This window comes from Panicum virgatum, chromosome 4K (assembly GCF_016808335.1).
Source record: "Panicum virgatum strain AP13 chromosome 4K, P.virgatum_v5, whole genome shotgun sequence".
Classification (NCBI taxonomy): domain Eukaryota; kingdom Viridiplantae; phylum Streptophyta; class Magnoliopsida; order Poales; family Poaceae; genus Panicum; species Panicum virgatum.
This window is the reverse complement of record NC_053139.1, coordinates 9,099,510-9,168,760: the sequence shown is the minus strand read 5'-3', so window position 1 is coordinate 9,168,760 and position 69,251 is coordinate 9,099,510. Positions and strand designations below refer to the sequence as shown.

The following is a 69,251-nucleotide window of genomic DNA, read 5'->3' as shown; positions in this document are numbered from 1 at the left end:
TATGCCAGAGATAGTCACCGAAGAGCCAGAGTTTGAGCTAGATGATATAGACACCAAGATTCTACCACCAAGGCCACGATACCGCAAAGGTAAACATGAAGATGAGCAGTTCAATAAATTTGTTGACATGGTACGCAGGTTGAGCATCAATATGCCGCTCTTGGATGCTCTACAAGTTCCGACGTATTCTCGCTACTTCAAAGACATCATGGGAAACAAGCGCGAGATACCGCCAAGCACTGTCAAGCTAACCGAGGAATGTAGCGCGGCAATCGCTAATGAAGCTCCTGAAAAGAAGAGGGACCCCGGATGTCCTACCATCCCGTGTTCCATTGGATCCCTTATGTTCGAAAGAGCACTTTGTGATCTCGGTGCAAGTGTGAGCGTCATGCCAAAGAATGTGTTTGAGAAGCTACGCTTACCGGAGTCGGAGCCCACCGCCATGTGCCCAGAGTTAGAGGACAATTCTGTTCGTTATCCTTTGGGAATCGCAGAAGACGTGCCCGTGAAGATTGGAGAACACTTAGTCCCCGTTGACTTTGTGATTCTCGATATGGGAGAAGGGAGCAAGGCGCCTCTCATACTCGGGAGGCCTTTCCTCAAGACCGCAAGGGCAAACATCGACGTTGGCAAGGGGGAGATAAAGTTCGACATCAATGGCACCACAAGTGAATTCAAGTTTCGTCCACGCCTCGAGGTATGCAACATGATCAATGTCAAATATGTTCCGCCTCACCGCCGTGTCACAAAGGAGAAGCCAAAGAAAGAAGAGGAGCCGAACAAGAAGGAAGCGAAGAAGGAGATAGAAGTCGTCACGTCCATCGCGACAAAGAAGATCGCGGCACCCATCAAGAAGAAAGCTAAAAGCCCGCCTGTGAAGACCAAAAAGAAGACTAACGTAGAAGACAAACCCGCACCACGGATTGTGCGGAAGTGGGTACCCAAGACTGCAGCGCCATCACCGAGCATTGGTCCGAAGTGAAGAAGAAGAAAGTCTAGCTATAGACTATAAACGAAGCGCTTTGTGGGAGGCAACCCGTTCGTCGAGTCAAGAATAAAGCTGCCGGGAGTTCAACCCGTTCGTCGAGTCAAGAATAAGCTGCCGGGAGGACAACCCGCGAAAGGTTTAGATAAGTGAGTCGAGAATTTTGCTACACAAGAACATGATATACTTTTGAACAATTGGTAGTTCGGTCAAACAATTCGATTTGGATTTTATTCGCTCAGTCATTCCGATGTTATTTCTTATTTTAAACCAATGACATGAGCCATCCTATGATTTATTTGCCTCTTCTTGAGAAAGCCACATCCAAAATTCCATACCTATTTTTGGCGACCGTCCTGTCCATGACGGCCGGACCAAGTTGAGATAAAACACACGAGTAGAGCCGCACAATGTTTATATCATTTGAATTCTTGATGCGTAGGTTCGTGCAAACATAGAGAGAATTTTCAGTTTCATCACCATAGGATTAGAATTTTCCTAACTTTATTATTCTCTTTTTCAAAAATCTCTCTCTCATTTTGGCAAAAATTAGAACCTAAACCCAAGACCCACGGTTGAATTCGAGATTGTTCGCTATCAATTCATGAAAGTGAACGGTTCCGGTAGAACCAAAATTAATGTAGTCGGGAAATATTTTTTTCGACTTACAAATGTAAAGATGTTTCAATTCCCCCCTAATTATTCATTTAAACTCATTGCATGCTTTGAGTCAATTCTGAAATTTCGAAGTTAGAGGAGGATTAAACATCTAAGCATGATTTGGAAAGGGTTTATGTGCTTGATTAACACCCATTGATCAAAGTGAGTTCACGGGAAAGAGTAGTGCTCTCTACCTACCACCACATGCAAATAATTCAAAGGAGGGAGCAGCCATGCATGGAAGGACATGTGATTTTCAGCAAAGATGGCACCATGTGATGCATGATGAAGCATGGGACAAGGTGAATGACACAAAGTGGAGAAATAATATTGCAAGTGGACATCAAAGGCAAAGAAGGAGTGGTTCACATGATTTGGGCGGTGCAAAGCATACAAGATGTACTGGACAGAAACAAATAATTGCACCAGGAAGCCACCAGAGAAAATTGAAGTGGAGAGGAGCCAGAAATGCCCTAGGCCGGCCGGCCCCAAGGCCCTAGGCCGGCCGGCCTGGCCCCTATTTAAGCCCTCTGGTGCTCCCCTTTGGCAGGTATACTCCTCACTCATTTACTTGTTTATGTTCTTCAAGTTCTTTGCCCAGAAACATCAGTTAGAGCCCTGAAAAATTCGTCCACCAAAATCTACTCCAAAAATCTCAGAAAATTCACCACAATTCCTAGTTTGTTCCACTCTTCGATATATTGTTCTCCCGCCGGCAAGAAACCCCCGGTGTGTTTGTTTTTTAGTGTGTGCAGCAAGGAATCACCATGAGTGGCCTCATGAAGTTCATCGCCGGGAGGAGAAGGACGCGTTCATCAACATCCGACGCATCGGCAAGTTCTTCGCGGAGGCACTCGGTCTCCGAGTCTCCGTGGAGCATGGAGGAAGACAACCCCGCACCGAGGAGCGACATGCTGCTCCTTGGTGGGATGAGAGACCCGAGAAGCTCCTCCATGAGATTCACCGAAGGGATGCCACCTCCTCCACGGCGTTCGACAAGGTCATCCGCACCACCACCATACAAGCCCAAGAATTCAGAATATGGGTTTATTATCTTATCGAAGGAAGAAGAAGAAAGGCTCAAGTTCATGAAGGGAAGACTACGAGCAAATTATGATTTTGATGATGAAGCATTGGTGAAGCTGAGATTTCATCATGACATCTATGAGCTATTGGAGAACATCGGTTGGAAGTTATTTTCCGACGGTGTCACGGTTGATATGCAAGAAGAAGTGGCTCTTGAGATGTTCATGACATTAGAAAAATCAATGGAAGTGGTGGATGATGAAGAAGTTACATGTCTGAAATTTAGGCTCAAGAATGAAGAGAAAGTAATCACCTATGGTGAAATAGGAAGCTTGCTCGGATTTAAAAGTAATGCATATGAAATGGTGCAAGTTGAAGATGGAGAGCTTTATGAATTTTGGAGAAAGATAGCAAAAGATGTCAACCGCCAAAGGAAAAATATAAGTAATGTGACCCTCCAAATATTCCACTCTTGGTTGAGCAAGAGAATTCTCGGGAGGATGAGAGAATCGAAGGTCACCGACCAAGAATTAAATTGGATGTATGCTACATTGGTGAAGAAGCAAGTAATTGATCCCACCAACATCATGGTTGAAAGGTGGCTTTGTGAAGCATCATCTGGCACGGGAGAAGTTGGTTCAGGATGTTATCTCACAATGATAGCCCGAGCCATGAATCCGAGGTTACGAGTGATAAAAAAATTTTATGTCCCGGGAAGAGATATTGGGATTGATCATTTGAAGCAAGGCCATTATATCGGAGGGGATGAAAAGAAGGGATTTACTATTTCTGAGATGGATATTTCCCTCCCCGATCGAAGGCTGAAATTATTTGCAAGAGGGAGGACCGATTGGCGAATTGAGAATATTGGAAAAAAAAGGTGAAGAAATCAAAAAGAGGAAGGTTAATTGAAGGGACATCGGCATCGGCACAACAAGAAGACTTGGAAGCAAACCTTCCACCGCCAAGTTCCGCTTATTGGAGGAATGAATTTCAAGGTGCATCAAGTGGACAGAGATACCCGCAAGGATGGACGAGTCAATGGGAAGGAGGCCAAGAACAAGCATGGGGGCACGCTGCGGCGGCACCCCCACCATTTAGCAACTACGGCTACCCACCCTCGTCATATCAAGGAGAGATGCCCGACCCATCATTTGGAGCACAATATTTTGACCTCCCTCAACCAGAACAAGGAATGAGAATTATGGGTGCTTGTGCGAGAAGAAACATGGAAGATATAGATGCCATCCGGAGGCATACAACCCAACTAAAAGATGGAACTGCAGGAATTGCATATCAAATGGGACTTCTAGGCCTGGCGCCACTGGAACAATTTAATGGAGGAGCATTTCAGCAGTATTATGATCAAGGATACAACGCAAGAGCAAATCAAGGAGATTGATCGACGGCATGACCATGAATAAAATGCTCGCACGTGTGGTTTGGATTTTCTATTTTTTTCATTTATTTTTAGCATGTGTGCAAGCTTGTGTGTGCGTAGCAATTTTCTGTTTTATTTATTTCAGCATGTGTGCAATTTGTTTTTTTTGTCTTCATCGCCATGATAAATAAATGCATCACCTACGCTTTAATGTTATGGTTAGTAATGATGATAGAAAGTTTGTGCCATGTTAAAATATGATGATCGTTGGCGCTTTGTCTACTTTCTTGTGCTTGGTTTATGCATGATTAAACTAATGCTCTCTCTAACATGATTTGAAAATTAATTAAATGCCGGCTAATTCAATTGTGGAGGTTATGATAAATTAAGACACATATCTTTTATTCTTGCTCTCTTACTTAAGCTTGTCAAGGAAAATTTAATTTGGATTTAATTTTGAGCTAACCTTGTCAATGATACCTTTTGCAATTGCTCTACCCTTCTATAAGCCTAAATGATATATCATAACAAACTATAGAGCAAGAATTATTTTCAAGTGAATTAATTCAGGATTTATCTTCTTTGGTACGAGACTAAGAAGTTGACCATTCCGTATTTTTGCGTACCTCTCTTTTGCTAGCCATTCTATCCATGCATTGTGAGTTTCTATACCGGGAACAACGCAAACCTAGCTGAATATCCACCCCTAACCAAAAACATCTTTTTGTGAAACACCTCCTTGACCACAACCTATATATTGAGTATATATATTTATTTCGACGGCAAAATAGTGGAATCAAGAGCAAAATTCAGTAAAACATAAGCTTGGGAAGCATCAAAGAGTTCGCAGAAGAAAAATCCGAAGGAGTGGAGGCCTACAGGTAGTAGGCCGGCCGGCTCAACACCCCTAGGCCGGCTGGCCTGCCCCTTTTCCTCCTCTGTTGGCTTCAATCTTTCACGAGGAGATGCTCCATTCTCTCCCTCTCCACAAAGAAATTATTTTCCAATGGTCTTTTTGACGAGTCTCGGTAAATCCATAAGAAGTATTTCTTGTTTTGATAATATCTTGATTATAATATCTTTTGTTAGGACTAACCTTTCCAGAGCTCCAGATAAAGCCTCACACATACATATGAGAGAAAGAAAGGAGAGAGTTCTAGCAAGATTGAGAGACAAGATGAGCTGAGAGTTTCCATGAGCAAATTGCATTGAGGTTTGAATTATTGATCTTGGTTTAGCATTACTTATGGAACTTACTTTCTTAATTCTATGACTTGTTTAATTTTGAGAGCATGTGCTTAATAATTGTGGGGAAGCATTTAACTTGTATCTACCTTCCACATTGAAAAAGCTGGTTACAACTTGAATTATTAATTGCAAAATATTTTTTGCGAGCATTGTGTTTTCTCGTGTATGATCAAGTGCAGGGATTGGACACTGAAAGGCAGCGCTGATTTTTATCAAAGACTTACTCGAGGACGAGCAAGGTTTAAGCATGGGGGGAATGTTGGTGCTCCTTAAGTATCCATTTTATCCCCTGTTTAACTTTGATAATGGTATGAATTTAATATCAAAATCACTAACCATCCTAACCTCGGCCCAATTATTGGTCGTTTTCACGTTTGCACATATATTTTGGAGGTACTTCGTTTTTGCAGGTTTTTGACCAATTTTAAAGCATGAAATGGCGAGGCCCATGATCACGTGATGACACGAAGAAAGACGAAGGCCAAAGCTCGAACAAAGGATCGAAGGCCATGATGATTAGAGGCCCATTCATGCACATCCACCCTCCAATGAAGCCCAAAAGACAAAGCCCACAAGATAAGATCAAGATACTTCGGGGCTAAGCAAAGCAAAGAGATATTTAAGGAAGGATTTTCCATCCTATCCTTCTCGTCGAAGAAATCTCGAAGATAACGACGTCTAAAGGGGTGCAATCGTGAAAGACATAAACTCTAGAAGATTCCAGGAGACTTGGGGAGAAAGATGAGCACAAGCCGGCGAAGGAAAGTGCCAGGCCGGCCGGCCTAGGCTCATTGGGTCGGCCGGCCCAGCCCTTTTTTAGGTCGGTTCGACCTCCCCTTTGACCGAGGGTTCCCTGAGGCTATTTAAAGACCCCTCCCCAAGGTTCACGCAGAGATCAATTCGGGAGACAATGCCAAGGAGCAGAGAAGATAGAGGGACACCTCTCGGAGAGCCGAGGGTCGTGCTAGTTGTCTAGGGTTCGTCCTAGCCAACGTGGGAACCTTGCAAGGAAGACCACGTCGGAGTTCTGGAGCTAGGATCATCAAGATCAAGGTAGGGCCCCGGTTGTGATCTTGTGATGTACTATCATTCATGGTGATGTTATTTGTGTTTCCGAATGTTTAGCGACCATGTTCTCCTCTTTCTATTTCGTTCTTTTCTTTGGGTTCGCTTCATCCTAGATCTATTATCGAGATAGATCACTTAGCATGATCTTGTAGTCATGGTGGCTAGAGGTTCATGGCAGAACTACCAAAGGGGGTTCGACTTGCTTCAGGGTATCTCGTTGAAAGGGGTGCCGTCGTGACAGGCCGTTGTCACTTAGTAGGTTAGGTATCGAGGGATCGGATTGGAGATTTTGGGTTTAAAGAGGCTTTTCATTGAGATTCACATCTATCTTACTTCACTTTATCTAGCTGGAACTACAACATATGCATGATCTAGGTGATCTAAATTGGTTATCTCTAACTTTCTCTTGCTACCTTCGGTGTTTGTCGTGTTTTTAGTAGATTAGATTCGTTTTCACCATCTCAACACAAAGGAATCTCTATGCTAGTAGATTGTTTCTTGTCTCTTTGGTTCCGTGGATTGATAAACCTTGGGGGAATACTCTAAGGGAAAAACTACACGAAACCGTGCGCTTGCGGTATATAAATCAGGGGCGCTAAGGAGCGTCAACACCTGCTGACGCCGAAGGCGCAAATCGCCAGTGCGCCAATGCCTCCAGCCGCTGACGATCTGGTCCCACCTGTCGGCGCCCCTTCTCCCAGCCTTCCTTCTTCCCCGTTGCAGAGGACGCCGCCGCGGGGGTCCTGGAGCATGAATCACATGTCTCCCCCTTGTATCCCGCCCGTGTGGACCCCACCCGCCCTTGCCGCACCTCCCCTGCTCCCGCAAACGAAGAGCTATCCCGCCCACGTGGACCCGACATGTGTGGTCCAAATGAAGAACACAAAAGAGCTGGCTTTCTCTTTTTTAATCTTAAATTAAAACTTGTAACTTGTATTTCTTCGTCATTGAGACTCCAAATTTGATGATTTTTTCCTAAATTTTTCTAAAAACAATATCTTTCATTCCATGGCATTTGTTTTGATATTAATCATCATTTCTTGGATCGCTTTTAAATAGCTTATTTCCTTGCACTTTAGTAGATAATAGAAACTCATGTTTTTGATGAACAAATTGTAATATAACTTTATATTTTCTAATGTTATACTAAACATAAGGTTGTGTCCAAATTTTAAGTTCACAAGAGTTCAAAAATATTGGGAGGTATTCAAATCTCAAAGTTTGACTTGAGTTGTATGAAACAATATGAGAGATCCATCCATTTTATGAACAATGTATACACCAACTTTTTTAAAAGTTTATGAAACTTTGATGTCAAGATTATACACCAATAAAATGACCATATGGCAATTTGCAAAATATTTGGAGAAGTTTTCGTTATAATTATGATTATTTCATAATAAAGTTGCAAGTAGAAGTTTGAATTATCACTAGCAAACATTTGAATTTCTCGTCTATTTTCAGGATATGAGCCAGAATGAAACATATATTCTTATAACATATTTTTGTTTAATTTTTAAAATACTATTTGAGACACATGTAATTCAAATTATAATTACTTTGAATATTCTACAGAAATTCATTTAAACTGATAAAATAATAAATGACTTAGATTTTTTTTGAAACTTCTACAATAGAACTTATTTGTTGAAAATCATATATAAAAATGTATTTGGGTATATATGGTAATTATATTTGTGTGTTACTTCACAATGATGCAGTAAAATGAAAAAGAAAAGAAAAAATGTTAAGGACAAAAGAAATAAAACAAGGCCCATTTTGGCCCAACGGCCCAGCTATTTTCAACCGTCCATCATGATCCGATGGCTCCGATCGCATTGCAATTGTATATAATCTGCGTCTCCACCCCTATCCTAAACCTAACCCTAACTTTTGCTCCTCCCCCTCCCGCACACTACTCACCCCGGCTGCCTCCACGACTCCACCTGCACCTGCTTGCTCGCTCCCTCTCCGTGGGGAGGCAGAGCGCATCGGCGGGGGTCCAGCGGCGATGGTGAGGCGCTCATGTCCCCTGGCCCGATGGCAAGGACGTGCTGCGGTGGCCTCCCTATCGGAGCCGGGACTGGGGTGAGGCGAGGCGTTGTCGCTCCCCATCGGAGCCGGGACGAGGTGAGGTGGGGCGCCGTGAGGAGGGAGCAGGAGCGGCTGGGTGCGAGACTGGGGCCAGGATGCCCCTTTCCCCTTAGATTCAGATTCGTGCGCCGCTCATCTCTCCCCTTCCCGACGCCTCCCTCCACCTCCTCCATAGTCGCCGCGATGCCTCCCTCCCCACAGACACCTCCTGGCGGGCAGCCAGATCCCCTAACGGCAGCCACATCCCCAGCCATCTGCCCCTTGTGGGCCGACAGCGGGCGGAGGTGAGGCTGCACGCGTCCTCCAGTGGAGTCTCCACGCTGTGGACCTGCGACTCCTGCTGGTGGTGGCCGTCAGCTATCTAGATCTGCGGTGGCTTCGTTCACCCTGCTGACAGTTGCTGCTTTTCTTCGATTTGGGTTACTCGGTGCGGTTCAGTTGAATCCCATTCCTTCCTGCGATCTCTCCATAGATACCTGTGATTTGATTTGGGTTCTAGTTGATGCATCGCGTTGAGAGCTTCCATTCAATGTGGATTTGAGTTGATGCGTTCTGTTATTGAATTGGGTGCAGGACGAAAACCAAAATGAATGTCCAATTATCTTATTTATGTGTAGAACTGCAGTTCCATTGTCCAATTATCTTATTTATGTGTAGAACTGTAGAACTACTAAGGTGAAGCCTTGCAATTTATTTACTACTTGAAATTTAGCTGCTCATGTTCTTAGCTGCTAACTTGACATATAAACTTAAGATGAGCATGCTATACTTGTGCTAAGTTAGGTGCTGCTCTTGTGTTTAAATAATTTTTCTGCCAAGTTATGTGCATGTTACCTTGTATTTCAAATATGACCAATATTTGAGTGGTAGGCTGGTAGCAGTAGTAATTAGCAAGTATTTGTAAGTTTTATTTCCTATCGAGCAACCAAATCATGCTCATTTAGTATGAGTTGAGATTTGATTTGGAAATAGAAAGCCATCATGCATGAGTTGAGATTTGATTTGGAACTAGGCGATCTCATCCATACCCCAATTAATCACCACATGGTAAGATGCTTGCTTCTCATCTCAGATGTTGCATCTCTACAGTTCACATCTTCGGTTCAGAGATTCACCAACCCATGTACAGATCGCACGACAGTCCATACGCTATGGTAGATGGCACGACAATGGGTATATATGTATTTGACTCACGCGCACTCAATGATGAAGCATGCTTTTCTATTGTCTGAGTATGCACTAACCTGCCAAATTTCTGATCAGGTACTAAGACATCAAGGTAGCAAATGGGGCTAAAGCTTTTAAAGGATCTCGAGTTGCAGTAAGTAACTGTGTGGATGTGATGAGGTAAAATTTGAAATCTGAGCATGTGTTTTCATATTGTTGCGAGGCCAATGCTGCTCGTCTCCAAACCAAGGTGCCATGTGCTGACGAAGAGAGGTACTAGTTCTGCACTTCGACTGATTCACTTCGAATTTTCTGGCAATTAGTAGTCCAAGTACTTGAATACTTGATTTCCTAGTATGTATTGTAGGCCGAGAAGTGAGGATTGAGTACTTGATTGTTATTTTACTAGTGCATCTCCAATCTAGTATAAGAAGTACTTGCTTGTTCTTTTAGGAGTGCATCTCCGATCTCGTAATAAGTAGCAGTGTAGTACTATGCAACATTATTTGACTTGATGTCTTATGCTGCTGTTTTTTTCTGTGGTGAGCAGCAGCATGTAGTGAGGATCAGTGTTGTAGTAGCTTTATAATTCCCCTGCTACAGCTTGTTGGTTCACAAGAACTTCAATGTACTAGCTATCTGTTTATCTCATCACATTAGTAAAAATAATCTTGACCTGTATGCATGCTAGATTTATCTTATTCCATACTAGTCTTGTTTGCATGGTGACATATTAGTGCTTTTTAATTACCTTGAGATGGCTTTGCTGCATGCTTTAGTTATTATCTAATCTCTGTAAGTTATTATCTAGTCAAATAGTTAGAGTTTAGGATTCGAGATGGTGTCATCTTTTTTTCATGTAAAGTTGAACTTGAATTCCATTAGTAATTTTGAGCTATTATTTGCTGTTATAATTTGATAGTAGTCCATTGATTCACAGTTTTATTTATTGCAAATATTTCTAAGTATTTGACATTTTGACAATGTGCTCTTTTCAGGCTGAGGATGATCATATTGCAAGGAATAGAGATGATCTTTTTTATCTTTTTTTATGCTTCTAGGTTTTAAGATGTAATGCTAGATGTGTCGCTGGATGTGAACTTGTACATGATCTATTGGATTTGATTGTCTTCTGTTTACAGAACTTGTACAAAATTATGAAGATGTCATTATGGTTTTTTTTGCTAATCTGTCCTGGAATTATAATACTAAAATGGGCTTTATGGGTGGGAACTGTAATCTGAAATGTGATGTGGTGGGCCAGAATTTTTATGGACTGCAGATTTAGTGTGGCCACGTCATCGTCCACGTAGGCAGCCACGTCATCGTCCATGTAGGCAGCCACGTCGTCGTCCACGTCATCGTCAATGTTAGCAGCCACATCATGTGGCAATAGAATCTGTGACAATTTTTATAACATTTATTTTCGTCACAAACATTGGGCCTGGGCTGGGCTACGCGGGCTTGCAACCAATTTATGGTGGTTAAGAAACGTCACAGATTGCTTCAATCTGTGATGATTTTGCTAAAAACGTCGATCGATTTAATCTGTGACGCTCATTCTATGACGTTATCCAAAATCGTCACAAAACCGTCGTAGATATTATTTCGCGATGTTTTTTCAGCAATCTGTGACATTTATTTCGTCATAAATTAAATGATTTCTTGTAGTGTCCAAATCAACCCTCCACCATACAAAAATATTTATGGATAGATCCTTGCCATTTCCTAGAGTAACCCTCATATTTCCAGAAATACTAAACAAGCCCCTGCCATCCCAAAACTATTTACAAAGAGACCCTTGAACCCCCGTTTAACCCCTAAATACCTCGTTAACTTATCATTTCATGCGCCAAAAATCCTCTGATTGCCTCCAAATTCGACCACGCCATTTCTAATATAGTTTTGGCCATGCCATTAGAAAATCTCCCAAAAATATTATTTCTATCCCCATATCTTAACCTTCTCCGATTCGAGCTCAACGATAAAATATTTATTTCTTTTTATTTATTGAGTGTTTGTTTGTGTGCGCCTTAGGTACCGGTGTGAACGAGGGAGAACCCGTCGAGGAGTTCGCCCAGCCGTACCGTGAGCCGGAGCCTATTGGCCTATTTTATAAAATTGCATATGCTTTAACTGCTGAAAACACGGTTGGATAGCCACCCCTTGTTTTGTTATAACCATTCCTTGATCACCTAGATTAATATCTAAATATGATTTATTCTATTTGGATGTTAATCGCTGCTAGAATGCTTAGGACCTTGCGTTTAAATTACGACAAAATGAACGTGGTACAACTTGTTTTATAAAAGGAAAATGAGTGAGTGTGTGGGAAAGAAAAATGTGGAATTTTTTAGAAACTAAAGAAAAGGATGTTAAGATGGGATGGATGAATGGCATTTCCTGGGTGGATTGTCATACGTTGGAGGCTCGTACCGTTGTGGTAGAGCAAGAAGGTTGGGAGATATCCATCCTGTCACAACTAAGGACCGAGTTGATGTGTCATCTTGCCTAACTCAACTATCGTGCAAACCACTCGACCGTTGTGTGTGGCAACGACTTAGCATAAACCCCACTAGTTAGTCTGATAGCCATCAGGAGAGTTGAGAGCAACGGGTGATCAAGGAGAAGGGATAAGGTCGTGGTGACTTATGCCCCGGTTAAACCTCAGTAGGTCAATGGCCCCTTGGTGGAGTCCGTGTTGGCTAGTCAGGTCTAGCTAAGGTGGGTAATGGCTTTGTTGGGATCTGCACCGACACTAAGGTGATCGTGCTGTGGTACCCCACTTGTCGGTAAAGTTGCACATCTCTGCAGAGTTTAAAACATATTCGAATAGTCGTGCCCGTGGTATTGGGCGAGTTACGATTTGGTCACACAACTAGCACTTCTTCTGGATTTGGGTTGGGTTGGCGTGAGTGTTTTGGGAAAAGTGTTCGGCAGTTGTGCCGTGCGCTACTGCGGAAGAGGAGTCCGGTAGCATTAAAACTTGGATCCTTTGTGTAGGATCAACCCCGTTTATTACTCGGTTAATAAAGAATCGCTTTGAGAAAACCCTTTTCAAAAATAAACCCTGGCATGTGTAAAATCTAGCTTTACTGCAAATGAACCTCAGCCTTATCCTTGAATTATCCTGTGCATATCTGTGTTATCCCCCTCCGTGGATGGAGTTGGACTTGTTGAGTACTTTTGTACTCATCCAATATATATTTGTGGTTTTTCTTCAGAAGAACATCCGGACTTCGTTGTTGAAGACGTTGAGTAGAGGTTACGTCCGCACCCAACCTTGTCTGTGGTGTTGGCCCTCTGCAAGATGTTTCTGCTAGCGCCTTACTCCGAGCCTGAGCTGGAAACCATCTGGGTCGTGCTTTGGTGTATCACCGTAGCTGTTTTACTACTTATTATCGTTTGTATCGAGTGTCCGCCTCCTCGGAGGTTTGTACGGTGACTGAACTATCTGTTGGATAAATATGTTATCAGCCTCCTAGGACTGATATTTGTATCACATTTAGTCTCAACTTATGTGGGGACGCTTCATCCGAGGTTAAGCGTGGTTGACCCGGAGCAATTTGGGGATGGGTGACCGAACGGGAAGTTCTTCCCGGGTGCACACGAGTGAGGATAAAGTGTGCAGAAAAGATTTGTGTTGGTCTGTGAGGGCAGTCTATGTCCTAGAAAGCAGCCAGATGTAAGCGGGCCTGGCCTCTAGGAGGCAGGACGTTATAGAATGGTATCAGAGCCGACTCTCGCGGTTTCACAGGCACGTACGGGCGTAAGTGCGCGGGCATGAGCACGGGCTCGTGGGGGCGCAGATGCCACTGGCATATGAACGGGCGCGTGGCGGGTCAGTGCGCGGGTATCTGGGATGCACCATTGGCACTGGACGCACGAACGTGGCACAGGGACTGTTGGCACTGGATGCACAGACGTGGCACATGGGCCGTTGGTACTGGACATACGGGACGTGGTCAAGAGAGGATGTTCCTGGCTTGGGATTGACCGACGGGGACGTCGGTCTCTTAAGGGGGTGAGTATGTGACACCCCGACCCAGGGCTTAATAGGATTATTATGATACTTATACCAACAAGTTGCAACTTTTTTTCCGGAAGCCAATCTCCAAAGAACTCTGAGGTTAAGCGTGCTTGGCCCGGAGCAATTTGGGGATGGGTGACAGACTGAAAAGTTCTTCCAGGGTGCACACTTGTGAGAACAAAGTGTGCAGAAAAGACTTGTATTGGTCTGTGAGGGCAGTCTATGTCCTAGAAAGCAGCCAGATGTAAGCAGGCCCGGCCTCTGGGAGGCAGGATGTTACAGAAAGTAAACCTCCGCCTGTGTCAGTTAAAGACCGAACTGTTATTGGTAGTGTTGATTGAGGATTGAATAGTAATACAGTACTAACCACATGCTGAGAGTAGGAGGTAGTCGAAACTGGTAAGCTAATTACCTGACTTGCAATGATAATTTGAATCGTGACCTACTACTCTAGGAGTGGGATGATGGCAGGTGTTGAAGTCGCCTTCAGGTTCACTGAGTGTTCGCCATATGGGACTCCTCATCTAGGTTTTGGCAGGTTTGGTTCATATGTCGGGGTGATGATGGGAACAGTTGCCACATGTGGCCCGGTGTAGCGTGCACGTGTCGTGTGTGTTAGATCCACCTTGCAAGGTTAAATCGGATCGATTCTATTGATACCCAAAATTGGCAAATATCGAGGTTCGCTATGCAGTCTGGGCAAACCGGTCAGCCTGGTTGTATAAACTGGTCAGACCGATCTAGGTAAGTTTGTCAAAATGCCAATTAGACTGCACCATTGCATAGATCTCGTCGAGAGGATCAAAATGCATATGTGGAACGTCCAATTTGGAGTCCGGATGAGGAAGTTATGCCTCGGTCAGACCGGTTCGGAGACCGGTCAGACCGGTCCGAAACGCCCAATCCGAGTTAGGAGTTGTATTTTGACACGGGATTTGTTAGGGTTTCGACTCCTAAAGGGTACATACCACTCCACCCTATAAATATGAGGGGTTACGGCCGATTGAGGGCATCCCAATCGAATCAACACATTTATCCTTTACTCTTTTATCAAACCCTATCTTTTCTAATCCCCTTTGCTGTTCTTCTTGCGTCTCTACAGCGTTCGAGGGCGTCTTGAGTGGCCTGCCAATCTCAAGACAACCCTAGATCTGCAAGCTCCGACGGGGTCCCTCCCGAGCTCGTAATTCTAGGTTTTTGCGGTGTCTCTGCTCCAACCGGTCTGACCGGTGGGTGCAGCCGGTCTGACCGGCCTATGTGAGGCTTTGCTGGTGAAGATCGATTGCGATCTGCGCGTACTAGCGCATTCGTGTGTTGATCAGATTTGCGTCAACATATTTTGGTGACTCCGCTGGGGAAGAAGCAATCTACATCGGTTGCAATGGCCGGTGAGAAGCCAGATCGTTCCAAGGTAGGTCCATCCAACACCATCAGCATCAGTTATGAAGATCTATCTGAGGAGCAACGCCAGAAGTTCGAAGCTGACCTAAATCAGCAGAACGAGGAGATCAAGGCGAAGATGCTAGCATGTTACGGGAAGACTTGGCAAGGTGTGATCGAGAAGGAGAAATTCGTCATGCCGTCAATCCCGTCTACTACCCCGCCTGCTTCCTATACTACAACATCAGCTTCTCCTACTCTTGATGTAAGTCCTCCTAAAGATCCTCTTGTTCAATTCTTAAGGGAATTTGGGGACAAAATTGAGAAGTCACAAATGGTCACGCAAAATCTTATATTTAACATAAGCAAAAAGATGGAAAAGGGCAAATCTGTAGATACATCATATTCAACTAAGGATCTTGCTCCAAATTTGGCAACACCTACGTCTACTTTTGATGTGGAATATGGTATGCCACCGAATTATTTCGCTGGGCAGTCACCACCGCCAGGCGGCGTTCAGCCAACTAGGGCCGAACCGGTCAGACCGGTTGCATCGACCGGTCAGACCGCTGCCTCGGCGGCTAGTGCGGTCAGACCGGTCACTCAGACCAGTCAGATCGGTGCCATGGTGCTGGCCTCGGCGTCCACTCCTGCACTCGCACCAATTCCAAGTTCGGCTACCCCTAGCCGAACTGATGAATTGGAAGGCTTTGTGCCGCCATACACCGCTAAATCGTATGGCGAGCCGCCTTTTCCACCCGCCATGCCTTAAGATGTTTGGGATGATTTAACTAAAAATAATCCCCATAATGTAATACAGACGATGAGCAATAATGATCCAACAGTAAATCGTCTAGCTTCTAGTGCTCAAACATCGACCACTGAAAATTATAAGGCTGATTTTATTAAGATGAGAGAAGATCTGAGCCAGCTTTTTAGAAAAGAACTAAGTCAACTGGGTTTAGCTCCTAGTAAAATCTGTTTGTACCAACGACTGTATCCCGATGCTTTCGATTTGGTTCCTTACCCTACGGGGTGGAGGGTTCCTGATTTTATTAAGTTTAGCGGGGATGACAATCGGTCAACTTGGGAGCACATTAGTCATTATGTTGCTCAACTTGGTGATGATAGTTCCAGTGATTCTTTGCGCATTCGATTGTTTTCTTTGTCATTGACTGGAATTGCTTTTTCTTGGTTTTCTTTATTACCCCCTAATTCGGTCCGCTCCTGGAACAAATTAGAATAAAAATTCCACGATCACTTTTATAGTGGGGGGAATGAAGCTAAATTGATAGACTTGACATCGGTTAGACAAGGCAGGGACGAATCTATTTCTCATTATTTTAAAAGATTTAAAGCAATTAAAAACCGATGTTTTAGTTTGTCAATTTCTGATAAAGACTCGATAGATGTTGCTCTTGGTGGTTTGCATTCATATCTTAAGAAAAAGCTTGAAGGTTTCGATTACTACAATCTTAATGAGTTACAACTTCGAGCTATGAGTCAAGAGTATAAATTTAGAAAGGCCAAAGAAAATTGTGAATCTCATCAGTCCAACACACATGTCGAGCATGAAGTCAATGATTCGGACGATGAGAGAAAAGAAGTTTATGTGGCTGAGTTTGTATGGCCATCTGAAGCTATGCCATGTTCTCGTCCATCGCTTAAGCCGATTACAAAGAATCGGCGAGAAGAGGCTCGTTTCACATTTGATGTTTCTAAGTGTGATCGCATATTTGATTAATTGCTTAGAAGTGGGAACATCAAGTTATCTCATGTCATACCACCGCTTGAAGAATTGAAGCGGTGTGCATATTGCAAATGGCATAATTCATTTTCTCATGCAACTAATGATTGCAATGTGTTTCGTCGACATTTACAATCGGCCGTTAATGAAGGACGATTGACTTTGCCTGAATTGCAGATTAATGAAGCTCCTTTCTCTGTCCACAACATTGATTTGAATAACGCTAAGGTACTCATTCGGCCTGAACAAGCCGAAGGAGCAAAAGGAAAAAATGTGATCATTGGTGAGTCAAGGCCGAAGAATGTCAATGACACACGTTGGAAAAGTCTCCTGATGGAAAGGAGTCACTGAGAATCACTGTCAAAGCTTCAAGACCCGGGGGGACAAGAAAGTTCCTTGCAAGACACGAGTCGGCCTGTTGCCCAGGCACGACCGGTCAGACCGGCTTCTTCAACCGGTCAGACCGATCAGGCACAGAGCCGACCCAGAATTATCAAGCCTAAGGCCCCAGAAGTGTGTCCTTGTGAGGTGAATGAATCAAGGGTGTGAGCAAGAGTTTTAAGACAGAAATCCACCTTTGATCAGTTGCTGAGCAAGTACAAAAAAGGCCGTTCTGAAAGATCGGCTAGTAAAAATGATATTGAGGTCACCTTTGCGTCAAGGCAAACCTTCTTCTCCTAGGGGAGGATCCAGCAAGCGTAGAGGTGATGTCACTACAAAGTTTCCTCCTCAAAGCGTGTACGTCGACATGCCGTGGGTGTCATCGGCATCGGATTCTTTTTGCCCAACATAGGGGCATGAAGGAGTTTGGATGCAATGCTATCCGATGCCGCATCCACATTCTCACCAGAGTGGAGGATACTTCAAGAGACCTGTGTTTGATAGGTTTTCACGATCGGTGCACGACCGATTGGGCCAACGCCAATCTGGTCAGCAGCAGCATGCTGCACCAGGCAGACCGGTCCAGCCTGACCGGTCTCAACAGAGAGCGGCTCAGTCTCATCCTCTGAAGCAAGAGTATCGCTTCAAGAAGAAGGAGGATGAAGCTCAGCCCATGCAGGTTGATTCTGGGAAGACTACAACCAGTGATGTCGTGCAGATTAGCGATGTCGACATGGTTGTCAAAGACGTTGAGAAAAGACCGATGGTTTTCGATAAATCGGTCGATCCTCGCAATCAGAAGCTTGTCATGGCTGATAACCATAAAGCCAGCAGCAGCTCCATGGATTAATATTCTCAACCCAGGTGGTGTCCACCAGGGTTAACTCATACACAAAAGAGGAGGTTGCAACGTCTGCGACGTCAAGAACAGAAGGAGCAGGAGGCTGAAAGGTTGAGGGATGAGCAATTAAATAAGTACAAGCCCATCTTCCCTCAGAGTAAAGTGTGCGGGTTAAGTCAGCTAGCTAGCCAGCAGGACCGGTCAAATTGCCTTTACCGACCGGTCTGACCGGTATAGCTAACCGGTCTGACCGCCTCGAGCAACCGGTCAGACCGGTTGAGCCTTCAGTTCAGCAGAAAGCTGAATCGGCAATGCCTGTTTCGGTTCCTTGCGATGAAGAAACACCACTGGCGCCTTTAGTGCAAGATGATGAGGAGCTAGTGGATTATGAGGCTACGCCAAGAACGTGACAACATGGAGCTCAACGAGGCTTTAGTGCTCGGGGGCAGAAAATCGGCGAATGGTAACTTACCTCATGAAATTTCTGTTCAGTAAATCGGTTTGCAAAGGGATCTCAAAGCTTTGCTTATTTTTTGAGGTTTTGAGCCGATTGAAAATTTTTGACACTAGCACATAAAGCCGAATTGTATATACTTTTTCAATTTGAGCTAGAAAATTTGATACTCTGATGGTTAGATGCTAAAGATATTTAGACATGAAGGTGCAGGATTGATACTCTAAATTAGTGGGCATCAGGTCACCATGTGCAAAAGATATTCTTTTCAAAGACTGATGTTTTGCACTAGGGGGCATATCCTGGACAAACCGGTCTAACTATCATTGACATTGATATGACTGGTAGAACTGCTGCTTCGGCTACTGGAGTTTATGACTTGTTGAGGCCGAAGTTAGTAGTTAGAAAGCTTGTTGGATTTTTGCATGATCCAAGATGCGCTGAAAGATCTAGTGAATGCAAACAAGAGGGGTTCAAGAGTAATCTGGTAATCGTTAAATCTGGAATGGAAGTCAGAATATTGAGCAGAATCGAATGACATGACCGATATACAATATCACCCTTGAAGGCAAGGAAGGATTGGTGTGCAAGTGGCTCATTGTTTCAGTGTAGTTTTGGGCTATGAGAGATGTTTCTTGGTATGCAACATTTACCAAGAAACAGGGGGGCATATGTTGACACCAAAAATTGGCAAATAGAGAGGTTCGCTATGCAGTCTGGGCGAACCGGTCAGACCGGTTGTATAAACCGGTCAGACTGGTATGGGTAAGGTTGTCAAAATGCCAATTGGATTGCACCATTGCATAGATCTCGTCGAGACGATCAAAATGCATATGTGGAACATCCAATTTGGAGTTCGGATGAGGAAGTTATGGCTCCCAGAAGATCTGCACCCGGTCTGACCGGTTAGACCGGTCTAGGGCGGTCAGACCGGTTCGGAGACCGGTCAGACCGGTCCGAAAGGCCCAATCCGAGTTAGAAGTTGTATTTTGACATGGGATTTGTTAAGGTTTCGACTCCTAAAGGGTACAGACCACCCCACCCTATAAATATGAAGGGTTACGGCCGATTGAGGGCATCCCAATCGAATCAACACATTTATTCTTTACTCTTTTATCAAACCCTATCTTTTCAAATCCCCTTTGCTGTTCTTCTTGCGTCTCTACGGCGTTCGAGGGCGTCTTGAGTGGCCTGCCGACTTCAAGACAACCCTAGATCTGCAAGCTCCGACGGGGTCCCTCCCGAGCTCGCAGTTCTAGGTTTTCGCGGCGTCTCTGCTCCAACCGGTCTGACCGGTGGGTGCAGCCAGTCTGACCGGCCTACGTGAGGCTTCGCTGGTGAGGATCGATTGCGATCTGCGCGTACTAGCGCATTCGTGTGTTGACCAGATTTGTGTCAACATAAGTTCTAGGGTTTCGCGGCGTCTCTGCTCCAATCGGTCTGACCGGTGGGTGCAGCCGGTCTGGCTGGCCTACGTGAGGCTTCGCTGGTGAAGATCGATTACGATCTGCTCGTGCTAGCGCATTCGTGTGTTGACCGGATTTGCGTAAATAGATTCGTCATGACTCGCGGATATGAGAGCCTTGATTTCTTTGTGACATCATAGTAAAGAAGTGGAATGAGAATGACAATATGATGCAATATGTTTATGATACTCTTGGAAAATTAATGTGCTTGCTATGTTCATGCAAACTTAGTTGGTATTGATTACATTAAACTGGAGCTAAAATATTAAAAGTAAGGACCCACTACTAGTAGCTTTCCAGCAAAAATAAACTCAAGAGCCAAAAGTCTTGCATAATAAGAGTTGGCTAAGTATATACCACTAGTCGGGTAAATTTTGCTAAGTATTAGTACACTCAGAATTTTTTGTTGACCCTATTTTCAGGTATGGCTATTGCTGGTTGGAGCTAACCAGAATTCACTGGAGTTGGCTCGATGTGTCATCCTCACTTCTTTATAGTTATTGTTATTTTTTAAAACTGAACTTTCATTTAAGTTCCGCTGCATGTTGAAGTCTGTTAATTTGTTTTAAACACAATTTGTAAAACTCTATATTGTAAATTAAATTTAAAAATTTTTGTATGCTTCTATCATTTGTGCTCGTCTTCGTGCGAGACTTTCAGTATATGTTTCAATCCATGATCACCGTGATTTATCAGGATTTACCCGATAGGCTGTCAGATTATACCGTTTTAAATGTGTGGTAATTTTATTAACTATTAAGATATGTTTACGGTGGGAATCGTAACAATGGAACAAGTGGACTGAGTATGGCAGCGTTCGCAGTTAAGCACTGTCAAATACGCTGTCAGCTTCAATTCATGATCATTTCTTTGCAAATATACAAGGCGAGGAGTAGTTGCCGCCATCTGGAAAAATGCTACCAGCAGAATTACATGTGCCGAGGCAAGTTCTCGGGGAAAAAACGAATTATACTATGCGCCAATAGTCCATTTACCGAATTTCTGCCCAGAAAATGTTTTTTGACGGATGATGATCGCGACGGGCGATGGTTCCGGGCTGCCTGCGGGTCAATGGTCGTCGCCACAAGTCCTCGAGTGGACCGGTGGTAGAAAAACGAAAAAGAGACTGGTACCAGGGGTAGATTGGGTGTAGCACCAAACGACGCGTACATCAGAGAAGCACCACGCCGGAGCTGCGCGGCCGGTGAGATCGAGAGCGTGCGGCGACTGGATGGCGGTGCGCTCGCCAGGAATTGGCGACCTCGAGGGCCCGATCGCTGAGCAGGAGGATCTTGTCCACCGGAGGTTGGAAGCTGCTGAGGAAGCCGTCGAAAGATGGTGGTCACGGGCCGGGTCCGACGCCGGGGGCGGCGGCGTCTCCGATTCCCCTGAGCTCGCAGCGGCGGTCAGGGAGCTCATCAGCCTATGTTCAGACGGCGGTTCCGGCGGCCAGCGCGCCAAGATGGCCTTACAGGTAATTAAGCCCTGTAGGCTCTGAATCTTGTTGTGCAGACCTTCTTTCTCCCTTGGTTGTCGTCGATCCTGCTTCCGACCATAAGCATGCTGCTAATTCTTTTCATAAAAATTTAGTGGCATGGTTTCTTTATTGTTTTGGTAAACGTGGCATGGTTTAGACAGAGCAAGTAACTATCGCACCTGGGGTTCTAAAACATGCTGCATTCACTCACTGAGATAGTGAAGTATGCATGAATGAAACTTTATTCTGGCACAAAAGAAATAAAAGAAAAGTTTGGGTGTCACTGTCAACTCCCAAAGAGACTGAATTCTTTCTTTCATTGAATCTAGTACTGATTCAGAAAATTCAATATGAAAAAAAAAAACTAAAAAGAGAATATGAAAGGCGTCATGTATGCTTTAGTGCTTTACTGTAAGTACGCCAGCTTGGGTACTGGATTGTGCATATATAACCATATAGAAAGAAGCTTTCCTCTGAAGATTGCTCATACTTGTGCATTTGATGAAAATCTTATCCACTTTTTTGTATGGAAATTTAATTAAACACAGAGCAAGTCTATTACCTGTTTGGTATTTGTATGCTCTCTTGGAGGGGGCAAGTTAAAGATTGCATCTGGGGTTCTAGAACATGTTGGATCCCCCCCCCCCCCCACTCCCACCCCAAAGAGATTCTGTCACAAAAGATTTAATATATCTGCGTGCAGAATTCAGGAGAAAATGCATTTCTATTGGGTCTACAATTCCTTGTACCATCGAAATTTGTACTGTCTGAGAAAATTACAGTAAGAAAATAACTAAAAGAGAGGACGAAAGGCTGAATGAATGCTTGACTGTCAGTATGGCAGATTGTATACAATGATGAATTGATGATAATGTGGAATAGCACAGAACAGATGGGATTTGGAGTAACAAAATTTTGTAAGGTTGTAGAAAACCTCAAACTTCATGTGATGTTTCTCCAAGATTCTACAGAATATTTTTAAGTGCTAGTTTGCACTGTTTGGCACTGGTGGGTTATTTTGCTTTTGAAATCATACCTAAAGAAGCAAATTTGTGAAATTTTATCTATTTATTTTGCCTAAATGGTGTGAATGCCTTGACTATATGTATGAGAGTATGCATAGCAGTTACTTTAAACAGTAGGTTTATAGTATGATGCATAGAGCAGTAGTACTAAAAGTTAAGCAAGTCTATATAAAAGTGATACAAGCTTTTCACTGTAGTTTTCATATGATTGCTCATACTTTCCCTTGGGCATTTGATGAAAATCTTCTCCCACATGTTCATATGGAAATTCTTCAAATACTGAACATGCCCGCTAGCTGCTTTACATGGTCTCTCTTCGATGAAAAAAAAATCTCCTGGCACCTTTATAGTCCTTCGTTTCATTGGTGAAATAAAACATAAACCCTTCTTTCGAAGCCTCCCCCTGGTTGAAACTTGAAAATCAATACTAACTTCAGTAGCAGTTCTGTTCATTGATCATTAGGATATTACCGATGACTTTATCAGCTCAGATATAAGTGAATTTCTTGTTCTAGTGGCTTCTAGCTTACAATTTTTATTTCCTCTAAAACATTGGAGCCCATCTAAATATCAATACCACCACATTTCATTGCATACGAGAGAGTCATTTTTAAACAAATATAATTCCTATGGTCCAAAATATTGTCATTTTGGATCCATTTTATTAAACAATTAAGTGTTGATCATCTAATATGTATGTAGTTTTTATTTGAATAATGGAATTATTAGAAATCACTAGTCCAATGTTCATGTGCGGATGGTGCCAATGTCCTAAAGGACTTATGTTTCGGTTTCAGAGGGAGTATAAATATTACACTTTGCTTGAATGTAACTTTGCTGTGGAAGTTTCGACCATGTTATTCAGTCAATTATTATTGATGCAGAAAGTATCAAACTAACCATTATTTTTCCTGCAGGTAGCAATGATGCATCTTGAAGATGAGTTCCGCCAAGTTCTCATTTCAGGCACATATTTTCTCCCCACTGACAGTCTTCAAGCATCTCTATATGACAACATTGCCGTTCCTGCTCGATCTTTGTCGTTCTCATCATTCCCCAACTTGGAGGCTCTCAGCATATCCTCATTCAGTTTCACCGCAACTACAGATGACAGCCGGACATATTGTAGTGGATTTACTAGAGATTCTGTGTCCATGGAAAAGCTACAGCTGTATCTCATTGACCCTGAAGCTTCAAACCTGCTAATGGAGATTGCTGAACTCATTTTCCTTGCTGGCCACGTCCCAAATATTTGCCATGTCTATAGTGAAACCCGTCACAACACACTAATGCAGTGCCTTTGTTTGCTCGGTGTTCAAAGTGAACATGCAGCAGCTACTGCTGAAGATGGATGCAGCATGCAGCTGGATAGTCACAAAGTGAAATTGTGGATCCAAGGACTCAAAATATTTGTTGGCACAATACTTCCTGAGGAGCGCCGTGCTTGTGCTCATATTTTTGGGTGCAACAGTATGGTTGAACAGGATTGTTTCACCAGAGCCACCACACGTTGTACTCAGCAACTGCTTGCGGTTGGAAATGCAATAGCCCAAGCAAAGGAACGGGACTATGAAAAAGTACCCTTAATCCTAGAAATGTACGAGGAACTTGCAACGCTTCAACCAAGCCTACAAGACTTATTGTTTGGTGATGCCAAGGACGTGATCAGTCAGGAGGCCAGCACGCTTCTTGGCAAGCTTGGGGAAGCAGCACTTGGTCTACTGCTGGATTTCTTGAGCTTACAGCTTAATCATGATTTAGATGAAAAAACTGCACTTGATGGAAGTATCCTTTCATTGACACAATTTGTCATGGGCTTCACCAAAGTACTTTCTGAGTACAATGGCTCACTTAATATTATTTTGCCCCTTGAGGAGGAGGATGCTGGAGATAGTAAAAAAAGAACTTCTGTGGCGCCCTGGGAACTGTATGTGCTCAGGCTGCTTTCTCATTTGCACTTGAGGATTGTGGAGAAATCTGAATTTTACAAGGACGAACGTTTGCGTTATATATTCTTGATGAATAATGCCATGTATGTGCTCGAACACTCACATTCTTCGGTTCTCGGAATATCCTTAAGGGACAATCAGACCCATGAAAAGCTTGTCCTACTGGTGGAGGAGTATGCAACAGCTTACCTGCGAGCTACATGGTTTCCAGCTCTTTTTCATTTAAAAGGAACACGGGAAGTATTCATTCTAGGCAAAGGGAAGGATATGATGAAAGAAGTGAAAGATGTGAAAGAAGGCTTTAAGAACTTCAACTCAGCATTCGAGGAGATCAGCAGGGTTCAAACGACATGGAAAGTCCCTAACCCTCAACTTAGGCAACACTTGCGGATAATTATATTGAATCAGGTCGTTCCAGCTTATTCTACGTATGTTGGAAGGTACAGTTCAGTGATCCATAATAATTCAGTTAGTAAGAGTAAGTACATAAAGTATATTCCCAACGACATAGAGAATATTGTCCTGGACCTGTTTGAAGGTTAGGAGACGAAATTGTTAAAATGGTCAAGTATTTGGTGGTTAGCAGCCAATGAAATACAGTGGACACATATCAAGCCTATTTGCTACACGTAGATTCGAAGGGATTGGCTTGAGACAGATCATGGACATGCTTAATTAAGAATGAAGCACCGACATTCACCAGTTGTAAAAATAAAACCGAGCATGGCTCCCACTGTGAGCCTCAGGCTCACATAGTCACATGGACCGCGTCCATGCACCGGCTGTTGCGTAAGAATAATCGTACCTTTCCGTTTAACTAAGCATAGAGCATGCTGATTTCATGTTTGACATAATTGATCTAATTTAAGCATATACAGATTGGATCGTAGCGCACGAAAGGAGTAATGAATTGACTCCTTTTAATTTCTACAAGTTCTTAGCCTAACACTAGTTGTGGTAGGGTACATCTATTAGAACTCATGTAATTTAGCCGTTATAGTCTCATTTAGCCTGTTATTAGCTACTTTGAGTCCAACCGCTAAACCCCTTAGCCCGCTATTTAGAACTATGGTATTATCCAATGTATAAATTCTCAACCTAGCAATTAGAGCACAATAACATCATCATGAACCTAGATAGGTAACCAAACTAGCATGCTCAATTTCTAGTAACGATCACATCAAAAAGAATTTCATCTAGTCAAAAGAGCGCACTAGCAAGACTATCAACTAGGTAACAAACAAGCAATCAAGAACAAAGACAAGTAAAACTGAAATAAATTACTTGAACAAGACTATCAACTAGGTAACAAACAAGCAATCAAGAACAAAAACAAGTAAAACTGAAATAAATTACTTATAGTAAATGAGAGAGGCACGAGATAACCGGGTTTTTTTTGGGGGGATTCATTTTTGGCCATCCAACTATCACCCGAGTTTGATTTTAGCCATTTAACTCCAAAACCGGGTATCTGTGACCACTCACTATCAAAACCGTTTATAATTAACCATCGAGTGGTTTTGGTGGGTGGTTTCGTTGACATGGACGACATGTGGCGCCCACATGTCAGAACCCTTTCCCTCCTCTCTCTCTTCCCTCTCTTCTCTCTCTCAATCTCGCCGCCCCTCCTCCCAACACCTTTGGCCGTCTGCCGCGCCCGTCGCCGGACTGGCCGCCTCGCCCACCGCCCCTGCTCCCCCTCCCCCAGCAGCCTCCCGCCGCACGCTGTGCCAACGGTGACCTGCTCAAGCTCGACGTGCTCTGGCCCTCCAGCACCTCTGCCTCGTCCGCGATGCTGATGAGGTCAGCGGCAATGCCTTTGGGGATGCGTCGGTGGACCCGAAGAGCCCGGCATCGTCCCGCATGACGCTCGCCACGGACGGGTCATCGAGGGCGGCGAGAACGAGGTGTGGCACACCGACGCGATGGTCGTTGGCCTCGACGCCGCCGCTGCCGATGCGCCGGTGGTACGCGTAGGTGCGCTACTTCACCTCGAGCAAATTCCTTTCAACGGCAGCTCCGCCACCACTCTAATTACACTATCCACACACCAATTCCAAAAGAAATCGGCTATCACGTCTCGTCGCCATTCAACCCGCCGTTGAGCCATTACTAGCCACGCCCATGGTGAGCTCCACATGCTAGTCCCTTTCCGCTCTGTATGATAGCGCATGTGAGCCAGACATGATCCTGCAAAGCTCATGCGCTCGCTAGTTCGTCAATTCCATCAGTAGTTTGGTCGAAACATTACCGTTGCCTCTATCTGCGCGCTGCCATGTCTGTGCCATGAAGCGGCAGCGCATGATGGAGGCCGAACACGAGGTTGTGGAGCGGCGACGGCGGCAACTCGCAGGAAAAGGCACCGGGTCCGGTGGCTGGACTGGGCCTGGGAGGGGCTGACAGTGGTGGGGGGGCTCCTGTTGCCGAGAGTGCTGTGGGCCGTGATCTTCGTCCTTGCGAATCCCTTATATCGGGTCGGTGCGTGTCCCTGCCCTGTGGCGCCAGTCGATGGCGCGGCGATGGCGCAGTACCCCACATTTGATAAGGCGGGGCGCCAAGGGCGCTGCCAATGGCGGTCTCGCCCTGGTCAAGGGCCGTACCGCGTTCGAGGGTTATCGCCCATGGCTGCCTAGGGTTCTGCAGAGGAGAAAAGTACAAGGGGTAGGTCGCAACCCCCGACCGGGAAGCCTCGGACGGTGGAGGAAATCGTCGAGCAATACCGGGCGGCAATGGATCGGGGGGGCGCGACGGCTCGAGTGCAGTTGGGCGCCGTCGACACTGGTCAGCATGTCGCATAGGAGGTTGCCCGGCCGGATGCCGAGGAGGTCAGCCGAGGCGGCGCGGAAGATGCCGCCCGGCCGGACGCTGGCGAAGAGGGGAGAACCGACGGGGCCGCACCAGAGCAGCTCGTCGGTCAGGCAGAAAGAGGGGGCCCCGCCCCGGAGCCCGTGGAGGCCGGGAGCGGGGGAACTACGGTGCCGGCGGTGGAGCCGGTGGTGATAGCGCCAGAGCGGCCCAAAGGCTCCGGCGTGGTCGCCTCAAGCACCGCGCTTGGAGAGGCCGGCCCCAGCGGCCACTTTGCGACTACTTCCGGGGGTAGTCTCGGGGCCGGTCCGTCCGGGCCGCCCAGCGAAGGGGCGAGCTGGGCAGTCATCCAGCGGGGCATCCCCGAGGACTTCGTTCGAGCCGAGCGCATGGAGGAAGAGATCTGGCAGGAGCAGCTTGATCTCGGCGGAGCTATAGACACCGACCTCCAGCGCATCGTGCAGCTCCACTGGCAGGAGCAGCACAACATCAACTAGGTAAGTGCCCTTCCTGCTCCTGTTTATTCCCGACTGTGCTTGTACGTTTCTTGTCGTCGTTGTTTGCCCATGTCCCTTGTTTGCAGCAGCTGATGATCTTGTCGAGGGACAAGAGCGTCAAGCTGGCGCAATTGTACTCCCGAGTGGACTGGCTCGAGAGGTACAGTGCCAGCGTTGGCTTGCGGCTAAATGAGGCCACGGCCCAAGCATCCAGGATGGAGGTGCGGGCACACGATCTGGAGGTCGAGCTCGCCCGCGCCAACAATGAGCACAACGTGCAGAGGGTGGTAGCTGAGCAGCGGGCCAAGGAGGCTGAGCTGCAGGTCGCCGCTCTGCGTGAGAACGTAGAGGCGCTCACGGCGAGGGCGCTCGGTGTGAGCAGCTGTAGGAAACCCTCGAGGCGCAGACACTCTCCCTCACGCAGAAGGAGGCTCTCATCGAGGGGCAGGGGAATGCCCTTCTCAACGCGGAGGCTGCCCTCAAAGCTGCGTGGGCGGAGATAGACGAGGGGAGGAAGTGCATCGCGGGTAAGTGCTGAGATTTGGTTCAGTTTACTCAAATTTGTTGAGACTTTCTTCGTTCCTGCTCAGCGCTACGGAAGGAGGTGGTGGAGGAGACCGCCCAGAAGGAGGCCCTCCAGGTCGTGTATACGTCCGTGCAAAAGGACTACGAACACTTGGAGAGAGACACCGTGGCCACATGCCAGGAAGCCGAGGGTGAGGGTGGCCCGTCGGGCAGCTCGGTGGCCAGTCGCCTGAGATCCTTGGGTGGCCGGGTAGCCGAGCGACTCAAGGGCGCCCTCCGCCTCGGTGTCCAGAAGGCCCTCGGCGTGGTCTCGACGCACTACATCATCGACCTCGAGCAGTTGGCCACGGGCTACATCGTCCCTGACGGCGATGATGACGCCAAGGTCGACACTATAGAGCGAGCTTATGGGGGTGCCGAGGACGCTGCCTCCACTTTGGCCGGGCTCTTCGAGGGCGAACTCCTTCCCGACGCCGCGGATGGGGAGGACGAGGGTGATCGCGATAGGGAGGAGGGCAACTTGTAGATAGCCTGGGCCAAGGGGCCAAAGTAGATTAGTTAGAACCTTTTGTCTTGTTTTCCTATGTAAAAAACAAAGACACAAGCCTAACATAGTGGCCGTTCGAGGCCTTCCTGTATTTGTGCATTGTTTTTCCTACTATTTTTCGTGCTCTCGTGTGTTGCTTAGATAGACTTCTGTAGGGATTTTCGCGTTCATAAGCTACTTAGGCGCAGGGAGGTGAGTGGGGATGCTGTGTCCCAGAGGCGTAGGTGGTCCCGCGGCTCGGCCGGCCTTGTGCCGTAGTTGCTTACGCCCTGTGTTCGTTTTTCTAAGTGTACAAGAGACTTAGGTACGAAAATTTTTCGAAAAAACGACGACATTTTGGGGACGTTCGGGGGTTCCCCCGTTGTAGCCCCCGAGGGAGGCAAAGCCGAGGGCAAAGCCGAGGCTCTCTCAGTGTTGTACGTGCAATCGAGCCCCTGAGGGTTCGAATGTCTCCCGAGGATTTTGTGAGTAAAGCGTGCTTCTTTATTATCTCTCGGGAATTTAAGATACGAATACAAAGTATGTACAAATAGCTTGGAATTTCAAGGATAGAAGCGACGTAGTTGCTGGATATTCCAAGTGTTGGTGAAGACTTCGCCCTTTTCGTTGGCTAGCTGCGGCGCCGGAGCGTCGAGGTTGACTCTGGGCGAGAGGAGCTCCATGAGGTAACCGTTGCCGGTTGCCCTAAACTCAAGACTCCCGAACCATATCACAATGCCCGCCGGAAACGGGTCCGATATGCCCGCCATCTAGAGATCAAGCGGGAACAGAAAATGGTTGTCACACAGCGTGCCCCTACCTGGCGCGCCAATTGTCGGTGTCCGGACCTTGCGGTCTAGCACCAACTAGTAATAATGCTGTGTATCCCTGTCCCTAGATGGTTGGTGCAAGAAGAAACACAATGACACCGGGTTTATCTTGGTTTCGGCCGGTGAGGCCGTACGTCCAGCAGAGAGGGGAGTACTGTATTATCTTGCACCGGGATGCTTGTAGTAGGGGGTACAAGCTTGAGCGGGAGAGGGAGGGAAGTTCTCAAGTCTCTAGATGCGCTAGAGTGGATTGAGGCAAGTGCCAATATGCGAGAAGAGTCGAGTGCGAGTGGATGTCCGTGTGCCTCTATCCCTGTTCGAATGTGCGTCCCCCCTCCTTTTTATAGACTCAAGGAAGGAAAGGTTACATGTGTGTGTGATCTTCTGGAGTCGTCCCTTTCTCTCCGAACCGGGGGGGGGGGGGCAGTTGGCAGCTCCCGTTGCAGATTGCTGTGGGGCGTGACGCCGGGCGTGATCGTCGTCCTTGCGAATCCCTTTGACCGGGCCCGGTCCGTGTCCTGGCCCTATGGTGCCAGTCGATGGTGTGGCGATGGCTGTAGAGGTGCGCAGTACCCCGCATTTGACAAGGCAGGGCGCCGAGGGTGCTGCCGATGGCGGTCTCGCCCTGGTCAAGGGCTATACCGCGTCCGAGGGTTGTCGCCCATGCCTGCCGAGGGTTCTGCAGAGGAGAAAAGTACAAGGGGTAGGCGGCACAGTAGCGGAACGGTGTTAAGTCTGTCCGCACAGTGCTCCACACAGCGTCGGGAATGGTGGCATAGTGGCCGGAGCAGGCGGACAAGACGCCAGTCACGTCCGCTGTGCGGCGTGGTGCCCGACGCCAGCTGACGCCTTCTGACTCCCTTCCCATGCCGCGGAGTGGTTAGCAATAAGTGCGCCCGTCCCGTCGGGTGGTTGGGCCGCTACTCCAGCCTGCCTAGGGGGGTCTCGAGCGAGGCGGAGATTTTCCCTGTGCCGAGGCCCCGTGAAGGGCTCGGCTCAGGGGGCATCGAGTGAGGCGGAGATTGCCTACACTTCGAGGGGCCTCGGCGTGGAGCCCTCGAGCGAGGCGGAGTTCGCTCCACGACTGGTGAGGCCTCGGAAGGGCCGTACCGTGGTGTTGGTCTGTGGGCCAAGTGTGCGCTTGGACTTTTTGGCTCCTGGAGGGAATTTGGGACAATAGTTTGATCGCACTTTGTGTATTTTTGGGGTGTTTTAGTCCCTAAGTTAGGGTGCCCCAAATCATGGTACCCGACATATTTCAAATGTCAGATGAGAATAATTAGATTTATTATGAAATGTATTTTCATAATTTACTTATTTGATATGTTAGATGCTAATATTCTTCTCTATAAATTTGGTCAAACTTAGACTATTTTGATTTACGACAAAACAAAATGTCTTACATTTTAGGATAGACGGAGCAGATCATATCATATGTTAACTGCATAGATCTACTCATGTGTAGTTTAAAAAAATATTTTTCTATTTTATGATTTACTGTGATTTTTCAAAGATTCATCCAAAATAAATATAAAAGAAAAATAGAAAACCACTAAAAAATCTAGAAAGATCATATGTCCGGTATTGCGACTCCGGAGAGCGAAAATATTCAGTTTTGAAGTTTAAGGTGGAAATGTAAATTCGACCTATAGTAAATAGAATTGAGAGGTCCACCAACTTATAAGGGTGTATCATTTAGGTCCACGAACTTAAAAAGTGCATTTTTAGGTCTATCAACTTATAATTTGTATCACTTTGGTCCATAAACTTTGAAACATAGGTACATAAACTTTAAAAGTGTATTTTTAAGTCCATAAACTTGTAATTTGTGCCACTTAGGTCCGTAAATACAAAAGTGCATTTTTAGATCCATAAACTTCATCCATGGGCAGTTGTGTGGCCATAGACGCGCCTACAATGATCGCGCCAATATCAATATCCATGAATATCTTTCAACCCCACGAGATTTTTCACCGCAACACCGGGCGATAGAGGACATAATATATATCTCCTACCAAAGTACATATATTATTGAGTCCCTCTGTGACATCCTTCACCTTTCTCAAGCCATCACACCTCCTCTCCACTCAAATTATGCGTTCATATCTAGATCTAAGCTCCGGAACTCGCCAATGGCAGTCCGTAAGCTCCCTTATGAATCCTCATTGTAAGGATCACCAGGGTGTCCGACCCTAGAGGGGGAGAGGGTGAATAGGGTCGCTAATCGCTTTCTATCCTAGGGCTCAATCTATTTGCATGAGATAAACCTAACACGTCCTACACATACTAGTTATGACTAAGATTTATCTATGCTACTCTCTACTTACCCCTAAAAGACTTGCAACCTATAGCCAATCCTAATCAAACTAACTAGAAAATTAAAGGCACACAAGATAGAGTAAATGCGGAAACGTAATACGGTAAGTAAAGAGGTAAGGGAGAGAATATGCAAACTCCCGTGAAGACACCAAGACACACGATTTAACCGACGCTCCAGTTTTGTCAACACCGGTTCAACCAGTGAGAGTACTTTCCCTTCTACTAGCCGTTTCAGTCTTCCAACGGCTACTTGATCAATCGACCGATGCTCTCAAAACTAACGTCAGTTTAACCGGTGAGTGCAAGTTCAGAAACCCCCCGAAAAATGGAGTCTCTGGACAACTGCACCGACGCTCACTTTTTCTTTAGCGTCGGTTTAACCGGTGCCTGTAAAACTCCTGTTGCTTCTTCGGCCTCCAAGTCCATTACACCGGTGGGTGTAAAACACCCAACGCCGGTTAATCCGGTGCCAAGTTCATTGCACCGATGAGTGCAATTTGCTCATCATCGGTTTAACCGGTGATAGCAAATTGTCTTCGTCTTGATCTTTTCGACTTGGATTTCTTCACGGTCTCTTCAATTCTTGTCCCTTGGAACCACCGTGGGGCGCGGCTCTTCGGGCCTAGCTACGCCTATCTTCTTTTTGTCATCACTTGAACCTAAAAGCCTGAGAATGGTTATCTTAACAATTATATTAGTCCAAGTGTTGTGTTGTCTATATCAATCACTAAAATATTATATTGAAATATGGCATGAGAGGCCATTTTTCGCTACACTCATACATGTCAATAACCTTCAAAATAAGTCTTTTACCCCTCCTATCTCCTCTCTCTATGCTCTTGGTTCAAGATCGGAGCTCAAATTTCACCATTCTAGCGTAACTCCAGCAACGTGTGGGCAACTAGGTGATACAAATTACAAGTTTATGGATCTACAAATAGACTTTCAGAATTTATGGGCCTAAGTGACACATGTTACAAGTTTATTGACTCATAAATGCAATTTCAAAGTTGATGGATTTAATTTACATTCTCTTATAAGTTAATGAATCTCTTATAAGTTAATGGACCTCTGATACATTTTACTCGTAGAATTGGCCCATAAAGAGAAAATGCCGTTTGCCAGCCCACAACGACCAGAGCGTGACCGCGTCCCTGGTCGGTTCCACAGTGCAGTGCTGTGTCGTCGCCCTGATCCCATTTTTTTTCCCGTTTCCCTCCCCACGATTCAAATTCTCCCTTCTTCCGACGCCCAAACCCCAACCCCGCCTCCTCGACCCTCCCCGCACCCATGGCGCCCGCCGCGGCCGTCGCCGGCGCCGGAGAGTCCGCCCGCCTCGCGCGCGAGGTGGCGCGGGTGCTGGACGACTGCCGCGCTTCCCTCGCCGTGCACCAGCGGAAGCTGCGGGAGCTCGCGGCGATCCGCGCTGGCCCCGGAGGCAGCGGCGGCCGCTTCCTCCCCGCCTTCTGCGTCGCCGTCACGCCGCTCTTCGACCTCGCCCGCCGGTCCGCCGGATCCGACCGCGCCGCCCGCTTCATCTCCGCCTTCGCGTCGGCGTCCGCCTCTTCGGCCGACGGTGGCGGGGACGGGTTCCTCGAGGGCTTCATTCGCTTCCTCATCACCGCGTCCAAGGCCGCGCACCGCCCCGCGCGACTGCGCGCGTGCCAAATCATCTCCGAGGTGAGCCAAGGAAAATTACTCTAATAAACTTTATCTCCATTTTTGGTTTTTCCCCCCACTCGAGATGGGAGAACTTTATCTTAGTCAAACTTAGTTTCCCATTGTACGCTATAAAATTGCTTAGATGTTAAAAGTGTTGTAGTTGTTGTTTTGTTTAATTGTGCCATTCTTTGATTAACTTCGGTTCAGCTCTCTTGTGCAAATTTGCTCCAATAAAGCGCTAGTCTGGATGTTGACCTTGTAGCAAATCCTTCAATTTCTTCAGCCTTCATCTGGAAAGTAAAATTTTGATATGGCTGTGAAGATGTCTGTAAATATTTATAATTCTGCTTGCAGATTATAATGCGGTTGCCAGATGATGCTGAAATGAGCGATGACATTTGGGATGATTTGATTGATGGCATGAAGGTTCGGGTTCAAGATAAAATCCCTGCTATTCGTTCCTTTGCTGTGCGTGCATTATCCCGTTTTGCAGGCGATGGAGAGGATGGTGGAATTGTTGATCTCTTTCTAGAGACCCTAGACAATGAACAAAATGCTGTAAGTCAGATAATTCTTAATAACTCCCAGTTACTAATATCTGACTTCTTCTTGTTTCATCTGATTGTTGGCGTGGGTTCATTTTTTGAAGGAGGTCCGAAAGACAATTGTTTTGTCTCTTCCACCATCTAATGCTACATTGGAGAGTGTTATTGAATCAACACTCGATGTTAGTGAATCAGTTAGGAGAGCAGCATATTCTGTGCTTTCAACTAAATTCCCTCTGCAGAGTCTTAGGTAAGTAATCATATACACTGGGAGGAGTTCAGACTAAAACATACGTAACTCTGTATGCAATTCACAATTTTTACTGTCATTGAATTATGGTTTTTGTTTTTGTTTCAGCATCAAGCAAAGGACTACTCTCCTTCACAGGGGCCTCTCTGATAGATCTGCTTCAGTAAACAATGAGTGCCTGAAGATGCTGAAGGATGAGTGGCTTATTAAGTACTGCGGAGGAGATGTAATTGCCCTTCTCAGGTTTCTTGATGTTGAGACATACGAATCAGTTGGAGAATCTGTGATGGCGGTGCTTCTGAAAGATGGTGCTTTGCGAGTGCAAGAGGGGCACAGTATTAGGCAGTACTTCACTGCAAATGGTGAGAATGAAGGTAAATCCTGCGAAACCATCCAGTCTATCTCCTACTTTCCAATTGTCCTTTCTACAGAATTTGTTGAACAATTTATGTCCATTGTGAAATATTAATCACCAACAAAGGACAAAGCAATTAACTCCAATTAAATGAACAAACCTGAATGATAAGCCCTGGCAATTGCTGTGTTTTCTCGAATTGCTTTGTTTGGAAATACCAGAAAAATGAAGTTATCTCTGGCCATTCCTCTTTTTTCTGCTGGTTGACAATGGCATCCTGATAACATTTTTCAGCAGAACAAGTATCAAATATTCAACTCATGGATGCTGAGGTTGCTCTTTACTGGAAAATAATGTGCAAGCATTTGCAAGCTGAAGCACAGGTGACCACCAGACTATCTCTGCTTACTATACAACATTTTTATGGTATTCTTGGAAGAATCAGATCATTAACATAGCACTGTTGCCAACTGTTCAATGTCAATAAACTTGCCAAAGCGTGGCAGTACTAACTAGCTCTAGGATGCTTGCCATAGCAAAGAAGTGACTTCTTTTAGTGAACGTGGTGAGAAGAAATGATCATGTGGAAGCATCATTGATCTTATATCAAGTTTCTTATGAATCGAGATTGTATGTTCAACCATTGAGGTAAAATGCTAGATGCCTGGGACTACCCCAACATGTTGTAATATAACTAATGCTGTTTCACAACAGTAGCAGCTTTGATTAGTTGCAAATGCTGCAGACTGTGAGTTAATTACTTTCTTTATGAAGTGAATTACACCTAGGATTTTATTGTTGGCATTTGTTTTGTATGAGGACATGATTTTAGGCTGACTGATTTGACAAGAAGATGCTGACAGGAAGGAAGTGAAAAGGCGCACAAAAAAAACCCTAAATTCTTTCTTTCCTTTTTCTCTTCTGAAACCCATCATCAGGCTTTTGCTTTTGATATTCTATATCTATATAATATTATAAATCCATCTCACTACTTTGATTACATACCTCAGTCATGTTGTTTGTCTAGCCTTCAATCATAATAGCCTCCCAATTAGAATTAGTTTTTGTCCCTAAAGGTTCTTTCTCCCAGTATATCTTGGTATCTCCTACTTTCACCTACCTCCCCCTCCTTCCCAGCCAGCTGACCATATCTTATGGTTATCCACCTTCTGATAGGATTGTTGGATGTAATCTTGAACAGGCACGGAAAGATGTGCTCTGCTAATTTTTTATAAGATCTATCGAGATTATGGAAGTTTTGTGCTAGTTCTACTCGCTCATATTGGCTTGTTCCTGGCTAGCAATACCGTTCTTTGAAGTTTAACCAACATCAACACTTTATTTATCAAATCAGTAATTTTTCTGCAGGCCAAGGGCTCAGAGGCTGCAACAACTACGGGTGCAGAAGCAGCAGTATATGCTTCCGAGGCTTCTGATAAAAATGATCTTCTAGACAATGTCCTTCCCAGCACAATTACTGATTATGTTGCTTTGGTAAAAGCACACCTTTCTGCTGGTAAGCAGGAGTTATATTGGGCTGGTTTTTCCCAAGAAGAATAGAAGTTGAGCAGTCTTTGTACACACTGACTAATTCCTTTGCTTACTTGGGCATCACAGGTCCAAATTATCAGTTTACATCAAGGCAACTGTTGTTGCTTGGTGAAATGCTGGAATTTTCTGATACAATGAACCGAAAGATTGCGAGTTCTTTTCTGCATGAGCTTCTGGTCAGGCCTCTTGAACATGAAGTTGATGATGATGGGAACCAGATTGCAATTGGAGATGGTGTGAGTCTTGGAGGAGACAAAGAATGGGCAAAAGCAGTGGCGGAGTTGGCCAAAAAGGTGCATTCTTCTGTCGGTGAATTTGAAATGGTGGTCTCCGCTGTTGTTGAAGAGCTGGCCATACCTTGTAGGGAGAGAACAGCTGATTTCATGCAGTGGATGCATTGTCTCGCTGTGACTGGTCTTCTTCTCGAGAATACTTCTAGCCTACGGAATCTGCAGGTCACAGCAATCGAGCCTTCACAACTGCTTCACTCTTTGTTGCTTCCTGCTGTAAGTCCAATTGTTCTATAGTCCTCTGCGTATACTGGATGCTACCTTATATGCTAATATTGTTCAGCTTTCTTATATACTGCACTTGCTCTTAAGGCTATTGCATTGAGCTGAATGTCTGAAGTTTCTGTCCTTGATCTTATCTCTTGCAGGCAAAACAAAATCATGTTGATGTACAAAGGGCTGCTTTAAGATGCCTTTGTCTTCTTGGATTGTTAGAGAATAGACCTAATGCAGAGTTGGTGAAGCAGCTACGTGTATCTTTCATCAATGGACCTGACCTCGTTAGTGCCATGGCATGCAGGGCCTTGATTGATCTTGTAACTTGGCATGGTCCACAAGCAATAGATCAGGCCATTGGAATTGAATTGCCAGATCCTAGCTATGAAAAATCTCAGTTCACTCAAGTTGACCTTTCTGAAATGAATGATGATGATCTAAACATTGGTGTTCTTGATATTCTATTTTCTGGTTTCCAAAAAGATGACTGGGAATTCAGTCTCGAGGGTGATAACCATGATAATGTCCCAACCATACTTGGTGAAGGTTTTGCAAAAATTCTTCTTCTTAGTGAGAATTTTCCAAGTATACCTTCTGATTTGCATACTGTTCTCCTATCCCAACTCATTAGATTGTATTTCTCGGAGGAAACTAAAGAACTAGAAAGGTTGGTTTGCTCATTTGTCCTCTGTTGTTCCAAGGCATTCCGCATTTGATCAGTGCTTATTCTAACATGTATCTTTTTGGGTCCAGATTGAAACAATGTCTGTCTGTCTTCTTTCAGCACTATCCTGCACTTTCAGACAAGCACAAGGCAAGTTGATATAGCATACAATACGTCACAGACTGAAACTATTTATGCTATCTAATCCCAGATTAAATTTACTGACTGAAATTTTCTTTTGACAGAGTTCTATCTCTAGTGCATTTGTACCAGTCATGAGGGCTATGTGGCCCGGTTTATATGGTAATGCTGGGGGTAGTTCGCATGTTATTTCGAAGAGGCGTAAACTTGCAGTCCAAGCTTCTCGTTTTATGGTGCAAATGGTGCAAACCCAATTATTCTCAACAGAAAGTACGGATCAAGCTTCTAAGAGTCCTGAAAGTGCTTCAGGTTCAGTAGATGCGTCGAACAATTTTGACATTAGCGAGGAAGGGCTCGCTATCCGTATAGCAGTGGAGGTATGGTTAAATAATCTAGGGAAAAATGCATATTTCTACTATTGCAGGATGCTGAGCTAAACATCCTCACAACTTTAGTTAAAAATTATATTGTAGAGGTTCTAGGGAAAAAAACTGACATCAAATGCTGTGAATGTTCTAGGTAGCCAGTTGCCCAGATAAGAAGACCGCAGCTGGGAAAGCATATGCTTTGGCACTGTGCAAGGTTGCTGTGCTTCTTAGATTCCGGCAATCAGAACAGAAGGCCATCAAGTGCATGAGAAGCCTGGTTAATTCTTTGGCTGCTTCAGTGGCTTCGGATAAGGAGCTCATGAAAGAGCTAGCTCAAATGGCAGCACAGCTTAGATCGCTTGATGCATGCCCGGACAAAGAATTGTCACAGGATGAAGCTGAGGCCATATTCAGTATGTCTGATGAATTCTTAGAAGCCATTTACCATGTTGATGCAACTTAACATCTTCATAAGCTTGCCTTTCTTGTTAACCGGTCACCTTATTTTTGTTGTTTCTCAGAGAAACTAGGATTAGATGGCGGCTTCATGTTGGACACCAATCAAGCAGTGCCTTTAACACCAGCAGTGCGGTCGGTCCGGCCTCCAGCTCCCTCCAGGAGAAGAGCAAGACGAGCGCCATCCTCTAGCGATGAAAGTGACGTGGATGGTGAAGTCAACTTGCCTGCAGCCTCGGTGAACAGGGTTCCAGCCACTCCCAGCATGTCTGCCGCTCGTTCTCAGAGAGCAAGCAAGACTGCCGCTTTGAGCAAGATGTCAGCCAAGCCTGCTGCTGCTGCTGCTTCCAGCGCTGAATCAGACGACCAATCTGACCTGACGAGTGGTGAGGATTCCTCCGGCGAGGAATCATCGTAGGCAGTTGTATCAGGGTATGAAGTTTGTTCTGGCGTTCTTGACCGGAAAAAAAAACCAGTAGTATCTATTTAAAGTAGGTTGGTAAGACATTCTTATCTCTTTATTATGTATCATCTTGTGCTAGTAATCACCGTGTGATTCTGCTATTGATGATTTTTAATTGACCGCGGACACTTCATATGTATGGTTATGTATAATGCAGCATACCAATGTGCGTGTAGGTTGAGGTTTTACAAAGCGAAGAGGGCTTCATAAGATTTTTCGTTCTTTTTTTTTACAATTCTGAATCACATTATTCCAAACAACTCATCTGACAACATCTTTATAAGGTGCGCCACTCTAAGTAAAATGAAAATTATGGCGTTCAGGTTAAGCGTTTGCTTGATCAGCAGTGACCGCAGCACACCACGATTCACGTAGCTACTCCTTGCTTTCCTATCCTCCTCAAAAGACATGGTATCCTCTTTCTACTCCCATTCACACGACATTTTCTCTTTTGCTTACGCGCTATCTCTTTTCAGCAAGGCTTGGAGAGGCGGGGTTAAGTTAACCACTGCGCCAAGTAATCAATCAGAAGTTTCTCTAAACATGTGGTCGTGATTAGTAATTCGCCAACAAAGAACATAGTGCAAACAAATACGAGGTTGAAGGGATGGCGAGATAGACATGGGGTGGCTCAGAATTTCGTTGGAAACCTCCAAGAGAGCTGCTACGAAAATTGCATCATGGCGAGATAGACATGGGGTCGGCCGCAAAAAGGAATCCTGCATCCGAAGACTGATCTGCCACAGTGATGGACGCAGATGACGCGAGGATGCTTTCTCCTTCGCTGAGGCATCTCCAGACTTCCCACCGACTTTCCGAATCCAGGTTACCTCGATCGCGAAGAGCTTTTTGATTTGGGGGCTGATCTGAACATACCTCGCCCTACTTCATTAGAACCTCCAGCTGCTTCCCATCAAAAAGAAGAAAAAAAAACTTCCAGGCGCAGGCGCCGCGTTGTGCCGTGCGGCTGCGTACTGAAACCCCGCGTGCATCCCACGCCGTGACAGGCGAAGAGACCTTAGCCTTGCTTCTTCCAACTGAAGTTTTTTTGCTTCTTCCAACTGAAGTAACCGGAAGGAAACAGGGCAGGTGTCCACGAGCAGTGAAGCCGACCGGCAGGTAAAAGCTAGCATCACCACCCCTCGAGGGTTGCGGGGAACTGACGCGGTGTGTGATGCCTTGGCTTGACGGCTAGCGTTAGCATCAGGCTAGTCACCATCTATAAATACTCGTTGATCGTGGTAGTTCATCTTCATCGAAGGGCCAGTTACGTTCTTGGTCTGCTGCAAACATGCAGCAGGCCGCCGGCATCACCACCACGACGACGACGACGACGGAGATCTGGCAGTGGCAGTGCGCCGTGTGCCGAGCTGATTGGAAGATGCTGCGCCAGGTGACCACCAGCTGCCCGCACGGACATGGCTGCCGCTGCTGCCAGGGTGCTCCGCCTCCGCTATCACCAGCAACAAACCCTCCACTTCCTTCTCATCACCACCACCGCCGCCGCTGCCATCACCATCATCTTCATCAAGAGGAGGTCAGTTTCGAGCAAGCCTTGTGCATTCCATTTCTAACTAGACTAAATTTCCAATAAGATGTATCATTCATCAACAAGATAAAAAAGCTTTATTCCGTGTGACGACGCAGGGTAACAGGGCTTTGGCTGCCGTCGAGGGACCCGACGCCGGGCGCAAGACCACCACTGCTACTCTGAACCCTGCCCCTCCCGCCGTGGCGCAGGCCTGCTGGGTTCCGGACCCGTACCTGATGGTGCAGCAGCTCAGGGAGTTCGAGCCCCTCGACGACGAGGTGGTCGCGCTCAGGGCGCAGCTCCAGGAGTACGCTTGGGAGATCGAGAGGAGCATCGAGAGGGACAGAGACGGGACGAACTGGCTCCTCGCCCTCCCGGGCAGCGTCAGGGACGTCCTCGTCATGGCCAGGGATGCCATCGAGGCGTTCATCGCCGTCTCCGCTGCTGCCCCGGCGAATTAAGCAGCTATACGTACAGTTATGCAAATGCTGTGGTTGCTCGTTTGCCATTAGCAATAACCATGTCTCCTGTGTACTAGTTGTGTGAGGATTTTTACTGCTTGGCTATCGCTGGTACTAGGCGAATTTATTTGCAGCTATATTGTTGTCTACTAGTACGGATAAACTGTGACGATACTGTTGGTGATGTGAATGCAAAGTAGTTACTAGCAGAAGACATGGTTGTTTCCTATGTTATGATACCCCTAACAACGAGCCCAGAGCCTTGTCGACCTCATTATCACTTACTGGTTCTAGAAGCATTTCTTTTTATGATTGTTCTACTAGCATTTGAATCCTCGATCAACAGGACTACAACTTTCCATTAAAAAAAAGGAAAGATTCTAATTACACTCCCTAGTTCGGTCAGGTGTCGGCTGCTACATTGATGCTAGTGAAAACTGGAAACCAAGAAATCCCGCGCAGATACCATTAGTCCTGCCGCATACTCTGCTTTGATAACACCTTCAAGCTGTCTCTAAACATTTTTGCTGATGCCCATTAAAAATTCTGAGCTCCAGCAAATTTTACCAGACTGAATACAACAGTAGGAATTATAGAAAATATGAAAACACGTAACAGAAAACCCTACAATTGGTTGAAAAACACGATTCATCATTCTGTCACAAGCCAATTATGGTATCATCCATAGGACAAACATCAAACACGAAATCGCAGGTGAAATCTAATCTTCCAGCTAGACAACGAAAGCAGTCAGACATGCGCACACCTGACAGAATACCAAGCTTATGTTCAACATACATCCAACTTCAAGGTGACTGGATGGTGGATGCACCATCTTAGTCAACATTCATCGCACCAGAATGGTAGTTGTCAAGCTCCTTGTCCAATTGTTCAGCTGATTTCTCCACGTTTCCCTTTCGCACATAGCCACGTCCACGGCCTTGACCAAAGCTACTATGCCCACGGCCACGCCGGCGTCCATGCACTTGTCCTCCTCTTTGGGTAAAACCTCCGAGCACTTGACCTCCCCCTCTTTGAGCAAAACCTCCACGCTTCCACCTGAACATGGCACAATGATTACAAAAAGGTTAGTTACTGCAAAATGGAAAAACATGGACTGTAGATGGAATCTCACATTCTACTATGAATAGCTTCAGAGTTTCTCTGCCAGTTGATAAAATAAAGATCCTCGGACAACCTCAATCATGATAGATGGGAGCTTAAAAATACTTTTGACACAATATACTTTTCTTAAACTTCAGGTTACACTGGATGGAGTTAGTTGCTAGTTACTCTCATGTGCCATGTGGTAATACCACAAGCAGAATGCTCCATTTATACATGGCACGCTGAAGCTTATCCACAGCCCACAACCACAACATGATTTTAACGATCAAATCTGCCACAACCACACAGGATTTTAAAGATTTTAAGAAATACCTGCTTTAACACCACTAACAGTTGATTCCTTGTTTGAATGGTTATTTTGGTAACATTTCTAATGCTCTAGCCTCATAGTTGGAATGCTGTGAGATCTGTAATTCTGATGAGCTAAGCAAATATATAGCCATGGGAACCTACCCGGGAAGCAAACTAGATGAGCCAGCTGCACCTCGACCAAACCCACTTCCACCAGGCCTGAAAATAGACATGTCCCAGAGAAAAAATGGAAGAAAGTTAGAATTACTACACAACTGGTGAATCCAACAGTAAATGCATCATTTAAGCCACACTGCCAAAGAAGAGCCATACATCATTACAACTTCTCTCTGTCCTCTTCCCCTTGCACCCGGAACAACACTAATCCAGGGTGCAGCAACAGCAGCAGATATACCTAAATCTGCTCCTATCACTTCAATCTTCATTGCCTTCCCATCAAGGCGCACATTATTATATCGTTTCAGCGCAGCAAGAGCTTCGCTTCTCCTGGTAAATATCACCTCGGCAGAACCCTATTTAAGAATATCCATGAACAAACCAGTCAATAAATACAAATACAAGTCATTTAGGTTTTTCTTATGTCAACCCTTTTTAGTCTTGACCATCATTAGCTAAAAGATCATATAGATTAACATAAGGACGATCTCACCAGATTCACCATGAAAACATTTTAACAATAACACTTTCTATTTTAACAATAACTCTTTCTATAGATTTAGCTAGTCAAAGTGTCGTATTGGAGACCATGTCAAATGTCCTAAGTTTTAACAGAAACACCTGAATACTTTGTAAAGTTTGGGCAGGTAGAGGTTGACTGGTCAATCAAACATGTCTTTTTGTAAAGTGGTTAATTAAATTAAATACACAACTGAGAATTATGGCTGTCCTGATAACAAAACAAATTCTTAATGCATTTCAATTTAATTATATTGGTTTGATGCACATGTGTGGTTTTACTTTTCCCATAGATGGATTGAGGTGGTGGGATGCATGTGATCATTACTGGCAATATGCCAGGAAAAAGAAGACGTCATAAACTAATTGAAAAAATAGCTGAAGTAAGAAAAATACACTTGCAGGAACTCTGGAAAAAAAAAGGAACTAAAGGACTATTTTGAATGACTAGTATGGTGCATTAGACAAAATTCCTGTAGGTTGTAAGACCACATGTCCATCCCATCAAACTTTATATAACTGATCAAAGCAATGTCCAAACCCTAAACATGCAATTAACATTCCAGAATGTATTAGGGCAGAAGGGACTTGTACTTGTAACATACTATGAGAAAACAACCAAGCATGAATATGCAAAACAGCAGAAAGATTGTAAAAAACATCATTTGTCAAAATCTCTGTTCAAAAACGCAAAGCTAGGCCCTTTTTTTTGTCCTGGGGGCTCTTTACCCCCTTTTCTCTTTCTTAATATATTGATGCGCAACTCCTGCGCGTTCGAGAAAAAAACGCAAAGCTAGGCGATCCAGCATAGCTTCAACTAGCACCAAGGCGTTTTCCAATTTTCTCCACTTTTGTGTGTTAATATACAATATTTCCTATTTCCCCGTTTTCCTATGTCAATATGCCAAAATTACAAACCTAGGCACTAGGCAGAGCCTGGTTGCCTGCCTAGAGCCTAGTGTTTTTTGAAACGTTGATCAAAATCATTATAAACAACAGATTTAAAATAGAAGTATGACAGACTTGAAGTGTCAGTTTCAAAAACTATATGATTTAAAAATTGTATCAGAAAACTATGTGTTTTGTGTGTAATATATCACAGAAAAAGAACCAAGCAAGCTTTAGAGAGACTCACAGTTGGGTGTCTATTATTGTTGTAGTGAACAGCACAGTGCTTCAAATGACCCATTTCTGAAAAAAGCTCCTGAAGCAATATTGTTGATAGATTAACATCAGCTTCAGAAATGCTGAACATGAATGGGACTGTCAGATATCGTAGTACGAATATGAGGATCCAGCTACCTGTATATCTTCCTTTGTCACTCCATAGTGCAAGTTTGAAATGTACAGTTTTGTACCAGATTCTATCCCAGAAAGCCCAGCTGCCACCATGCTATCCTCAAACAAATCATGTCTCCAAACAAAATCCTTTGCTTTATTGAATGACTGATATTCCATTCATGCATGTCCAGATTGTGACGAGAAAGTATTAGCATAAAATCACAAAACTCATCAATCCATGGTACTTGATGAGGCAAATAGCATCAGTAAAATCATAAAACCCTAAACCATTTGCCTAGAATGGTGCTATTTCTGTTAATCAAAGGCCTTATCCACAGATTAATATGTGGCCCATCAGCATGCTGACAACAAGTGGACACAATGTTTTCAGTTTGAACTTTGAAGCATTAACCAGCAAAACCCAACATATATCTCGCCACCAATACTCAGCAGAAAAGGGCCAGTCCTCTGGTACTTCGAAACGAGAAATCCATTGGATCCTCTTTGAAGCTCCACAGTATAAAGGTAGCAGATATGGCCTGAATCGAAAACCATTGGGCTGTCCCCTTTTAACAAATTTATAGCCACTTCTTCTCAGGTACCTACTATAATTTGGATTCTTGAAGGTATACAGAAAAACAGTGATAGTTTTGTGCTTGCCTTGGCAATAGCAAAGGATGAAGACCGAATATTAACACCAAGTGGCCTTCGCGAAGGCACCCCAAGTCCCCTTCCACGGAAGGTGCCAGTACCACGCCCACGCCATGAGCCACGAGTCAATCTTTGGCCGTCACTTCTGCCTCGACCCCCTCCTTGTCCCCTGCCTCTTCCCCTTCCCCTCCCATTTCTGCTTTTAATTAAATCATCCAGTGGAACATCCAAAGATGTTGCCATTCAAGACAAAAACTTTAGGCCCAAAGTTATGAGCACAGCCCTGCATAGGAGAAACAATTTCAGTATCTTAATTGTTCAGTTGAACACAGTAGACCAGGCAATCAAACATTTGGACGCAATAGAGATAATCACAGCCTTAAGGTTAAACAAAGTATGATTAAGATATTAATATTATATAAACAAAGTATGCAGCCTAGTGTTTTGCAGTTTAAAGAAAAACTCCAGCCTTGGACTTTGTACGATTAGGACACATGGAACTTTAGTTGCCACCTTATTCTTCCACACTTATCATCACGTTTCTTATAAATTTGTCTCCAACTTTCCGCACATAAACAATTTGGTAAGGCAATCATAAGCTCACCAGGCATCATAAAAAAATTCAGTAATTTTTAAAATACCATGGTACCAGGTACCCTGATAGCATATAGAAGTAAAATGGAAAAAAATATATAATTTGAACAAACACCAGGCTTATTATAATAACCTTTCCGAACCTCTACAATACCTATTGCACACACGAACAAACTGGAAACGCTCCAAACTAAGAGTTTGCACAGCACAATAGCATGTGATATAGGGGCAAATTTGTCCCCGCAATACAAGTTAAACTCAGATAATGCAAGATAAGGGAGCTAATCACTCCTTTTGTCTGGCACGTGTTGTAATCATTAGGCAGTTAAGGCCTATATCCTAACATCTTTCTTTCTTCATTAATAGGAAGAAGATAGTAATTACAGAACACTCGGACTTGAAATTTATACATACATGTAATTTGACCTTTGAAAAAAAAAATCTGCAGTACTTGCCAGCAAAACAAGTTTTGACTAAAACTCAAGTTAGCAAATCTCAGCCAAAGCAAGGTCATTATGTCAAATGTTGTGCACCCCTGAGAACATGATCAAAGTAGAACACTCAGCAGTAATTACTATCTATCCTTGTGGTAAAATATAGTTGATTCCATCACTCCTGATCACCCAAAATGGCTTCATTAGTGAAGCCAAAGCCGGTGAAGCCAATAAAAACAGGCTTCACCCGACTTCTAGTTCATTTTAGCACGGGCGCTTATAAAACGGCTTCACACTACAGTGTCTCGGTTTGCGTGAAACAGGTGAAGCCAAAGCCAAAATAAGCCCTGCCAAACAGGCCCAAAATAATTTGCAGCAAGACATGAAGGGCGGGCCTGGTGCAGCGGTAGAGCCTACCGTATGTAACCGGAAGGTCCCGGGTTCGAGCCCGGGCCTCTGCACATTTGTGTGGGTAAGGCTTGGGGCTTAAAAACAACCCTTCCCCAGACCCCCCGCACAGTGCGGGAAGCCTACGGCACTGGGTACGCGCTTTTTACATGAATGCACACCAATCTGGACTGGTAGTACAGGATACAATGTAATTTAGCAGAACTAACTACCGCCTTAGTTTGCGCGCTTCATCAGCAATGCACACAGTGCCTGATCTGAGCACTAAAGTGAAGAAAACTGTGGTTCTACTAGTAGAACCTACGAATCAATCGTTCTGCCTATGCTGCCTGAAATCAAGCAGGTATTTGGGAGAAGGAAAAACAAAACGAGATCCACACACCTGAGGGTGGCAGGACGCTGCGGGATCTGGACGGCCGCGGGACGGTGACAGCAGACGGGCCGGGGTGGGTCGATCCCGTCACGCGGCGAGGAGGGCCCGACGGGGTGACGGGGCGAACGGCTCTCCCGAGATCTTCCCGAGGGGTGACAGCGCGACCCCCGCAGCCGGCCGCCGGCAGCGAGACGGGATCGCGGTCCGCGATATCCCTGCTCGCCCGAGGGCTTGCGTGGTTCGGGGGGAGAAGGAGAAACGAGGTGTGCGGTGCGCTGGGTGACTGGGTTTCGGCCGATTCCTGGAGGGGGTGTTCTCCCCTGGTGGCGCGGCGAGATAGGTTTCGGCCTGGGGCGGCGAGAGCCGACAGCCGAGCCGGCGACTCGGCGAGTCGTCGCCTGAGAGGAGAAGAGGGAGGGCGGCTGCGGGCTGCGGACTTCGGGCTTCGGTGTGGGGCGCCGGGGGGATTGGGTTCTTTTTGGTGCGTGGTTTTCCGTTTTCCTCCGCTGAGTGGGGTCCACTGATAAGGTGGGTGGGGCCCAACGAGCGTTGCCGCGTGCCAGGCTTCCAGCCCATCTCGTAAAGGCCCACCACGTGCAGGCCCAGTAAGCTATCATCAACTTCCAGCGACCGGCCCCACCGCACCAGTGAGCATGGAAGCGACAGGTTCCCAGCATTCCAGTGACGCGCTCGTGCCGAAAAGGCGCCTGTTCCGCGCCGAAATTTTTTTTTTTGAAAGGAACCGCGCCGAAGTTTCTAATATCTAGCCTTGGCTTCGAAGGAACCCGTGGTGGGGCCGCGCGCCCAGCCTCCTCCCGACAGCGGGTCTCCGTCCCCGCTCCACATGACCAAAGCGCTCCCGGCTTTGCTTGATGCTCTTGCTCTCTCTGCCGACGGCCGGCCTAATCTGGTCGTAACCACAATGCGTCAATGCCCCCGTACCGGCGGCTCCACGCGAGTACGCAACCAAATGTGGGACAGTGGGGGAGGGACGTTTTCCAAACCTGTACCGAATCCATTTTTTTCTCCCTCCGATCGTCGACAGGTGTGACCAACATGCAGACAGCAGAGTTGTGTGTGTGCGTACACATGCGCTTGCATCGTCTACCCTTTTTGACTTTTGACGGTGAACCATCGAGGGATTCAGGGGCGAAGCCACCTTCATTTAAGGTGGTGCACAGGCACCAGGGTCCAAATCAAATTACAGTGTTGTTTATTAAAGCTTTGCTTGGAAATTTTGAGTCTAGTGTAAAAATGATGAAGTCGGGCACCAGGGTCTTTCTCTGATCTAGCTTCGCCCCTGGAGGGATTAATCCGTGTTCACAAGCGTGACGCCATGACAACAACTACGGCAGTAAAGAAGCTGCGGTTGTTGGGGTTTGGGAATGCCGACCGCTGTCCGCCTCCACATTTTGCACGCGTACGCCTGGCCTGGCCAGAGGTGCCCGTCCGTCGCGGTCAGTCAATCCCCTGTTTCATGCGCGATTATACTTGAAAACTACTAAGCCCTGTTTAGTTCAAAAAAAATCTACAGTACCTATTACATCGAATGTTTGGACACATGTATGAAGTATTAAATACAGTTGAAAAAATAACTAATTATACAGTCTAACTGATTAGTACGAGATGAATCTTTTAAGCCTAATTAGTTCATAATTTAATATTATTTGTCAAGTAACAACGAAATATGCTACAGTACCGAAACCAACATCTTTTCATCAATTAAACAGGGCCTAACGTAAAAACCCAAGCAAAACCAACGCACTACTCTGTATTGGAGAAGAGATTGGACACCCCAAATCCCCAATTCAACCGTTGACCTCGGGGTCGCTGTCTCTCTTACGTCTTAACAACAAGGCAACAACCTGTTTTGTCCCGGCATGCACCTGCGCGAGCGAGGAGCCCCTGCCCATCAATAATGCATGCCACTATGGCACCGAAAGCATCCAAACGGCGCGCGCCAACTGCGTCTGACCTTGCAGAGGGATTGGAGCCAGTTCATTCCTACCAAAGGGGGCATATTCTCAATTCGCATTAAGCTTACTTTTAAAAAAAAATGAATTCGCTTACCGTTAATCAGTCATCGGGAATGGTAACACACACACGCCAAAAAGAAATAATTGGTCGTTTCGCAAAAAAAAAAAGAAATAATTGGTCAGCCGGTGTCACCGTTTCAGAGCAGCCCGGGCGGCTTCTCAACTGGCATGTGGCAAGGATGATTGGTTGCAGTGCTACGCACCTACACCCAGCATGTGCTTTAGCTTTCAAGTTTGAGCCACTCAACAGCTCAGCCCCGTTGTTTAAGGCCCAAAACATTATCTCGCACGATCAGGCTCGGAATCGAATCGACCATGTTGTCGAGAACTGAACAGGGATTCGAACAAATCTTAGTTCAACTCTCGTTCTATTCGTGCTTCGAAACAAATGGCACTCGACGGCTTCCAGGCTTTACTTGACGACCCCGCGGTAAATTGATTCGACGTCGATTGCAATTCGCAACGCTCGTAGAAGGAAACTGCTGTATGCCTTCGTTTGACCGAGATGGATGCCGTGCTTTGCCGTCCGGATCTCACGGTCCCACGGCTTCCGGCGGCGGCTGGACGCCCGCCGAGCGCCGCCGCGTTCGTGGCTGGCCGCGTCGATCCGGAAAGCGCCCGCGAGAGGAAAGCGAAGAGCCGAAGAGCCCCAGAACCCCCAGTGGGCCAGTGGCCACTGGCCAGTGCGAGCTGCCCGGGCTCACGCGGCAGGCACAAGATGGCAAAAGGCCCCACGCCCCCACCAGGAGGCCCCCACTCCAGCTCGCCGGGCTCGTGGGTTCCGGAAGAAACAAAGCCGCAAAAAGAAAAATTCAATCTATAAACAACTCGCGCAAGGACGCCCAAACCAGCAGCCGCCGCAGTCGGAGGCAGCCGAGGAGGCGACCACCGGCCGAGCAGCGCAGCCACCGCGGGGGGAGCCTTGGCTCGGGGGGCCGTCGGCCATGTCGGTGAGCTGCGGGCTGGAGTGCGTGGTGTGCCTGGGGTGCACGCGGTGGGCGTGGAAGCGGCTCACCTACATCGGCGCCTACGACAGCGAGACGTGGCCGCCGGCGACCCCCGGCGAGTTCGAGCCCGTCCCGCGCCTCTGCCGCGTCGTGCTCGCCAACTACGACCCGGACCTCAGCGACCCCAAGTTCGCGCCGCCGGGCCGCGGGTACGCCGGCGTCGACCCCAGGGGCATCGTCAGGCGCGCCACCTACGAGGACGTCGGCAACCGCTGCCCGCCCTACCTCATCTACGTCGACGAGGCGCACAAGGAGATCGTCCTCGCCGTGCGCGGCCTCAACCTCGTCCGCAACGCCGACTACAAGGTGAATTGGTTGATGATTGGGGAAATGGGCGGAGGCTGCTCCTCTCCTTCCGGCTTCCGAAAGAGAGGCGCGAGATTTATTTGACGGACTCTCTTCGCCGGCGCAGGTGCTCATGGACAACAAGCTCGGGATGCAGATGTTCGACGGCGGCTACGTGCACCACGGCCTGCTCAAGGCCGCCCAGTTCATCCTCGAGCGGGAGACGGAGACGCTGCGGGACCTGCTGCGCCGGTACGGCCCCGAGTACAAGCTCATCTTCACCGGCCACTCGCTCGGCTCCGGCATCGCCGCGCTCATGACCGTGCTCGTCGTCAACAACCGCAAGGAGTTCGACAACACACCCAGGAGCCGGATCAAGTGCTACGCGCTCGCGCCCGCCAGGTGTATGTCGCTCAATCTCGCCGTCAAGTACGCGGACGTCATCAACTCTGTCGTGCTGCAGGTACGGGGACGCGTTTAACATTTTTAAGGTGGTGGTGCCGTGCTGTTTCAGATTGTTGATTTGGGTGCTGCCCTGTTCGAATGGTCTGGGGGCGAGCAATTTGGTCAAATGTGCTTTGCTTGTTTTACCTGATTGGGAATGTCTGAGAAAGGTGAACTAGTTTGATTGTACAGAACGGTAGGAATCCCATCATTCAATCTGGCTACAGTTGTGCCTTGAAGAAAGGTTGTTCAGTGGCGGTTAAGTGCCATCTGCTGTTCATCAAATGCAATGCTTAATTTGAGGAGCAGAAGAGTTTTTACGAGTAGATTGATCCCTGTTTTCCTCATTTCCTGAGTAGACAATTAATCTGTTTTGTACAGGAAGTCGAATTAATTTATTTCTGAAGAAACTTTGCTAGCGCACTTGTCCATATAGTATAGGATTTGTGTGTGCTGCAAGCCTGCAACTGCTAATATTGGTTGTTGCTCCGTTGCTGTCTTGTTTATTCTGAATAAGTGAACGTAAACTCAACCAGTCCTATGTTGTCAGTTGAATGTTACCATCTCTGGTATTAATTGCATTTCAGTCTCACCTGAAGTCTTTGCCTAACTTTACATGTCTTTTCCAGGATGACTTTTTGCCAAGAACACCAACACCACTTGAGTACATTTTTGGGTCTATATTCTGGTAATCTGATCTGATTCACTTTCTCCATATGCTTATGTAGTTCTGCTTCTTTCATTAAAAATACTGCATGTGTGATCGAATTTTTCACCAGGCCTTTATACTTTGGACAGCTTGCCCTGCTTGCTATTCCTCATTTGCTTGAGAGATACATTTAAACAAGACAAGCGAAAATTCAAGGATCCAAGAAGATTGTATGCTCCTGGGCGAATGTACCATATCGTTGAGAGGAAATTTTGCAGGTAAATAGTGTCTTTAGATGGTACCTGCTTATTGTTTTCCTGTTTATGTTGTAAATACTATAGATATTAAACCAGCCCTTCTAGGATAAGTAAGCTCTAACCTATTTCTTTTTAATAGTTACATCAGTTTTTTCTCCATGATTTAACCGAGTGATTTTAGCCTTGGCTTTTCTAGCAGAAGAACCACAGTTTAAGTTTGCTTGTGTATTAGGGCACGGATTTTCACAGCTAACAAGGATAGAGGAATATGAACTTCATGCGTTCTCATATATCGTTTGAATGACAAATGACAGCCCAGTTTGAAGCTTGATATCTTCTATAGGACAAAAATTAGAGGGACATCTTTATCTCTGATCGAGTCTTATATATCGTTTGTATGAAGTGTACTATTCTTTTCCTTGACTTTCTTGTATGTAGTTTCTGCTGATCAATGATAAGATAAAGGGAACTTGGAGTCTAAGGAAAAATGGCGTAGAGTTCAGAAGCCTAGTACATATAGGATATTTCAAAATTGGTTAGTTACAGCTAGCAAGCTGTCTCATCACGTAAACTGGTTAGGGATTATTGGTAATATAGGATTTTGGTTTATTATCATGAGAATTTGTTAGTGTTAGTACGTATGTTGCCACATCACAGTCTTCATATCCATCATGGCCAGAAAAACTCAAAAAAATCTTGGACAATGGATATGTTTCCTAGAATTTCTGTATTGTTGTACACAAGAAGTGCCTTTCACATGTTTAATGACTACAGTACTACTCATCTGTAGATGTGGAAGATTCCCACCTGAGGTCAAAACTGCAATTCCTGTGGAAGGACGATTTGAGCATGTTGTGCTATCATGCAGTACCACTTCTGATCATGCTATTGCTTGGATCGAGCGAGAATCGCAAAAGGCTTTAGAGGTATACACACGTTACACTACATGTTGCCAGTTTATTTTAGCAGTTTTCCATAAGCCTTTCCTTTTTCTTTAAACTAGGCGTGTAGCCCGCGCATTTGCGCGGATAGTATTGAAAATTCAAAAATTTGCATGTTGTTGTATCCTTAATTAAAGGTTCTGCTATTTTTTTACCATACATCATCCTGTTCATTATCATAAATTATGTCTTATTGTTGATTAAAACAATTCAACTATGATCTACCTATAATAACAATTTGATTTGTTGAGCTTTAATAATATTATGCAGATAATTATTCTTATTTTCATTTTATTTTGATTGATTGTTGTTAGCTTTAGTTTTTATTAATAATATATATTTGTAACTGATACATAGCTAAATGATATTTTATATTTATTTTTTCATAATGGCATTGGTGGGTGATTTTTAATTAGGCATAGGGGTATTTTAGGCTAATTTTTATCGTAATGGCAGTGGTGGGTAAGTTTTATTTTTCTATTTTTCTTCGATTAACGTGAGAATTTCTAGGCCTTGAGAGCGAACGTGGAGGCTCCGTTTGTTGACTAAATAATAAGATAATAGATGTAGCATCATGTTGATGGCATATTTGTCTGGTTGCTAAATCTAGGTGATCGTGTACTTATGTTTGATACGTCAATGCACTTAATCTAGTTTAAGAATAAAAAAGTACTACATGATATGTACTGACTTGGGTTGAACTACAAATTGCGGAACCACGTTTTTGCCCTATGGATAAACAGGGAAAACTCTGCCCATGTTGGCCCAATAATCTGATTTCTCTCAACCCCTAAAGCCCAAAGGGTAGTCTTACATATATATAGACTCCAACGGCATATTCTAAAGAATATGCTACTAAGTGGCCACAGGAGGCCAGTAAAACCACCGTGTGATCCCATCAGTGGTTGAGATCACCCCGGGGAGGCTATACCTAGCTCTATCTAGTAATATAGATAGATACATAGACACACATATATGAGACTTATCTAACAATCTCCCCGTAAGTCTCACATAGTGGTCCGAATCACGAGGAGGTCATCGTGGGCGTTGGTGGAGAACCCACCGAAGCTGGTGAAGAACTCGGCGGGGTCAATGGCGACTCAGATGCTGGAGTAGGTAGACTCACTGTAGAAGAGTCGACGACTCCCCCGGATGCTTCAAGGTGGATGTAGTCGACGACGAAGCATTGGGTCGTCAAAGTGGAAGGAAGCGGTGGTGGTCGTTGTTGGAGGAGATAAGTCTGATCGGAGGAGAGAAGTCTGATCCTTTCTCTTCCCCTTTTGCTGCCACCGGGCGAAGCTCGATGTTCCCATCCAACAGGAACAGAGCCAGCTCGACCTACTCGTACGGCGTGTCGCGAACCTGGTCACAGCGCGGGCAGTCCTTGGACACGGCTTGGACGAGAGGGGAGCAGTGTTGGCCAGGGTGCCGCTCCAAGCGGTGAGGCTCCAGGATATAGGCCCTGGGTCGGCTCTGGAGTGGATGCCGAGTGCGTTGAGTAAGTACTCAGTCTTGACGTAGTCCAAGCCACGCGAGCCCAAGCTCAGCGTGCCTCCGCTCCATGCACATCTTGTCTGCACCTTTGGCTTGGAGTCGAAGTCGGGGCCGAGGTCGGAGTTGCGGTCGCGATCCAACCGCCGGTCAGCGCAGTCCAACTGTCGCTGCCGAGCGTGATCCACCTCGCCGCTGATCGACCTCCAGCTCGCGGTGCTCTTCCAGCAACTCACGGTGCGCCGTTGTGTGCCCCGGGACCAGAGTCTCCAAGACCTGGTGCTCCTTGATGAGGAGCGAGTGAAGGTACGCCTCCTCGACCTTGCAGAGCATGCAGGTTTTCACCAGTCGTCCGAGCTTGGTGAGGGGTACCCACTCCTTGCTGCCGCGGAGCTTGCCGTGGTTGTCGTGTCCAACGTGGTCGAAACCACGGCCAAAACCTCCATGGTCCAAAGTACGGTCTCCCTTGTGCTCGGCTTCGCGATCCCGAGCAGCAGTCGCCTTGCGTAGTGCCAGCTCACCTTCGTGGAACCGTGCAGAGTCGAGGTCGCGATCGAAGTCGAGGATGGAGTTGAGGCCGAAGTCGAAGTCGAGGACGGAGTCGAGGTTGGAGTCCAACTGTCGGTGCCGGCCAGCGCGGTCCAACCGCCGCTGCCGGTCGCTCTCCACCTCCAGGCTCCGGGCGTCCTCGGGGAGCTTGCCGACACTTGCAAGCGCTACCCGCGCGTCGCACGCCTGCAGCACCACCCGCACGTTGGTGGTCTGCAGCGCCATCTGCGCGTCGGCCTTCGAGTCGGTCACCTCCGCCGCGTCCAGCCGCAAAGGGGTAGCGGGAGCTGTTGTGGCCGCCACCTTCATAGCCTCGAGGCCACAGGATATAGACTCCAATGGCATATTCTAAAGAATATGCTACTAAGTGGCCATAGGAGGCCAGTAAAACCACTATGTGATCCCATCAGTGGTCGAGATCACCCCGGGGAGGCTATACCTAGCCCTGTCTAGTAATATAGATAGATACATGGACACACATATATGAGACTTATCTAACAGCCCAAACCGTCTTTTCCAAGCAGCTATGGATAAAGTCCTTACATTAAAATATAGTCATATCCCTACGAGTCACAGAATCAGAGTGCCATCTTCACTCCTTTTAAAACAGGAATCGAGAAATTGAATTTACTTCTGTGAAGTTATTCCTTGCATTCACCTATCTTGTACTAGAAACCAAAGTTGTTTTTGCTCTTGTAACATTCAAGAGACCTTGGGAATTGGGACCTTTTGTTGTTCATTTAGAGATGGAACAAACCTGTTGTGAAAGGTCGCAAAAACCATTACCCCTTTCTGTTCAAGTGGTCCAAAATGCTGCTAGAGCCTAGAGGTGAACTGAATAATGAATCTGGATCTGGCAGGTTTAATCAAGTTTCATGACACCACTGACCAAAAAGTGCTGTTCTGTTCTTTTCTTTTGGAAAATAATTGTGGTAAATACACTTATGAAAATTTCATATTTCACACTAAAGCAACCACAAGCTCACAGCAAGGAATAGACTGGTCTGATGTAGGTTTGGACCAATGGTTTATAGGTTAAACCTTGCTGCTTCTTCCTTCAAAATTTCACTAATATTAAGGCTTCACTTGATATTTCATAAGTAGCACTTAGTAAATCCGGCACCTTTGGATGGCCAAATGGCTTGTAGCCCTGTAAGATCTATTTTTGTATGCAATTTTGAGTACTCCAAAATTAACCATGCGTGGTAATTTTGTAAGGAAAATTAACCGTGTGTGGTAATTTTGTAAGGAAAATTAACCATGCGTGGTAATTTTGTAAGGAAATCCTCTTAATTCAAGAAAGATGCACATGCAGGATAAGCCTGTAATCTTATAGCAATATTTGGAGCATTAGTCTCCTTATTATTTGCGTTAGTAATCAATAACTGTTTGATAAATGAAAAGGATGTGCAAACACCTGGCAAATGTTATGTTTGGTTTCCATAGGGTCTGCAAGTGAACAGTGCAAAACTCTACTTGAAATATTTTTTTTATGGATTTATGTGGTTATAGTACCTAAGGTTTCATTAGCAAATTTGAAGTGGGGCATACATCTTTGAGATTGGGCCACGCCATATTGAGGTCTTTTACGGCACACAATACCACCACTGACAGGCCAACACTTCATCATTAAGGATAATTTTATAATTATTTCTCAGTTAAAAATAAAAATGAAGATATGGAATTAGAAAGATGGTCCGAATAAATGAATCTTGATGTCATTAATATTTTTTTCCCATAGTTCCCTTGTACTACCTATATTACTCACGTATACTACCTATATTACTCACGTATACTACCTATACTACTAATGAACTTTTCAGGAGTATATAATTAACCTGAATCGTCAGATGTTTATATACTAGTTCTTTACTTCTTTTTAAACACTAGTATATGGACCAGTATTACGTACCATAAAAGACCTCGCCATCTTTGCCTTTTGCTTCTGTAATTTCTCTTTTCTGCATATTTTTTTGTGTGTTATGGTTTACATGGGAGATGCTCTAGCTTTTGCTAGTACTGAATTAACTTGGAAGAAAAAAGGATGAATTGATTGCAAACAAAATTTTCAGACATGCACATCAGCTGGAATTTGCCATTGGTTCTAGCACTGATTTGCTTAGTTCCACAGAGCGAATATTTGTTTATGACTGCATGTCTACATCTGTATATTGTCGCAGCTAATGATGGAAAGTGAGAATGCAATGGCTCCACCTCCGCAGCAAAAGATGGAGAGGTTGCAAAGTTTTGAGGATGAGCACAAGAGTGCCCTCCAGAGAGCAAAGACATTGGATGTTCCTCATGCTGCCGACCTGTCAGAAGAGGAAATTCTGGAGGATGGTAGCACTGCACCACCCTCTGATACTCATAGCGAGACAACTACGGAACCGAAATCTGCAGGAAGAACCAGCTGGGACGCACTGATGGAGAAGCTTTTCACCAGGGATGAAGATGGGAAGCTTATCGTGAAGAAGGACATGGCAAAGGAGATTGTTGTTGAGTAATGACGGTTATGAGAGTACTCTGCACATGGTAGTTCATTCTTTAAGCCGGATGTATAAAGGAGTAAGTTGTGGGTGCGATACATCTATGCTTTTCCCCCCTATAGTCCGTTGAAAACGTCTTTTTGAGGTACATTCATTTTTGCGTATATAGAAGAGGGGTAGTGCAAAAGGCTATCTAGTTCACTTCTGTGTAGAGGCTTCATTTGTGTGCATTCTTGGAAATTCGAAGTCTTTGTAAATTTATCAGTACAGACTTTGTACATTATTCCCGGTAATGAATTGCAAGTTGAGAATTTATTTGTTAGGTAAAATTGTTTTACGATAACTGATTACACCATCATGCTTTGTTCCTGTTATTGCAAAATCCATCAATAATGGATTGTAACACATAAGTGCAATCTATTTTTTCCTTTTCATTTGTTTTTAATCTTTTTATAAAAAATCGTTTTTATAAGATTATGATTTTGTATTTGAACACATACTTAAACATATTTTTTTAAAAAAAAATAGTTCACCAATCCGTGAAGACTTGTCATTCCAGATAAAAACGAGTTCAACATTTTATATGTGAATCTAGAAATTAATTATGAATCCATTTTCACTGATGGCTTGGTTATCAGTTATCACGATTGTTTCATGGCCAGAATTGACGGTAATAATACAATTATGCCTGGCGATCCGTTTTTACAGCTGTACTATAGAACCAACGGTGATATATTTTTCTGTCATGATTATTTTAGCACATCCGACTCCAATATAAATAAGCAAATTACAAACCAACTGCAAATATGATTTTCGTAGTAGTGGCTGGTTTAACATTTACTCACTCCGTCCTAAATTATTAATCGTTTATATCTAGCTGTATAGCAAAATAAATATATCTAGAAAAGCCAAAACGACTAGTAATTTAGGACCAAGGCGTCTGTTAGACTAAAACCTTGTGTAGCGCAAAACCTTTGAAACCTCTGAAACTCTCTCTTTCTTCACCTTTTGCTTCTCTTTCTCTATATTCATACAAACACGCATTGACATCAAGCTCTGAAACTTCAACGGTTACAAATGAACGAGATGTGGCTTTCTCAAACTCTGAAGTCTGAGCTTCATTGTCGGAGTTGGCCGGAGTTTCGTCGCTACCCGCAACGCCGGCGAGCTCCTGCACACACAATAATAGAACTCACGCGAACATGGATGATTTTCTGTTGATTCATTCATATATAAGGAAAACAAACACTGCTAATGACCGGGTCCATAACCCAGACATGCACGCCATGCCTCTCCTCAGCGAAAGCCATCCCAGACGCCTCAGGCATGCCGCACGACGCGCTCCCATGCGAACGCAGCGCATGTCAGAGCACCACACGCTCACAGCCAGCAGAACGGCCATGCGCCAACTACTGAACGGAAAAACAGCTAGGCCTAAACAACAGCCACAAGAATTATTCTAACCCCGACCAGAAGAGTGCTTTACTTCTTTTTTTCAGAATCACTACCGACAGCACCATGACACAATCTTCGCTAACTTGAGGATTACATGCTCCCCAACTGGATGGAAAATCATGGACGCCACGGTGACCCAGAACGCCAGCACGAACGAGGCAGCACTGACCGCGTAGAGGACCGGATCATCTGCTATCCCATCGCCACCATCCGGTGGCCTATCACCTGCTCCTGAACCATGAGACGATGAGCACCTGCCTCCCTGCGACATCTTGTGGAGATCACTATTGCCTTGGTAACTGTCCATGGCGAATGAGCCGAACTGACCGGAGTTCGTGTTAGAGTATATTAGGCAACTCCAGATATGGCAGTTTAGGATTGATGTAATCCCGTGATAGCCTTCCTTGCTAGTCGCTGATGCGGCCGTAGCATGTCTGTTGGATTTCGTGAATATATTCAAACTAAGAAATTCTCTATTTCGTAAATCAATTATCCAAATCAATTTTTGGTTACACCATAGTGATCCTTGTATTGAGATCTTTAAAACTAGATCACACTTGACTACATTTAAAAATATTTTTTAATATTTTTCCTTCTAGATCATTTTACATTGTTTTTAATTAGAACATTTAATTTTATTTTTGCAATACTTTGTTTTATCTTCAGAACAATATTTCTTGTGGTGAACATTTCTTCTTAGGAACAATATTTTTGAAATATTTTTTTATGTTGTGAAAAATATTATTTGGATTTTGAATTTGGATCGCATGTACTTCGTACTGGACTAGCTTTCTATGATGAGGGCAGCTGCAGTCGCACACGCTACATATAGATGCCCCCAGCTAATTATATTTATCGCGCAAGCCGATGCGAGATGTGCTATCGCAGAAGCAATCCGCGCGGCTCCATCCACATGTACTGTTTCTATCTTTTCACGTTAGATGCTCTAATTGTCTAGATTGGAACACATAGTTTTGAATGATTTTCCTTGTTTCAAACCAAGGAGCCCAAATTATGTCTAAAAACATTCTAAAAATATTGCGAACGTGTTTTTATAGGATTGGACTTTTACAAATGGTTTGGAACAAGAATTATTGTTGCATAGTTTGAACAAATTTCCCTGTTTGAAACATTCTGAAATGCTTGGGGACACTTTTTAGAGGTCAGAACTTTTAGGAATATTTTGGAACGATATTTATTGTTAATGAACTTGTGGCAAAGACTACAACTAAAGATTTGAAAAAAATGTTTCAAATAAAAAGTTCGAAATAATTTTTAAAGCCGCGCAATCATTTTTTATTTGTGCGCACTATTTTCCCATTTCATACCAACAGAGGAGGACGCGCACACCTGTGGTGGATTTGGATTGCTGCAGCACGCGCCGAGCGATAGCAAATCAACTGGTTTCTGCGGCATGTCCCCAGCAAATCAGCACTCCCTAACATTTTTTGGAAACTTTTTGGTTACCAATTTCTTTGGAACACTGAAATGTTCACGAACAACATTTATCGTGTAAAAAATTTTTCAGAACACTTTTAAAATGATTCCAAACAAATCTAAATGCTTCGGAACAATTTGAACTGTTTCCAAACAAATTTGAAATGTTTCAAACGTTCAGAACATCCTAAAGTGTTTCGGATCATTAATTGGGAACTTTTCATATAAAAAAAATTTCAAAAGACTTTTGAAATGATTCCAAAAAAATATAAATGTTTCACAACAATTTGAACTGTTTCCAAATATTTTCTGAAATGTTTCAAACATTCGTCACATTCTAAAGTGTGTCGGAACATTTATTGTGCAATTTCCGTATAATCAATTCTTCAGAACATGATTCCAAACAAATTTGAATATTTCGAAACATTATGAAATGTTCCAAGATTTTGAAAAATCTGAACAAATGTTTTCAAACATTCGGAAGATTGTAACAACATATATTGTACAGTCTGAAATGTTCCGGAATAAAATTTATCGTGTAAACAATTTCTCAGAACACTTTTGAATTGATTCCAAACAAATCTAAATGTTTCGGAATAATTTGAACTGTTTCCAAACAAATTTTAAATAATTCAAACATTTAGAACATCCTAAGTGTTTCGGAACATTATTGGGAACTTTTCGTGTAAACAATTTTTTGAAGATTTTTGAAATGATTCCAAACAAATCTAAATGTTTCGGAACAATTTGAACTGTTTCCAAATATTTTTGAAATGTTTCAAACATTTGGAACATTCTAAAGTGTTTCAAAATGTTTATTGGGAATTTTTTTGGCCCTGTTTGGTTTGGGCCACATACGTAACGCAATGTATTGGCCCTGTTTGGTTTGGGCTAGGCTAAGTTAGGCTAGGCTAGGAAATGTAGTAATTTTAACCGCTAATTACCGTGGATCATACACATCTTCCAGAAGTTTTTTTCCATCCACACCTTCCAGTGTTTGAGATTCGAGCAAACAACTACAGTGGTTGGATCCCATCCAAACTCTAGCATCCTCTCTCTTTCCCCAACCTTCCTCACCCCGCGCGCCGCCTGCACGCAGCCTGCCCTGCGCGCCGCCTCCGCCTGTGCGCCGCCTGCCGCGCCGCTTTCTCGCCGCCTCCCCTGCACCAAGCAATGCCGCCGCTTGCTGCCTCCGCCTGCGCCGCCCGCCGCGCTGCTACCCGCCGCCTGCCGCCTCCCCCACACCGCGTTGCTTGCCGCCGTTGCTCGCCGAGCGTGCACTGCTACGCCCGCGCCGCCTCCCTCACACGGCTATCGCGCCTAGATCGCCGGAGAAGAAAGCTCCAGCTCACGAAGAGAAGAAGCGCCCGTTCAACTTTCGGTTTTAGTACTTTCAACATTCTGTGCTTCCAATTTCAACATTTCGTCTTTACAGTTTCAATAATTTGAAATCAATTGTTGAACTTGTTTATGAAAAATGTTGAGCTAGTTCTCTCAAAATATTAAACATATTCGCAGCAGCTAATTGAGCTAAATGGACTTTAAAGATAAATGTCTTATCTATCTTCCACAAGATATATAGGAGTCCCCCTAATTACGGTGTCAAACAAATCCAGTTTACAAAACGAACTCCAGAACCCCTGCGCTAGGAACCCTGAAGAATCTAATGAGGCCTTTGACCGCGTGATTAGAGAATGGTTACTGTAGTATCACTGTAGCCAATCATCGATTAATTACCGTCATTAGATTCGTCGCAAAAAGTTATACTCATCCCTAAAAAAATTTCGCAAATAGACTTTATTTAGTACTCTATGTATATAATATTTCTCGCGGGAAACGTGCGGACTAGTTTGTAGCCGGAACCAAACAAGGCCATTATTCAGTTGTCGCTGTGCTGTTAGTGTGGCCGGAGCAGCCCTGACCACTGGCGCCGCCCCTGATGCTCTGTTCGTCTGCAGCCATCTACTGCTGCATGCGTGTCATCTGCTTGCAGCGACGGTGCCAGGGGCCTGTTTGGATAGATAGTGATAATGGTTATCTTTCACTTTTTAGCACCAAATTATCTCTTATGTATTTAAATATGTGGAATAATTTTGGACTAAAGTGGATTATTCCTCCCAAAATTCTTAGCCCCTCCAAAAGGTGATAATAGGATTAATTTTGTATAGTCCCCACAAAAATGTGAATATGCACACACATCTAGACATGAGAATGGGAGAGAGGAGATGGACATTAAACCATGGATCCAAACAATCTATATTGGGCTAATTCTTAGCCTACTAATTCAAAGCTAAATATTAGCTTTTAAAATTAGCCATGAGCTAACGTTCCAAACAAGGCCCAGGAGAACGTCGCCAGCAGTCGTTCGAGGCACACGTTCCAACGCGAATACTAGCATATAACTTTTACTCGTTCCAATCGCTTGGCCCGTTGGCCGTCACCAGCAGCCGTTCCAGTGAAACTAAACACCAATTTGGCCAGTCCGGTCGCATTTGGTGGCTCTGCATTTTCAGGAAAGGAAAATTTTCCTACATATATAGGAGGGGTGCAGTACTTTCCATTGCTCTGTGTGCTGAATCTTTAGCGTTAGAGAAGCTATGAGGATGGAGAGTGACTTCCACATGGTGAATGAAGATGGAGAAACCAGCTACGTCAACAACTCCAGGCATCAAGTTTGTACCTAAAACTCTCTGAACCGACATGAACAAGTAATGCTACTACTGCTTTCTTCTTTGTCCTTACCTTTTTTTTTCTTTCTGTTTTCTGAATCCTAGCAAAAAGCTTTGGTTGAAACTAAACCGGTGCTTGAGAAGGCTGTGGCACAAGTATGCGCTGCTGTCCTCTCTCGGAATCTGGTGGTTTGTGACTTAGGCTGTGGTTCAGGTAGAAACACACTCATCTTCCTCTCCGAGGTGATCGATGCCACGAGGGGCCATCCAGTGGAGCTGCAGTTCTTCCTGAATGATCTACCAGGCAACGACTTCAACCATATCTTCCAGTCGTTTGAACAGTTCAAGAACTTAACCGTAGCAGATTATAAGGGAAAAATACTGCATCCCTTCTATATTACCGGGTTACCTTGGTCGGTGGGTCCTACTATACCAGACATTTTCCTTTCCAAAGTGTCCATCTCTTTCACTCTTCGTTTAGCCTCCACTGGCACTCCCAGGTATTTATGAATAGATCTTCCTGTTTGCATATCTTTTTCCTTGGAATTTATGAATATATTTCGTAATGACCGTTAAAATTGTTGATGTTGCCCTTCAGTTTCCTATGTGTTAGATGGCAATGAAGGGAACATTTACATTGCAAAGACCACATCACCATCAGTAGTGGAACTATACCAGGAGCAGTTCCAGGACTTGATACTATTCCTTGAGCTACGATACAAAGAACTAGCTTTTGGCGGACAAATGGTGCTAACGTTTCTTGGCAGGAAGGAGGATGATGTATACAGTGGCAGTATGAACTATATTTATGAACTTCTCGCACAATCTCTTCAGTCTCTTGTTGAGAAGGTAGATGAGTCATGATGGGTAGAATGGAAAATATTTCACTCTCACACACCACAAACTTATGTGCTGCATGGGGATAACAAGTATATCGATCTCAGAACAAAAGTAGTACCACTACGGATGCATACATCTAACTACTCTTTAAAATCTGTGCCATCTATCAAACGCATTATCCATGTCCATGTGTAGTATAATAGGTCAAAAATTTTGTGTAGTAATATTAGAATGTAGCAACCAGAGCCAGTTTACTACTGTTCTATGATTGCTTGGATTTTTTTAGAGTAAAACGTTAATTGTGTAACTAATAAGGTGATTTTTGGATATCTTGTAACAGAATCTCGTGAACCAGAAGAAACTGAACTCCTTCAATTTACAAATTTATGGTGCATCTGTGGCTGAAGTTAAGAAAGTGATTAATCAGAGCGGGCTTTTTGACATTAATCGCATCAATTTGTTTGGGTCGAATTGGGATCCTTACAATGACTCAGAAGACAACAACGTGCTAGATAGCATTCAGAGTGGAGTGAACATCGCAAAGAGCATAAGGGCAGTCATGGAAACTTTGCTTGTGATCCATTTTGGTGAATTCATGATCGAGACACTCTTCGAAGAATTTACGAGGAAGGTAGCAGGGTACCTTCAGAGGGAGGATAATACTAAGTACTCAATCATCATACTTTCCCTGCAGAGAAAGTGACAGGCATATGCATAATTGATTTGCATATGTTGTGGCAGGCATAAATGATTTGCATGCATATGTTACTTGCCACCACATGTTTCTTATCCGTATCAATGTATTATTTATCGCTATTGTTTTATGTTCAAAATATATAAATATGACCACTGTGGAGAACAATGTGGAATTTAAAGGATGTGCCTATCCTATCTTTTAGAGATGGGATGAATGTGCTCTATATATGATGAGACTTGTCTATTTTTTGATGAGGGAAATTTTATTTTTGGTAGGACAACACTAGCTGAATTAAGCTCTAGGGTATGTACAAGTAACAATATTGCAAGCGTTCACCAAAACACCTGACTGATGACCCTTTAAGGCAGTCACCAAAACACCTAGTACGATCATGCAAGGTAGTTAGCAAAACGCCTTCGAAGGTTTGCTAGGCCTTGTTTAGTTGCTCCCATAAAATTTTTGAAATGGAATCTTTTCATATTAGAAATATTAAATATAGACTAATCACAAAACTAATTATAAAACTCGTCTGTAAATTACGAGACTAATCTAATGAGTCTAATTAATCCATCATTTGCGCATGGTTATTACTGTAGCAATTTAGTGTCTAATCATGACCTAATTAAGCTCATTAGATTCATCTCGTAATTTACAAGCAAACTATACAATTAATTTTTTATTTCATCTAGATTTAATACTCCATGCATGTAAGATTCCTGTTCGATGTGATAGATTTGGAATTTTGAATTTTGCAACTAAACAAGGCCCTAATGTGTTACTGGTAATACCTTCGCTTTGAACAAACTGAGGCGGTTATAGATCATGCATTTTGCTTTAAAACCCCTTTTAACACCATGTCTATATCTGTCAGTTTCCAGAACACCTTCAAAGACTTCTAGAGGAAGTTTTCTTGTCTTTTATAGACACTGTCCCTTCCTGTGTCGAGAACCCCTTTTTTTTTTTGAAAAAGAGAACCTGGTTGTTGGCCTTCAAAGAAGCAGAATGTATCATGGCACTCACACAGCAAACAGAATCACGGGGAAAATTTTTTTTAGGGAAAGAATCTCGGCAAATGACACCCACAAACAGATGAAGGACAAAAGGGAAAAAGGAAATCCCAAACCATCAAAGGCCCACACAATGTTGTGTTGCCCTCCATGTCTCCTCGTTGCTGTGGTCCTCAGCTGCAGCTGCACATAGTTTACAGATTATCGCGCCCCCACTAAACTTTTTGTTGTTCTTAGTTTGCACGGTTTATTAGCTTCCGAAAATCGTAGAAAATTCAAATGATTATTCTTTATAACAAAATTGTATCTCTTTACTGGATCTACAATTTTAAAGTTATGAAAGTCTGAATTCAAGGTTGCTTAGTTGCCTAAATATTCTAAACAAAATTTATATGGCGATAAACCGAATTCACTATGACTTGACTAGATAAAAATAATTCATCAGTGGAAGTCGCACAGCACATTTAGCGTACACAAAATAAATGAAAAATTGTTTTTAAAAATTTGGTTATGCGTGCAATAATAATTAAGTAACTTGGTCGTTCTTAGTTTTTTCTCCTATTCAAACAGAGCGTATAATAATTAAGTCCACACATGTGTGCATTTCTTAGATTTGAAGTATTTAATACAAATGTGCCCATCAATCTAAAAGGTACAGGTCGAGGAAATAATCTGATAGGTCTAACACGTCGTAAAATCTTAATGACCCATTCATCCATTGGTCTCACATTATTTCTCTTTCTGAAAAAATAAGGATAGCTAAACAAGCACAAACCACCACAGCACAAGCGAACAGTGATATATAAACTATTCGAGAATGAGTACTTCAATCTCTAGTGTAGTACTGTCTCTTTGCATTTGGTACCACTAATTCATCAAGCTCTCTCAAACTTCAACGGTTAGCACAGTGATGTGATGTTAAGAACTGTGTGACGCCTTGAGGAACATCATCATCCCATCCAAGGGAGTTGTCCCAGCCCACATGGGCACACATACTCTCTGTGCATTCACGCGCTGGCGCCCACGAATTCGACCATGGGCAGGCAGGCTACATCACCGAATCAATGGGGGGACGACGGAATGGCGCGTTACCGCCTGTCCCCCGCCGATACAATGTCTCCCGTGCGCCCATGGACGACCATACCACTTGTGCAACTGTTGTTTCCCCTGCGGCTCGCAATGGATACTCTACTCTCAGTTTCTCCACACCTATCCATACTCCAAATCTCCCTCTGTACTAACGGCCAGCTACTAGGGTACACACGTCATAATTTTTTTTCTTTTTTTACACCCCCTTCCTCGCTCCCCAGTCTCTCTCTCTCCACACCTCGCACGCCAGCGCCCCTCCTCTCTCTCTCCGCACCTCGCACGCCGGCGAGGAGCGGCGCGCGGCCCCTGGATCCGGCACCGACGAGCCCTCTCCGTCGCGGGAGGGAGGTGCGGGCGGAGCGCGGCGGCTCCTCCGTCGCGTAGATCCGAGCTCGGGCGACCTCGTGGCGGTGGCCGACCCTCCTCGCGGCGGCGGGGAGCTGCTGCGGGCGGCAGCGGCGGGACTGCCTCGAGCTCGGCTGCTCCTCTCTCCGCCCTCCCTCCCTTCACACTCCACCGCGCGGCCATCGAGGCTCGAGCTCCGTCCCCATCCAGCGGCAGTGGAGCAGGAGCAGAGGGTGCGTGGTGGGGCGCATGCGCGGCAGGGTAGCGGCGGACGCGCGGCACGGCAGGGCGCCCAGTGCCTGGCGGCCTCTCTCTCTCTCGTTCGCCTGCGGGACCGGCCATCAGCTCGAGCTCGACGCTATCCCCGCCTCCCTTCCTCCGGCGAGCTCGAGGTCGGCCCTCCCCAACGCGGATCTGGCGCGGGCGGCGGCCCTCGCCCCCCTTCCTCCCTCTCCAGCGTGGATCTAGCTAGCGCGGCAGCTCGCACGAGCTCCGGCGGCGGCGGCCGGATCCAGCCAGAGCGGAGCTAGAGCGCGGGTCCATAGCCTCCCTCCCCGTCCACTCCCTCGAGCTGGATCTGGCGCCGGCGAGCCATGGGGCCGCGACTCCTCTCGCCTCCATCCACGTGCCAGAGGTCCGCCATGCCGGCTGCTCCGGAGGTCCCCCTCCTCGCTGACGGGCCGGTGGTTGGGATGGCGCGCGGGTCACGGGCCCCGCGCCACGTCGGTGCGTCCAGTTTCCTCCTCTACCTTCGCTGGATTTGGCGTGTGGACGCTGCCTTGTACCGTTGCCCGCTGCGGGATTTTTTACGGTAAACCCGTACTGGAGGATAGGGTACCGGACGGTGAAGCGTACCCATTGTGGACAGCCTCAATCGAGAAAAAGAAGAGGGATCATGTGATCGAGTGGAGTGGATAATCGAGAAAAAGAAGAGGGATCATGTGATCGAGTGGAGTGGATACTCAAGCGAACTGTACTGCAGAGAGATTTGGTTCAGCTGCCTTCCGTGAGTACTGCAAGGCTGCGACGGTGATACTCCTCCATATGCGCACGGCCATGGTTGGAGTACACCCAGCTGAAGTTTGTCAGGGGAATCAGAGTCAGAGCTCATGCCTGCCCTCGCAACCCACCCACCGTCCGGCTCACGTTTGGCGAGACCCAACCGCCACCACTCTGTCCATGCATGGTCATGGTCATGGTCATGGTCATGGATGGATGCGGCCAAACGAAGCTGACCATACATCTCTGTCCGACTAAATCGACCAAATCTCCATGACTGACTGATGTCGTAACCGCCGGGTCAAGTCTCCAAATAAGTCATCTGCTTATAAACTAAAAAGTAAAAAAAATAACTTAATTTGCAAAATAACTCTAACTTATAAGTCACTCCTGCTTATAAGCAATAATCAGCTCCACCCCTGCTTAAAACTTATAAGTCCCTCTTTTTCATGTGGGCCCACATCTTTTCCGTGTGGAGCACACACCCAACCCTATCGTCCTTCTCCTGCTTCCCTCGAACCACGCGCAGATCGCCCCTCCCCTGCCTCCCTCCCGTTCTCACCGCCACCTCCCTCCTTCCCGATCTCGCTGTCGCCTCGGCCACGCCACCGCGGCCGCACCTCGCCACCCGGCCGCTGCAGCCGCCCCTCGCTCCCGATCTCGCCGCCGCCGCCGCTCTTCGCCCCAGATCTGGCCGCCGCGCGCCGCATGACCACGGATCCGGCCGTCGCCCGCCGGTGGAGGTGCGCGGCGAGAAGGAGGCGGAGGCGGAGGCCGGAGCCCGTCGGTCGCTCCGCCGGGGGAGGGGTGCGGCGAGGAAGCGGAGGCCGGAGCTCGGGGAGGAGGGCGAGGCAAGCCACGGGAGGGGAGGAGAGAGTTTATGTCACCTATAACCAAATAGACCGAACGTATAAGTCACTAGATTTTAGTCACCTGACTTATGGAAACTAAACAACAAAACGAACTTATAAGTCACTAGATTTTAGTCACCTGACTTAATAAGTCACCTGACTTATGAAAATTAAACAAGGCCTTATTGCATCCAAAATTTCTGGGTTTTTTTAGGTTAAACGGGGGAGAGGATTCCCACCAAATTGCCTCCAAGATTGAGTGAGCAATCTGATGAGGCACACTTTATTTTTCGAAAGATAATGAGCACACCTTTCAGTTGGAACCTGCAGGCTGCAGGACGTATGTGTAAAGATGAAGTTAAGTGAAAAAGGAAAGAAAAGGTGCATTCGCAGTTTATTTATTTGTTGTAAAGATGCGTTCCAAAAATAATGAATTTTATCTCGAAAGTAACAATTGCCAATTCTTTGAAGTGGATGGATGCCACTTTGCTGGCTTGTGCCTTCGTCGAAGTCCTCCATGTATTTTTTTTTCTAGTTGCAACGTACACAGAATATTGTCCGGCTCCTTCTATCTCTCTCCGGCATCAAGAATCCTTCCCACATGGCATGTATGGATAATGTTGTGTAAAAGTTTGTTTGGACCTGCTAGCAGCTTGTTGCTTACCAGAAAGCAAATCTCAGTTGAGCACGGAGCAGCATAACTGTTCAAATCTTCATGAGCTGAATTATGGCACCTTAAAATAGTCTATAGCTAAAACTCAAGAATAATGGATGGCTGAGTGCCTGAATTGCATGGAAAGACCGCAAAAAAGACTATTTTTTTTAAAAAAAGTTGAAGAGCGCCGCCGCTGGGACATAGCGATGTTTGTACGCTTGCAGGGAGCGTGGGACATCAGAGGCTCCTCATGTAGCCGGGAAATGGAACAGACATATTCCTTCGTTCCTAGTCAGTCAATCAGGCAATCAAGGGCGATAGGATGGATCACAAGCTCGGCATCGTCAAGCGTCCGGGCTCTCGCGAAAGAAA

At 45.3% G+C, this 69,251-nt stretch overlaps 6 protein-coding genes and 1 long non-coding RNA gene across 9 annotated transcripts; 6 read left to right on the top strand and 1 right to left on the bottom strand.

The window, feature by feature from the left end:
- The first annotated feature begins 8,244 nt into the window (after positions 1 to 8,244).
- LOC120704684 lies at positions 8,245 to 10,819 on the top strand. The gene is made up of 3 exons (XR_005687642.1): positions 8,245 to 9,635; positions 9,726 to 9,902; positions 10,628 to 10,819. It is a non-coding gene; the product is annotated as an uncharacterized LOC120704684 (long non-coding RNA).
- A 10,232-nt stretch (positions 10,820 to 21,051) lies between these two features.
- LOC120704683 (exocyst complex component EXO70A1-like) lies at positions 21,052 to 25,263 on the top strand. Its single transcript, XM_039989165.1, has 2 exons — positions 21,052 to 21,402; positions 23,348 to 25,263. The coding sequence occupies exons 1-2, from the start codon at positions 21,160 to 21,162 to the stop codon at positions 24,920 to 24,922; spliced, it is 1,818 nt and encodes a 605-aa protein (XP_039845099.1). The 5' UTR covers positions 21,052 to 21,159; the 3' UTR covers positions 24,923 to 25,263.
- Positions 25,264 to 32,214: 6,951 nt separating this feature from the next.
- LOC120704682 (condensin complex subunit 3-like) lies at positions 32,215 to 39,030 on the top strand. 2 transcript variants are annotated; one of them, XM_039989164.1, is made up of 12 exons: positions 32,215 to 33,561; positions 33,898 to 34,101; positions 34,193 to 34,338; positions 34,447 to 34,712; positions 34,991 to 35,076; positions 36,062 to 36,209; positions 36,311 to 36,750; positions 36,903 to 37,417; positions 37,504 to 37,564; positions 37,660 to 37,932; positions 38,075 to 38,336; positions 38,445 to 39,003. In XM_039989164.1, the coding sequence occupies exons 1-12, from the start codon at positions 33,172 to 33,174 to the stop codon at positions 38,795 to 38,797; spliced, it is 3,144 nt and encodes a 1,047-aa protein (XP_039845098.1). In that variant the 5' UTR covers positions 32,215 to 33,171; the 3' UTR covers positions 38,798 to 39,003. The 2 variants fall into 2 exon arrangements, with proteins under 2 accessions (XP_039845098.1, XP_039845097.1); XM_039989163.1 differs by having other exon boundaries at positions 32,540 to 33,561; positions 34,988 to 35,076; positions 38,445 to 39,030.
- A 450-nt stretch (positions 39,031 to 39,480) lies between these two features.
- On the top strand, positions 39,481 to 41,091 carry LOC120704681. Its single transcript, XM_039989162.1, has 2 exons — positions 39,481 to 40,379; positions 40,490 to 41,091. The coding sequence occupies exons 1-2, from the start codon at positions 40,134 to 40,136 to the stop codon at positions 40,832 to 40,834; spliced, it is 591 nt and encodes a 196-aa protein (XP_039845096.1). The 5' UTR covers positions 39,481 to 40,133; the 3' UTR covers positions 40,835 to 41,091.
- A 252-nt stretch (positions 41,092 to 41,343) lies between these two features.
- Positions 41,344 to 47,150, bottom strand: LOC120704680 (THO complex subunit 4D-like). Of its 2 annotated transcripts, none has more exons than XM_039989161.1 (7): positions 46,700 to 47,150; positions 44,891 to 45,164; positions 44,252 to 44,769; positions 44,085 to 44,153; positions 42,587 to 42,786; positions 42,416 to 42,472; positions 41,344 to 41,893 (listed from the first exon to the last, which is right to left on the bottom strand). In XM_039989161.1, exons 3-7 carry the CDS (start codon positions 44,405 to 44,407, stop codon positions 41,671 to 41,673), a joined length of 705 nt encoding a protein of 234 aa, XP_039845095.1. In that variant the 5' UTR covers positions 44,408 to 44,769; positions 44,891 to 45,164; positions 46,700 to 47,150; the 3' UTR covers positions 41,344 to 41,670. The 2 variants fall into 2 exon arrangements, with proteins under 2 accessions (XP_039845095.1, XP_039845094.1); XM_039989160.1 differs by having other exon boundaries at positions 44,252 to 44,395.
- A 2,394-nt stretch (positions 47,151 to 49,544) lies between these two features.
- On the top strand, positions 49,545 to 57,164 carry LOC120704679. The gene is made up of 6 exons (XM_039989158.1): positions 49,545 to 50,039; positions 50,146 to 50,481; positions 51,092 to 51,150; positions 51,261 to 51,389; positions 52,159 to 52,294; positions 56,530 to 57,164. The coding sequence occupies exons 1-6, from the start codon at positions 49,671 to 49,673 to the stop codon at positions 56,851 to 56,853; spliced, it is 1,353 nt and encodes a 450-aa protein (XP_039845092.1). The 5' UTR covers positions 49,545 to 49,670; the 3' UTR covers positions 56,854 to 57,164.
- A 5,166-nt stretch (positions 57,165 to 62,330) lies between these two features.
- On the top strand, positions 62,331 to 63,939 carry LOC120701856 (benzoate O-methyltransferase-like). Its single transcript, XM_039985667.1, has 4 exons — positions 62,331 to 62,399; positions 62,502 to 62,700; positions 62,995 to 63,245; positions 63,577 to 63,939. Exons 1-4 carry the CDS (start codon positions 62,331 to 62,333, stop codon positions 63,937 to 63,939), a joined length of 882 nt encoding a protein of 293 aa, XP_039841601.1.
- The last annotated feature ends 5,312 nt before the right edge of the window (positions 63,940 to 69,251 follow it).

Excerpts from the sequence above, each read along its gene's own strand:
- LOC120704681 (XM_039989162.1), top strand. The coding sequence starts at position 40,134 with ATGCAGCAGGCCGCCGGCATCACCACCACGACGACGACGACGACGGAG. Across the intron at positions 40,380-40,489 it reads ATCATCTTCATCAAGAGGAG|GGTAACAGGGCTTTGGCTGC; the intron begins GTCAGTTTCGAG and ends GTGACGACGCAG.
- LOC120704680 (XM_039989160.1), bottom strand. The coding sequence starts at position 45,124 with ATGGCAACATCTTTGGATGTTCCACTGGATGATTTAATTAAAAGCAGA. Across the intron at positions 44,396-44,890 it reads CATCCTTTGCTATTGCCAAG|TCATTCAATAAAGCAAAGGA; the intron begins GCAAGCACAAAA and ends ATGGAATATCAG. Across the intron at positions 41,894-42,415 it reads TCATCTAGTTTGCTTCCCGG|GTGGAAGCGTGGAGGTTTTG; the intron begins GTAGGTTCCCAT and ends TGCCATGTTCAG.
- LOC120704683 (XM_039989165.1), top strand. The coding sequence starts at position 21,160 with ATGGCGGTGCGCTCGCCAGGAATTGGCGACCTCGAGGGCCCGATCGCT. Across the intron at positions 21,403-23,347 it reads GCGCCAAGATGGCCTTACAG|GTAGCAATGATGCATCTTGA; the intron begins GTAATTAAGCCC and ends TTTTTCCTGCAG.
- LOC120704679 (XM_039989158.1), top strand. The coding sequence starts at position 49,671 with ATGTCGGTGAGCTGCGGGCTGGAGTGCGTGGTGTGCCTGGGGTGCACG. Across the intron at positions 50,482-51,091 it reads TCAACTCTGTCGTGCTGCAG|GATGACTTTTTGCCAAGAAC; the intron begins GTACGGGGACGC and ends TGTCTTTTCCAG. Across the intron at positions 51,390-52,158 it reads GTTGAGAGGAAATTTTGCAG|ATGTGGAAGATTCCCACCTG; the intron begins GTAAATAGTGTC and ends ACTCATCTGTAG.
- LOC120701856 (XM_039985667.1), top strand. The coding sequence starts at position 62,331 with ATGGAGAGTGACTTCCACATGGTGAATGAAGATGGAGAAACCAGCTAC. Across the intron at positions 62,701-62,994 it reads CTTCCTGAATGATCTACCAG|TTTCCTATGTGTTAGATGGC; the intron begins GCAACGACTTCA and ends GTTGCCCTTCAG. Across the intron at positions 63,246-63,576 it reads TTCAGTCTCTTGTTGAGAAG|AATCTCGTGAACCAGAAGAA; the intron begins GTAGATGAGTCA and ends ATCTTGTAACAG.
- LOC120704682 (XM_039989163.1), top strand. The coding sequence starts at position 33,172 with ATGGCGCCCGCCGCGGCCGTCGCCGGCGCCGGAGAGTCCGCCCGCCTC. Across the intron at positions 34,102-34,192 it reads TAGACAATGAACAAAATGCT|GAGGTCCGAAAGACAATTGT; the intron begins GTAAGTCAGATA and ends CATTTTTTGAAG. Across the intron at positions 38,337-38,444 it reads TGAAGCTGAGGCCATATTCA|AGAAACTAGGATTAGATGGC; the intron begins GTATGTCTGATG and ends GTTGTTTCTCAG.